Genomic DNA, 72,089 nt, shown 5'->3' on the forward strand with positions numbered 1-72,089 from the left:
CTTGAGGTATAATCTCATGAACTTCCACCTCTTCTCTAATCATGATGCTATGGATCATGATGGCCCGGTCTATAGTGGGAATGATTGAGCATTGAATGAACTCCAACCACCCTCTAACTACAGGCTTGAGGTCCAATCTTCTTAGTTGAACCGGCTTGCCTTTGGAGTCAATCTTCCATTGATTTCCTTCTACACATATGTCCATAAGGACTTGGTCCAACCTTTGATTAAAGTTGACCCTTCTAGTGTAGGGGCGTTCATCTTCTTGCATCATGGGCAAGTTAAACGCCAACCTCACATTCTCCGGACTAAAATCTAAGTATTTGCCCTGAACCATTGTAACATAGTTCTTTGGATCCGGGTTCTTACTTTGATCATGGTTCTTGGTGATCCATGCATTGGCGTAGAACTCTTGAACCATTAGGATGCCGACTTGTTGGATAGGATTTGTTAGAACTTCCCAACCTCTTCTTTGAATTTTATGTCGGATCTCCGGATGCTCATTTCTTTTGAGTTTGAAAGGGACCTCGGGGATCACCTTCTTCTTGGCCACAACATCATAGAAGTGGTCTTGATGGGCTTTGGAGATGAACCTTTCCATCTCCCATGACTCGGATGTGGAAGCTTTTGTCTTCCCTTTCCCCTTTCTAGAGGATTCTCCGGTCTTAGGTGCCATCAATGGTAATGGAAAAACAAAAAGCTTATGCTTTTACCACACCAAACTTAGAATTTTGCTCGCCCTCGAGCAATAAAAGAAAGAATAGATGAAGAAGAAGAAGAAATGGAGGAGAGGGAGAGTGGGGAGTGTTTCGTCCAAGAAGGGTGTAGAGGGGTGTGTTGTGTGAATTTGATGAAGAATGGAGGGTTTTATATAAGGGAGGGAGGGGGGAAAGGTTTCGGCCATATGGGTGGGTTTGGGTGGGAAATTGGTTTTGAATTTTTGAAGGTAGGTGGAGTTTATGAGGTAGGTTTATGGGGAAGAGTGGATGGATGTGAGTGGTGAAGAGGTGATGGGGAAGAGAGTTTGAGGTGATTGGTGAAGGGTTTTTGGGGAAGAGTGTTTATGGGGTTGTGTGAAAGAAAGTGGTGAGAAGAAGTGAGTGGAGGTAGGTGGGGATCCTGTGGGGTCCACAGATCCTGAGTGGATCCTGTGGGGTCCACAGATCCTGAGGTGTTCAAGGATTTACATCCCTGCACCCATTAGGCATGTAAAAATGCCTTTGCACACAACTCTGGGCGTTCAGCGCCAGGTTGGTGCCCATTTTGGGCGTTCAACGTCCATTTGTGTGCCATTTCTGGCGTTGAACGCCAGAACCATGCCTGTTCTGGCGTTCAGCGCCCAGAAGCTGCCCATTTTGGGCGTTCAGCGCCAGAACCATGCTCTGTTCTGGCGCTGAACGCCAAACAGATGCTCCTCCAAGGTGTGACTTTTCTTCTGCTGTTTTTGATTCTGTTTTCAATTTTTCTATTTATTTTGTGACTCCACATGATCATGAACCTATAAAACCTGAAAAACAAAAACAAAATTAGATAAATAAACATTGGGTTACCTCCCAACAAGCGCTTCTTTAATGTCAATAGCTTGACAGTGGGCTCTCATGGAGCCTTACAGATGTTCAGAGCATTGTTGAAACTCTCCAACACCAAACTTAGAGTTTGGATATGGGAGTTCAACACCAAACTTAGAGTTTGGTTGTGGCCTCCCAACACCAAACTTAGAGTTTGACTGTGGGGGCTTGGGTTGACTCTGCTTTGAGAGAAGCTTTTCATGCTTCCTCTCCATGGTTGCAGAGGGAGATCCTTGAGTTTTAAACACAAGGGAGTCCTCATTCCATTGAAGGACTATTTCACCTCTGTCAACATCAATCACAGCTCTTGCTGTGGCCAGGAAAGGTCTTCCTAGGATGATGGATTCATCCTTTTCCTTTCCAGTATCCAGGACTATGAAATCAGCAGGGATGTAAAGGCCTTCAACCTTTACTAATACGTCCTCTACTTGTCCATATGCCTGTTTTCTTGAACTGTCTGCCATCTCTAATGAGATTTTAGCAGCTTGCACCCCATAGATTCCCAGTTTCTCTATTACAGAGAGGGGCATGAGGTTTATTCCTGAGCCAAGGTCACACAGAGCCTTAAAGATCAAGGTGCCTATGGTGCAGGGTATTATGAACTTTCCAGGATCCTGTCTCTTCTGAGGCAATGTCAGTTGATCCAGATCACTTAGTTCATTGATGAACAAGGGAGGTTCAACTTCCCAAGTATCAATGCCAAATAATTTGGCATTCAGCTTCATGATTGCACCAAGAAACTTGGCAGTTTGCTCTTCAGTAACATGCTCATTCTCTTCAGAAGAGGAATACTCATCAGAGCTCATGAAGGGCATAAGGAGGTTCAATGGAATCTCTATGGTATGAGCCTCAGAGTCCTTTGGTTCCTCAGAGGGAAGCTCCTTATTGATCACTGGACGTCCCAGGAGGTCTTCCTCCTTGGGATTCACGTCCTCTCCTCTCCTCACAGGTTCGGCCATGGTGCTTATGTCAATGGCCTTGCACTCTCCTTTTGGATTCTCTTCTGTATTGCTTGGGAGAGTACTGGGAGGGATTTCAGTGATCCTTTTACTCAGCTGGCCCACTTGTGCTTCCAAATTTCTAATGGAAGATCTTGTTTCATTCATGAAACTTACAGTAGCCTTAGACAGATCAGAGACTAAGTTTGCCAAATTAGAAGTATTTTGTTCAGAGTTCTCTGTCTGTTGCTGAGTGGATGATGGAAAAGGTTTATTATTGCTAAACCTGTTTCTTCCACCATTATTAAAGCCTTGTTGAGGCTTTTGATCCTTCCATGAGAAATTTGGATGATTTCTCCATGATGAGTTATAGGTGTTTCCATAAGGTTCACCTAAATAATTTACCTCTTCTATTGCAGGGTTCTCAGGATCATAAGCTTCTTCTTCAGAAGATGCCTCTTGAGTACTGTTGGATGCAGCTTGCATTCCATTCAGACTCTGAGAGATCATATTGACTTGCTGAGTCAATATTTTATTCTGAGCCAATATGGCATTCAGAGTATCAACTTCAAGAACTCCCTTCTTCATAGGCGTCCCATTACTCACGGGATTCCTCTCAGAAGTGTACATGAACTGGTTATTAGCAACCATGTCAATGAGTTCTTGAGCTTCTGCAGGCGTTTTCTTTAGGTGAATGGATCCACCTGCAGAAGTGTCCAGTGACATCTTTGATAGCTCAGATAAACCATCATAGAATATGTCTAGGATGGTCCATTCTGAAAGCATGTCAGAAGGACACTTTTTGGTCAACTGTTTGTATCTTTCCCAAGCTTCATAGATGGATTCACCTTCTTTCTGTCTGAAGGTTTGAACATCAGCTCTAAGCTTGCTCAGCTTTTGAGGAGGAAAGTACTTGGCTAAGAAAGCCGTGACCAGCTTATCCCAAGAGTTCAGGCTGTCTTTGGGTTGAGAATCCAACCATAATCTAGCTCTGTCTCTTACAGCAAAAGGGAAAAGCATGAGCCTGTAGACTTCAGGATCTACTCCATTAGTCTTAACAGTATCACATATTTGCAAGAATTTAGTTATGAACTGAAAAGGATCTTCAGATGGAAGTCCATGAAACTTGCAGTTCTGCTGCATTAGAGAAACTAATTGAGGTTTCAGCTCAAAGTTGTCTGCTCCAATGGCAGGAATGGAGATGCTTCTTCCATGTAAATTGGAATTAGGTGCAGTAAAGTCACCAAGCATCTTCCTTACATTATTATTATTTTCGGCTGCCATCTCCTCTTCCTGTTCGAAAATTTCTGAAAGGTTATCTCTTGATTGTTGTAATTTAGCTTCTCTTAGTTTTCTCTTCAGAGTCCTTTCAGGTTCTGGATCTGCTTCCACAAGAATGTTCTTATCCTTGCTCCTGCTCATATGACAAAGAAGAGGGCACAGAAAAATAATAATAATAATAGAGATCCTTTATACCACAGTATAGGGATCCCTTTGTGAGTGGAAGAAGAGGGGGAGACAAAGAATGTAATATAATGGAAGAAACACAACTGTGAGGAGGGTTGAGATGTGAGATGAGATGTTAGTAGATGAATAAATAAATAGAATAAGATGAGAGAGAAGGTATTTTCGAAAATAATTTTTGAAAAAGAGTTAGTGATTTTCGAAAATGGTTTTTGAAAAATGTTAGTATTTTTTGAAAATTTTTAAAATCAAAAATAAAAATAAGAATAATTAGTTAATTAAAAAGAAATTTTTGAAAAAGAGGGAAGATATTTTCGAAAATTAGAGAGAGAGAGTTAGTTAGGTAGTTTTGAAAAAGTTAAGAAACAAACAAAAAGTTAGTTAGTTAGTTGAAACAAATTTTTGAAAAGATAAGAAGTTAGGAGGTTAGAAAAGATATTTTGAAACCAACTTTTTGAAAAAGGTAAGATAAGAAGATATTTTAGAAATTAATTTTGAAAAAGATTTGATTTTTAAAATCTCAATTAATGACTTGATTCATAAGAAATCACAAGATATGATTCTAGAACTTTAAGTTTGAATCTTTCTTAACAAGCAAGTAACAAACTTCAAATTTTTGAATCAAAACATTAATTGATTATGTTATTTTCGAAAATTTGATATAAAAATAAGAAAAAGATTTTTGAAAAAGATTTTTGGAATTTTCGAAAATAACTAAGAATTTTGAAAAAGATTTGATTTTTGGAAAAAGATTTTTGAAAAGATAGGATTTTCAAATTGAAAATTTGATTTGACTCATGAAAACAACTAGATTTTTTTTTTTAAAATTTTTGAAAAAGTCAACTCAAATTTTCGAATTTATGAGAGAGAAAAAGGGAAAGATATATTTTTTTTTTTGAATTTTTAATGAGGAGAGAGAAGAAATTAAAAACATCATTTCCATGTTTTTCTCTTTTATTTTTGAATCAAAAAAAGGAATGCATGCAAGAACACTATGAATGTCAAGATGAACACCAAGAACACTATGAAGATCATGATGAACATCAAGAACACAATTTTGAAAAATTTTTAATGCAAAGAAAACATGCAAGACACCAAACTTAGAATTCTTTAATGCTTAAACACTAAGAATTCAAGAATGCATATGAAAAACAACATACAACACAAAACAAAAAATCATCAAGATCAAACAAGAAGACTCACCAAGAACAACTTGAAGATCATGAAGAACACTATGAATGCATGAAATTTTTGAAAAATGCAAGATGCATATGCAAGTGACACCAAAATTATGATATGACTTAAGACTCAAACAAGAAACAGAAAAATATTTTTGATTTTTATGATTTTCTAATTTTTTTTGGATTTTTTTTTCGAAAATTAATTGAAAAAGGAAAATAAGGATTCCAAAATTTTTAATATGAATTCCAGGAATCTTGCATTCTTAGTCCAAAGCTTCAGTCCAGGAATTAGACATGGCTCACTAGCCAGCCAAGCTTTCAATGAAAGCTCCGGTCCAAAACACTAGACATGGCCAATGGCCAGCCAAGCTTCAGCATGTAATTCAGACATGACATGCCTGACATACCCTACAGTCATATAACAGCTGATGGTTGGAAGCCTCAGTCCAAAAGAATTTAGACATGGCTTTACAGCCAGCCAGGCTTCACATGCTTCATGAAACACTAGAATTCATTCTTAAAATTTTTGAATCTAAAATTTTTTTCGAAAACAGCTGAGAAAATTTTGAAATATTTTTGAAAAATTTTTGAAAAGAAAACAAAAAGAAAATTACCTAATCTGAGCAACAGGATGAACCGTTAGTTGTTCAAACTCAAACAATCCCCGGCAACGGCGCCAAAAACTTGGTACGCGGAATCATGATTACACTTTAATTATGTAAAGTTCATTGCTCTTTCTTTCCCTGGAAATGGCGCCAAAACATGATGCCAAACTCCGTGTAACTGACCAGCAAGTGCACTGGGTCGTCCAAGTAATACCTTACGTGAGTAAGGATCGAATCCCACGGAGATTGTTGGTATGGAGCAAGCTATGGTCACCTTGTAAATCTCAGTTAAGTTGACTCATATGGGCTACAATATATTATGTAAATAAAACATAAAGTAAGGATAGAAATACTTATGTAATTCATTGGTGAGAATTTCAGATAAGCGAATGGAGATGCTTTCGTTCCTCTGAACCTCTGCTTTCCTGCTATCTTCATCCAATCAGTCTTACTCCTTTCCATGGCTGGCTTTATGTGATACATCACCACTGTCAATGGCTACTTTCGGTCATCTCTCGGGAAAATGATCCAATGCCCTGTCACGGCACGGCTAATCGTCTGGAGGCATCACCCTTGTCAATGGCTTCATCTTATCCTCTCAGTGAAAATGGTCAACGCACCCTGTCACGGCACGGCTATTCATCTGTCGGTTCTCGATCATGCTGGAATAGGATTTACTATCCTTTTGCGTCTGTCACTAACGCCCTGCAATCGCGAGTTTGGAGCTCGTCACAGTCATTCATTCATTGAATCCTACTCGGAATACCACAGACAAGGTCTAGACTTTCCGGATTCTCTTGAATGCCGCCATCATTCTAGCTTACGCCACGAAGATTCTGATTATGAGATCTAAGAGATACTCATTTAGTCGAAGGTAGACCGGAAGTGGTTGTCAGGCACGCGTTCATAGGGAATGATGATGATTGTCACGTTCATCACATTCAGATTGAAGTACGACTGAATATCTTAGAAGCGAAATAAGATGAATTGAATAGAAAACAGTAGTACTTTGCATTAATCTTTGAGGAACAGCAGAGCTCCACACCTTAATCTATGGAGTGTAGAAACTCTACCGTGAAAATACATAAGTGAAAGGTCCAGGCATGGCCGAGATAGCCAGCCCCCAAAACGTGATCAAAGGATCATAAGGTAATCCAAAGATGGTCAAAAAGACGACTAATACAATAGTGAAAGGTCCTATTTATAATAAACTAGCTACTAGGGTTTACAGAAGTAAGTAATTGATGCATAAATCCACTTCTGGGGCCCACTTGGTGTGTGCTTGGCCTGAGCTTGAGTGTTGCACGTGTAGAGGTTCTTCTTGGAGTTGAACGCCAGCTTTTGTGCCAGTTTGGGCGTTCAACTCTGGTTTTGGCTCCTTTTCTGGCGCTGGACGCTAGATTTGGGCAGAAAGCTGGCGTTGAATGCCAGTTTACGTCGTCTATTCTTGGCCAAAGTATGGACTATTATATATTGCTAGAAAGCCCTGGATGTCTACTTTCCAACGCAATTGAAAGCGTGCCATTTCGAGTTCTGTAGCTCCAGAAAATCTACTTTGAGTGCAGGGAGGTCAGAATCCAACAGCATCAACAGTCCTTCTTCAACCACTGAATCTGATTTCTGCTCAAGTCCCTCAATTTCAGTCAAAAAATACCTGAAATCACAGAAAAACACACAATCTCATAGTAAAGTCCAGAAATGTGAATTTAACATAAAAACTAATGAAAACATCCCTAAAAGTAACTAGATCCTACTAAAAACATACTAAAAACAATGTCAAAAAGCGTATAAATTATCCGCTCATCATAAGTATCTCTTGCTGTTACTCTTTATAGTTACATTGTTCTTACACTTTCTTATAATTCAAGTTATAGTACAATTTCACTTCTCCTTTGCAATTTCCATTTCTTGTTGATGAAATTGATGATTGATGATTGTTACATGCTTTCTTGAGTCTTCATTATTGATTGAGATCATTTGTTGCTTTTGGTTTCAAGCTTTTTCTCATTTTTCCCATGTTTAAGTTTTTTGCCCACCAAGTGTTTGACAAAATGTCAAGCATGATTTTGGGCTAGTTTTCTATCTCTTGGCTTGGAAAAAGTGAGCAATTGGGTTCCTAGAGTTGGAATGTCCAACATTTAGTGTCAATTTTGGATTGTTAATCGTTCTTGTTCCCACTAACGTTATGTTGTTGCTAAGTTAATTAGCAAGTAATTTAGGATTTGTGGGTTAAGAACATTTATGCTCATTTAACTTTCTTTCCGATGTAAGAGTTGATCAAATGAGATTGATCCATTCTAGTTGGGATGGTTGTGGTTCCAACAAGGAAAGAACCCTTAGCTCACTCCAAGCCAAGATGCCCTTTATGCTTCAATTCCTTTATACACATTTACATTAGTTCCTTTTACACTTTACTTGTCTATATTGCATGGTTACTTCATTAATTCCTTTATTAGTTCATTTATTACAATTTTTCATGTTCTTTCATTGCTTTATATGTTTATCTCTTCATTGCAAACCCCACGATCCTCACAACCAAGATTGCACACTCATTGGTCTCAAGTGTCCTTGGGAGACTGCCCGGGAATTGAAATTCCTGGAATTGAATTGGTTTTGAATTGTGACATATCTTTAGATTAAACATTTGATGTGGTGGATTGATCGTTGGTCTAGGCTATACCTTCAACGATAAGATTCTAATTTGTGAAAACCTAGATTGACGGTGAATCCGGCCGGCATCAAATTTGGCGCCGTTGCCGGGGAGTCACTTCAAGTGCAATGAGTGCTAAAATTTTGGTTGTTGTGAATATGTAAATAGTGTGAATATTTGGTTCTTGTTTGCTACCTGGTACTAATTTTTAGATATTGTTCCTATCTAGCTAGTCTTGGTAGTTGTTAATTGTTAGGTTGGTTTATGTTTATTTGTCTATTCTTGTTTTGCTTTTCATAATTGCTTGCTTCTATTGCTTCCTCAGTTGAATGACACAATCGCTTCCAGACCCGAGCTTGGCCCCTTTTGATCCGAAAATAGAAAGAACTTTAACTCATATTAGGCAAGCTCGGTGCCGGCTAGCGTTCAGGAATAGTAAATCGAGCTTGCTTGAAGAGCACTCCAATTCACTATCACCATCAATCCTTGACCATTATTCATCAATCAATGAGGAAACCTTATATTCATCTGTGGGGAGTGCTGAAATCTCTGTGAGTGACTCAGGTGACGACACCATGGCGGATCCACCTCGTAGAATCACATTAAGGGAAGCCGGAGCTCCTGACATTAACTTGCAACCAATACAAATCCGGTATCCAGCTTTGGATCCAAATTTTGAGCTTAAGACCGGCACAATCAACTTGCTCCCCAAGTACAATGGACTACTGATTCACTCAAAAATTGTGTCTCAACAATTTCCTACCTGCAAGTGCACCATGTTTATCGTCAAGTAAAAAACTCACTGTAGAGTGGGGTCGAATCCCACAGGGATTGGTTGGTTGATCAATGTTAATTGGAGAATTGTTCTAGTTGAGCGAAATCAGAATTGAAATTGGGATTGCAGAAAGTAAAATTGGCAAAAAACTTAGATTGCAAGAAATTAAATGACAGAAATTAAATTACTGGAAATAAAATAACGAAAGCTTAAATTGCAAGAAATTAAATGGGAATGGGGATTAAGCATGAAATTAAAGAAGCTGAATATAAAAGAATGGGTAAGATCAGAGTAGGGGATTCATTGGGTTTTAGGAGATATTGAATTCTCCGGATCCAATCATTTTCACCTCTTCCTCAATCAATGCATTCATTTACATTGCTTGGCAATCTTAGATGATTGGATCCCAATGTCTTGGCTCACCAATCTCTTTAAGCATGAACAATTGCCCAATGTCTTGATTTAATTTCTCATGGGAAGAGTTGAAGTTCGGTCACTGATTATACCACACAAACTCATAGATCAAAGTATTGGTAGGATTAAATGTCACAATATCCATCCAACCCCCAATCTAATCCAATGTGAGAAAGCAATTCTAGCATGAATTCTTCATCCCTCTCTCAAGGATCCGAAGAATTCCAATTATGGATAGCTTCTTTGTCGAGACAACTATCCAATTGAATTAAGACCGAAAGCTTTCTAACAACAATCAAGAGAAAAGAAAGGAGAAGAAGATGAAAACTACTATTGATCCATTGAATTACAATAGAGCTCCCTAACCCAATTAAAGGGGTTTAGTTATTCATAGCTCTCAAAATAGAAAATGGAAGTGAAAGATACATTGCAGAATTGCCAAAAATTTAAACTGGCAGAGTGTTCCCAACTAAAGTAAAAAAAAATAAAAGTAAAAGTCCCTTCAAACTTAAATTCTAAACTATTTATACACTTTCTTCCATTGATCTTCAATCACTGAATTGGGATTTTGCCTTGATGGAATTGGGTTGAAGTTGCTCCAATTGGTCTCCCTTGCTGTTGAGAAGAGATCTGTTTGAATTGCAAAGTCATGGTGCTCAAGTTGGAGTCAACGTTTGATGGCCAACGTTAACTCAAATGCCTTTCTTAAAAACCAGATATACTTGCTGTCATTGGCGTTTGACTCAACGTTGGAGTGCCAACGTTCTTCTACCCACGCGTACGCGTGCCTTGCACATTTGCGCCATTGGGGTCAGAATGCGCATTCACGCGTGGATGCAAAATTCCCATTTTTCAGTTTTAAACACATTTAGAAGATGTTGGCCTTAGCATTGGAATGGCAACATTCCCTCTAACGTTGGCTTATCCACGTGTGCGCGTACTGTATGCGTGCGCGTGGATTCTCAAAAGTCCAGTCTGCGCGTATGCGCCATAGACACGTGTGCGTTGTTGTGCGTTTTCAAATTCAGAATTTTGAGATCACATTTGCGCACGTTGGCCACCAACATTTGAGGTAGCGTTTGAGGTCCAACGTTGCCCATCCATGCGTATGCATCCACTACGCGTGCACGTGGATTGCCAGAATTTCCAATCCACGCGTACGCGTACTGTACGCGTGCGCGTCGCTACAGATTTTCAAAATCTCCAGAAAGCTCATTTATTCACAACGTTGGTGGTAATGTTGGATTTCCAACGTTCCCTCCAATGTGGGCACCAGCAGATTATGCAAAATCTTGCTCTGCTTCTTTCTCAACATTTGAGGCAACATTGGTGGTCCAACTTTGCCACCAACATTGCTACTCCTTTATCTTCTCCATGCTCATTCTTCAACTTCCTTCAATGCTTTCCTTCACCTATCATCAACCAATACATGCATCAAAGCTTTGCTAAAGTCATGAGAATTCTCATCATTCTTAGCACACAAGTATTTATAACATAATTCTCATGAAATTGCATCAAATTAACTATGCTTAGATGAATCTAGGCATACATGAATTTCTACCCCAATTTCTTACTTAAAAATTGAGAAAGTGCATAAAACCTATTAGAAACAAAGAAAAAGGCTAGTGAAACTAGCCTAAGATTCCCTGGCATCACAACACCAAACTTAAATCTTGCTTGTCCCTACGCAAGCACTGAATTATTGAGATGAAAGAATGAAACAGGAAGTGATGTTCATATCAGCAAGTCATTATTAGTAGTTTATGGGGTTTTATGCAGACAATGCAGTAACTCACTTCTTATTGATTCTTAGGAATAGAATGTCTTCTTTAAGCATCAACTAACATACTGCTATGACCTCTCTTATTTTTCACTCATCCTTGGTAATTGCTTTTCTTTTTTTTTCTTTTTTGTATACTTATTCTTTAATTCTAGCAGCTCAGTGTCATGTGTTGTAGCAACTTCTTAGCTTATTTGTACTCAACACATATTCACTACAAACTCTTGGCTCACAATTCTTCTTAAGATAGTGGTGCCCAGCACCTCTTTGGGTTACTAAATGCCTTGTAACTAAGTTGCTCTTGATAATGGATTTTCGGTTGATAATCCTGGGTTAGTTAACCCAAGTTACCAAGTGTTAAGGCACTCCATAGAACCTAATCATCCAAGCAGATCCTAGTACAAAGACACCACAAGCATATGTCCTAAGGTCCAAGCTATTGGTGTCTAGCCTTATTCTTTGCTTTCTTCTATTTTTGTTGCCACTTTTGGCTTTTCTTTTTCTTTCTTTCTATTTGTTTTTCTTTCATCCAAGGACTTTTATTTGCTAAGATTCATAGACATCATGCTAGTTTACACTAAAAAGGGAGATAGTTTATCCTTTTATTCATTATAAGTGAGCAACTACACAATCAGACATATATACCACCACTTACTGTTATTTCACTTCCTTGCAAAAAAGAACTATTCCACTTCTGTTCAATCATTTCTTTTATTCAAATTGAAAAGACTCAGGGGACAAAACAACCATTTAAACTAGTGAAAGTGAAAATACACACATATAGACTAGCACACTTATTGCAAAGTTAAACACCACAGAATGCAAAACAATTTAAACTAAAAGTTAACTATTAACTAAAACAAACATGTTCTTTCTTTATTGAATAGAATGACCAAGGAGCAAGTCCACCTTTCATTTTTTATCCTGTTTGTCTTTCTTCTTCTTCTCGCTTGCTCACTTAGTAGTTTCTCCCTTGCCTTTTCCCTTTAACTTTGTCCAGAATCCAGCTTTCTTCATTGTCTCTTCCACACTGTCTTCAAGGCGTATTGCTTTGTCTACTTCTATGTCACTTCTTTCCTTGAAGTATTGATCATAAATTGGAAATGCTGGGTTCAGACTATGTAGATGTTCCGTAATGTAGTTGAGCTTGATCTGAGAATTTATGTTGTAATAAGCTTGAACTTTATATCTTGCATCCTGAAGAGTCGTGAATTCCTTGAAAGCTCTCATATTATCAACTTGAAGTTGGACAAGATGGTTGAAAGATTCTTGAAATTGTGAAGCTGTTCTCTTTGCAGAACTAGAGATCTTGACGCAAAATCTCTCTGCTGACTCATCATTCTCAACTGAAACTCCTCTTATCTCTCTTGAGCTCTCATGTATTGTGAATGGACTTCTTCTTGTTTCTCTTGAACTTTCATGTACTATTTGGATAGCCTTTCAATTGCTTCTTGCATCCGGTACATGTCCATGTTGGTTTGTGATTAGAATTGTTGCTCTTCTTCTTGTTCTTCTTCTTGTTCTTCTTCTTGTTCTTCTTCTTGTTCTTCTTCCTCCCGTGGTTCCTTTCTCCTTCGCCTCCTTTGTGGTCTTCGACTTTGTTGTGCCTCTGTGACATTCATCATCCTTTCGAGGGTCATAGGCATGCCAGGATGCAGCCATGTTGGGTTTTCATCCTCCAGTGGCACTCTGGCCTTCATGCATAACCGCATAATGGTGCTTGGGTAATAGAGCCAAGCTTCAGCAGAATTTTTCTCTACAACCTTTTGAATATCATTTGAAATGATCTCGTGAACTTTTATCTCTCCTCCCACCATTATACAGTATAGCATGACAGCCTTTTGCTTGTTAACTTCCGAGGTGTTCACTATGCCTAGAATTAATCTCTTTATAAGTTCATACCAACCTTTTGCTTCAGGGATGAGATCTCCCCTTTTCAAGAACTTGTGCCCTCCTTGATTGTCCCTCTACCAGTCAGTATTCACCACACAGATATCACTAGAGATTTTATCATAATCTGGGTTCCCATTCACTCTTTCTTGGTACCCTAGCTCATCAAAATGTGCTGCCCTTAGTCCTAAGACCTTCATAATGGTCTTCGGACTAAAGTCTACTTCCACACCTCATACATAACTCTTGTACGTTGGGGCTTCGATCATATCTAGCCTTGCAGTGTTAGCATAAAATTCTCTTAGGATGTTTGCATTAATCCTGGTGATCGGTGAGGTCAGCTCTTCCCATTTTCTCTTTCTGATCTTGGCTCTTATTTCTAGGCATCCATCCTCAGGTAGCTAGAAAGAGATTTCTGGATATATCTTTTTATCATTCATCCACCCAAGTTGCATTTGGTGGATCCATGATCTGAACTTCCATCGATCATAGTCATTTTCACTTGCTTCAGTAATAGGTTCATTTCCTCTCCTTCTTTTGAAACTTAAAGAAGATGCCATATCTTCCTTGATGGTTACCCAAGTAGGGGTTGAAGGTTTATGAAGAGGGATGGCTAGTGTGATGCACTCTCGGTGGATAAGTGGTTTGAAGACAAGGTAGTATTATAGAAGCAAGTGAACAAAGATGCTTTGTTGCACAAAGAACACGGTTGTTGAGTCTTGGTTTTAGAGAATACAAGAGCTGATTTTTTAGAGTACAAGAAGTGTAAAAACTTTAGTCCTGAGGCTTGGTCAAAGTGAAGCTATTTATAGCAAACTTTAATGAAGATTGGATGGTCAGGATGTTCCTTGAAAGGTTTAGAATGAATGTTTTGCATGTAAAGATTAATGAGGACAAAAGTCGCCTCTTCATTAAGCATGTGGGGTCGGTCTTCTAAGGGCTTCTTCCAAGGATGAGTATATTTTTATCCTTACGAAGCAACCTTCCAAGCCATGTGATCTACTTTTGTCATCATGCTAGCTTTACCATTCATTGTCTTGTCCCTTTCATCAAGCTATTCTCTGCATACCTATCCATCATGTTAAAACAAAGAAAAGAATTACAATAGGTGGCGGTAAATACATGGCAAGCAATGCTTAAATTTAAAATTAAAACTTTGACCAGTATTCTTCATGATTGTTCATCCAGCCGTGACTCCTTTTGTGCTCTTATATAGTCTTGGAGGACACCAAACTTAGTGTTTGGCTATATGGTTCAAAGTGTTACTTCCTCCAAGTAATGTCATTGAAACTCAAAGGGATTAGTGTCACCGTGGGTTGAACATCATGAGAATTACTTTATTTTTCTATTTCTAAACATGAACTAAAATTTATAAACATGGTTGCACTTTCATGAATTTCAAGACTCAAAGGAAATTTGACTCTCATGACTTGTTCTTACAATACATGGAACACCAAACTTAATGTTTGGCTATATACCCCAAGAAAACTCCTTGACACATGTCAAAATGGCAATATGACCATCATTTTTGAAAGGTATCTTAGTGTGCCTGTAGGCACAACAAACTTAGAATTGGATCATATGCTTCACAATGTCATGGTTAGTTGTCAAATATGTCTATGAGAGCTTGAATTTATGTTAGAGCAACAATTATTATTCCTACTGAAGCATTAAAAACAAGAAAACTAAATCATGGGCTACCTCCCATGGAGCGCTTCTTTAACGTCATTAGCTTGACAGTTGGTTTACTGTTAGGGCGGATTGTAATGCCTCAAATCTTCTCCCCTCACAGTGAAGCTTTCTCCACTTGATTCCTTGATGATTTCTACATGTTCTAAGGAAAGGACCTTTTGACTGTGAACACTTGGGGTAACTGAGATGGAAGTGTCGGAAGCTGTGTTGAGATTAATGGATGGTGGGCTAATATCACCTTGTTTCCAGGAAAAAAATATTCTGTAGGAATTTTCTTATTTCTCCATCCTCTTGGCAATTTCTTCACAACTCTTTTCTCTTCTTCCAGTAGTGCTCCAGTGATTATTGTATCAGGGAGTTCCTCGTTAGCTGCTCTTCCCCACTCTTGTGGCTTCAGTTCTTTCTTGAGTTCTCTTGGTTGCTGTATCTCTTAAAATTCTTGTTTGTTCAGCAAGGACTGTTTTAGGGGTTCAGCTGCTAATTCACTGTTGCTTTTCTTTGTGCACATGTTGCTGTGATCATCAACATGGAAGGTGAGATGTTCATAATGTATTCTCAGAATTAACTCTCCTTGTTCCACATCTATCAACGCTCTAGCAGTGGCTAGAAATGGTCTCCCCAGAATAATGGGATGGAGGTAACTTTCCTCCATCTCCAGAACAACAAAGTCAGTAGGGAAGAAGTAGTTTCCTACTTTCACCAATACATTTTCGACTACTCCTTCGACCTACTTCTGAGTTTTATCTGCCAATTGGATGATTACATCCGTGGATCTCAGCTCATTGATTTGCAACTTCTTCATATGAGATAGAGGCATCACATTTATGCTAGCTCCTAGATCAAAAAATCTTTTGTCAATTTTTGTCTCTCCTATGGCACAGGAAATATGAAAGCTCCCTGAATCTTTTTTCTTCAGGAGTACGTCTTTCTTGATGAGGGCACTACATTCCTTGTTCATTGTTACTATTTGTCCCCCTTTTAAGGTTCCTTTCTTGGTCAGTAGCTCTTTCATACACTTGATGTATGTAGGCATTTGTTGGAGAGTTTTGATAAAAGGGATGTTGGCACGGAGAGATGCAAACATATCTAGGAATCTTGAATATGACCTTTCTTTCTCCCCTCCCCTGAGTCGCTGAGGAAATGGTGCCTTTGGCACATAAGGTTCCGGAATTTCCTTCCTTGTTGATTCTTTTCTTTGTACAGACCCAGTTCCTTGTTCCTTTTTCTCCAAGTTGCTCTGGGAACTTTCTTGGCTATCCTCTGTTGGCTAGCTGGTATCTTCTTCCAGGATTTCTTCATTTGCAAGAGTAACTGGCTTACACTCTTCCCATCTCACATTCTTTAGTTCCCCTCTTGGATTTTTCTCAGTATCACTTGGAAAACTATCAGTGGACTTCGGAATCTGCTGTGAAAGATGTACTACCTGAGATTCGAGATTCTTAATAACCTCCCCTTGGATTTTTATGCTACCTCTCACTTCTTCCTTGAATTTTTTCATGTCTTTAGACTCATTGCAAAGATTTGCAAGCATAGCTTCCATTTTGGACATTCTGTCATCATCATGTGGTGATGGTTGGTTGAAATTGGGGTGTTGAGAGTGGTTATTGTGGCATTGGTATGGTGGCTGTGAATAAGTATTTTACGTGGTCTGGTATGGTTTTTGGTTGGAGTGTTAGTGAGTAGAGTAGTTATACTGGTTTAGTTCCCCTGCCCAAAGTTTGGGTGGTTCCTCCAACCAGAGTTATATGTTTTAGAATATGGATCCTAAGCTTGCCTTGATGAATTTCCTAGATAATTAGCTTCCTCCCAGTTAACTCCTTCTTCTGTGTCCAACTCTTCTTGAGGTGATGGATGAGTGTGGATAGCTGCAGCCTGATTCTTCTATATTTTCTTGGTCAATTCAGCAAGTTGCTTGGTGATCATCTTATTCTGGGCCAAGATTGTATCCATATGGTTTAATTCCAAGACTCCCCTGTTGTTGCTTCTGTCTGAGGCATAAAAATACTCATTGTCAGCCACTATCTCTATAACATCAATGGCTTCTTCAATGGTCTTCTTCTTATTAAGGGAACCTCCAGATGAGTGGTCTACAGCTTTCTTTGATTCACAATTCAGCCCTTCATAAAAGATATGAAGTTGCACCCACTCATTAAACATATCAGGGGGAATTTTCTTGTCAAATCCTTGAACCTCTCCCATGCTTCATAAATAGTTTCACCATCCTGCTGTCTGAATGTCTGTACTTCAGTTCTCAGCCTGTTTACTTTTTGTAGAGGGTAGAACCCTGTTAAGAATCTATTCACTACATCTTCCCAGGTTGTCAAGCTTTCCTTGGGAAATGATTCTAGCCATTTTGATGCTTTGTCCCTCAAAGAAAATGGAAACAGTAGCAATCTATAGGTGTCAAGGGGAACACCATTAGATTTAACTGTGTCACATATCCTTTGGAATTTAGTGAGATGCTCATTAGGGTCCTCTTGGGCATTTCCTCCAAAAGAACAGTTGTTTTGCATAAGAGTTATGAGCTGAGGCTTCAATTCGAAATTATTAGCATGGATAGTTGGCTTTTGAATGCTACTACCATAGTTTCCTGAGTTTAGATTGATGTAGGAGCCCAGAACTCTCCTCTCTTGTCCCACAGGGTTGGTTGCACCTCTTCTGGCATGATTATTCACCTCTCCTTCATGATGGTTTTCCATATCATCCTCCATGGTTATATCTAAGTATTCCTCCTCTTCTTATGCACAAACAACCCTTTTTCCTCTTGCTTCCCTCCTTAATCTCAGGAAGGTTCATTCCGGTTTACTATCAAAGGAGGTTGAAACCTCTCTTCTACCTGTCATATAATGAACAAGTATAAGAAATAGCAAATGCAGAGTCCACTAAAATAGAGTATAGTTAGCTTGGTTAGACCAATTTATCAAATAGTTAGTGGGTTAGCTTGCTGGAAAGTAAGAGAATAAAGAAAATCAAAGAAAAACAACTAAAACTGCAGAAAAACGAAAATGAACAGCTGAAATTAAAATTTCAATTAATCGAAAGAAAAGAAAAGTGCTCAATCTAGTTATCCTCCAATTTAGTAATTGTCAATACAAAACCAATCCCCAGCAACGGCACCATAAACTTGATTCACTCAAAAAGTGTCTCTCAATAATTTCCTATCGGCAAGTGCACTGGTTTGTCGTCAAGTAAGAACTCACTGTAGAGTGAGGTCGAATTCCACAGGGATTGGTTGGTTGATCAATGTTAATTGGAGAATTATTCTAGTTAAGCAAAATCAGAATTGAAATTGGGATTGCAGAAAGTAAAATTGGCAGGAAACTTAGATTGTAAGAAATTAAATGACAGAAATTAAATTGCTGGAAATTAAATAACGGAAGCTTAAATTGTAAGAAATTAAATGCGAATGGGGATTAAGCATGAAATTAAAGAAGCTGAATATAAAAGAATGGGTAAGATCAGAGTAGGGGATTCATTGGGTTTTAGGAGATATTAAATTCTCCGGATCAAATCATTTTCGCCTCTTCCTCAATCAATGCATTCATTGACATTTCTTGGCAATCTTAGATGATTGGATCCCAAAGTCTTGGCTCACCAATCTCTCTAAGCATGAACAATTACCCAATGTCTTGATTTAATTGCTCATAGGAAGAGTTGAAGTTCGGTCACTGATTATACCACACAAATTCATAGATCAAAGTATTGGTAGGAATAAATGTCACAATATCCATCCAACCCCTAATCCAATCCAATATGAGAAAGCAATTCTAGCATAAATTCTTCATCCCTCTCTCAAGGATCTGAAGAATTCCAATTATGGATAGCTTCTCTGTCGAGACAACTATCCAATTGAATTAAGATCGAAAGATTTCTAACAACAATCAAGAGAAAAGAAAGAAGAAGAAGATGAAAACTACTATTGATCCATTGCATTACAATAGAGCTCCCTAACCCAATGAAAGGGGTTTAGTTGTTCATAGCTCTCAAAATGGAAAATGGAATTGAAAGATACATTGCAGAATTGCCGAAAATTTAAACTGGCAGAGTGTTCCTAGTTAAAGTAAAAAAAAAGTAAAAGTCCCTTCTAACTTAAATTCTAAGCTATTTATACACTTTTTTCCATTGATCTTCAATCTCTGAAATGGGCTTTTAGCCTTGATGGAATTGGGTTGAAGTTGCTCTAATTGGTCTCCCTTGCTGTTGAGAAGAGATCTGTTTGAATTGCAAAGTTCTGGTGCTCAAGTTGGAGTCAATGTTTGATGGCCAACGTTGACTCAAATGCCTTTCTTAAAAACCAGATATACTTGCTGTCATTAGCATTTGACTCAATGTTGCAGTGCTAACGTTCTTCTACCCACTCGTACGCGTGCCTTGCGCGTTTGCGGCCTTGGGGTCAGAATGTGCATCCATGCGTGCGCGTGTTGTACGTGTGCGCGTAGATGCAAAATTCTCATCTTTCAGTTTTAAACACATTTAGAAGACGTTAGCTTTAGCGTTGGACTGGCAACGTTCCCTCCAACGTTGGCCTATCCACATGTGCGTGTGCTGTATGCGTGTGCGTTGATTCTCGAAAGTCAAGTCTACGCGTATGTGCCATAGAGACCTAACCCTAAAGTCAAGTTGGAGTCGTTGCGCGTTTTCAAATTCAGAATTTTGAGATCACATTCGTGCACGTTGGCCACCAACGTTTGAGGTAGCGTTTGCAGTCCAACGTTGCCCATCCACACGTTTGCGTCAACTACGCGTGTGCGTGGATTGCCAGAATTTCCAATCCATGCGTACACGTACTGTACGCGTGCACGTCGCTACAGATTTTTAAAATCTCCAGAAAGCTCATTTATTCACAACGTTGGGGGTAACGTTGGATTGCCAACGTTCCCTCCAATGTGGGCACCAGCAGATTATGTAGAATCTTGCTCTGCTTCTTTCTCAACGTTTGAGGCAACGCTGGTGGTCCAACTTTGCCACCAACGTTGCTACTCCTTCATCTTCTCCATGCTCCTTCTTCAACTTCCTTCTATGCTTTCTTTCACCTATCATCAACCAATACATGCATAAAAATTTTGCTAAGGTCATGAGATTTCTCATCATTCTTAGCACACAAGTATTTATAAAATAATTCTCATAAAATTGCATCAAATTAACTATAGTTAGATGAATCTAGGCACACATAAATTTCTACCCCAATTTCTTACTTATAACTCAAGAAAGTGCATAAAACCTATTAAAAACAAAGAAAAAAGCTAGTGAAACTAGCCTAAGATGTCATGGCATCAACTACCCGGGGAAGATCTTCTTAAGCATCGTAAGGATTTTCAAGTTGCATGCTCCACTGCAAGAAGGCATGGTGCAGATGAAGTAGCAGTTTTGGTGTTTGCTTTCCCTTTCTCTTTGGAGGGAAAAGCAAAGGAATGGTTTTATACTCAACCGGGATATGTGATTTCCAATTGGGACTTGTTGCGTAAGGAATTTCTGGAAAAGTTCTACCCACCACAAAAGAGTGATAAGCTGTGAAAGGAAATCTCTTGCATTATGCAATGAGATGGGGAGACTCTTTATGAGTACTGGGAGAGATTCAAGAAGTTGTTGGAAGCTTGCCCCCACCACTGTACTGATGAGTTGGTTCTTGTTAGCTATTTTTGTCAAGGAATGAACCCCCAAGATAAGCTTCTCCTAGATGCCTCTAGTGGCGGATCCCTTACCAAAAACAAGACCGCCGAGGAAGCTTGCGAGATTATAGCGGATTTGGCGGACTCCACTCAACACTCAAGGGTAAGGAATCCACAACCAAAAGCTTTAAGTGAAGTTTCTCCTTCCGGAGATGCCGTTTTAACAAAGACCCTCAGTGAGATGGCAATTTTGTTGAGACAAATTACCCAAGGGCAACAAATTCCCCAAGCCTTGATAGCTCCTCCACCTCAACCTCCAAGAATTGAAGGACCACCAAGATCATGTGGTATTTGTGCTTGTAACAACCATTACACTGATGAGTGCCCTCAACTCTAAGAGGACACTACATTAGCGGTAGCCAATTATACCCACAAAGACCCGACTACAATCAACATGGAGGAAATCAAAACCCAGGGTGGAGGGATAATTATAATCAAAGGTGGACCAAGCCCCATAAGCTCAACCTTACCCAAGCCAACAAGCCTACTACCACCAAGCTCCTCAAGGTCAAACACAATATCAACAATCCTACCAACAACCTTTACAATCTCAATGATAAACCACTATTTTATGATTTATCTTGTGCTCAATTGAGTATTTTTTATCTACTCTTTACCCACTTATTCATATTATTTGCATGGTTTTACATGTACTTTCCTAATTATGTGCTTTGATTGAAAACATGCTTCTTTGATCTTATATTTGCTTATTATTAATCCTCTCTTATTACCATTAGATGCCTTGATATATGTGTTAAGTGTTTTCAGATATTATAAGGCAGGAATGGCTTGGAGGATGGGAAGAAAGCATGCAAAAGTGGAAGGAATGCAAGAAGTTGGAGAAATTGCTAAGCTGTCCAGCCTGACCTATCTGCACTCAAACAGCTATAACTTTAGCTACAGAGGTCCAAATGACGCGGTTCCAGTTGCGTTGGAAAGCTAACATCCGGGGCTTCGATTTGATACATAATATGTTATAGTTTCTTTGAGGCTAGGTGACGCGACCGCGTGATCCATGCGGCCGCGTCGTAGTGACGAAAAACCAGCGTGGCAAAATCCAATCCCAGCGAATTCTGGACTGTTTTTGACCCAGTTTGCGGCCCAGAAAACACAGATTAGAGGCTATAAAGTGGGAAAATGCATCCATTCATAAGAAGGCTTCCATAATTCACTTTTCATGTAGTTTTTAGAGGGAGAGGTTCTCTCCTCTCTCTTAGGATTTAGGATTAGGATTCCTCTTAAAGGAATTAGGAGATATTATTATTTCAACTTTATTATTTCAACTTCTTCCCAGGTTCAATGTTCTTTTTATTTCTTTTCTCAATTTTGTTTATGACTCTCTATGTTTAGATTGATTTTCTAATTAATATATCTGGAGGTATTTCAGACTTATGATTGCTCCTTTTTATTATATAAATAATTTGGATTTTTCCCTTTTGGCTTTGGTTGATTTATTGGTAACGCTTGAGCTGTCAAATAAAGCAGTGGTTGAAATTGGGAGTTGCTCCTATAACTCTAGTCTTTCCATAGGAATTGACTAGGACATGAGGATTAAGCTAATTAATCCACTTGATTTACCTTCATAGTTAGAGGTTAACAAAGTGGGATTAAAACCCAATTCTCATCACAATTGACAAGAATAGGACTTCCAGTTCTTATACCTTGCCAAGAGTTTTATTATTTATTTAATTTAATACAATATTACTTTCTTGTCATTTACTATTCTTGCTTTTTATCTTATACATTAAAACCTCCCAATTTACAAACACATAACCAATAATAAGAACACCTCCCTACAATTCCTTGAGAAGACGACCCGAGGTTTAAATACTCGGTTAACAATTTTTAAAGGGGTTTGTTACTTGTGACAACCAAAACGTTTATACGAAGGGATTTTTGTCGGTTTAGAGACTATATCTACAACACGACTGTTTTTATGACATTCTTTACTGGCAAAAATCCCAACGTCACTCAACCTCAAGGGAGGTATCAACATCTCCATAGTAGACCTAACCCTTCTCAAGGCAATCAAGGCCCTCCTCCTAATCAACCGTACATAAATGACACACTCCAAACCTTTATGGAAGAGCAACGGGAATTTCACAAGAAACAAGAAGCGTATATGGCTACAATTGCCGAAGCACTCACCCGTCTGACTCTTTCCCCTCCTACTACACAAAATGCCCAACAAGCCACAACTTCTATGGTTTGCCCTCACAACCTCAATCGGATCCTAAGGGAAGCACCAATGCTATTACCCTTAGGAGCGGCACCAAGTTAGATGAAATTGGTGTTGTGCCTACAAGCTTGAGTGAGGAAACCCATAAGGAAGAGGTGGAAGAGGATATGGGAGTGATGAAGGATGATGAGGAAGATGTTGAGAAGGATGAGGAGGAACCACTCAAGTCCAAGGTGCCAAAGAGGAAAAATCTGATTAAAGAGTGGTGCGGCAAAATTGTGATTCAACACTTTTCACACAACTCCGTGAAGCTGAACAGCAAGTGCAATGGGTCGTCCAAGTAATACCTTACGTGAGTAAGGGTCGATCCCACGGAGATTGTCAGATTGAAGCAAGCTATGGTCATCCTTGCAAATCTCACTCAGGCGGATTAAATTGGTTATGAAGTTCTGATAATTAAAATATAAATAAAGCTTAAAATAAGATAGAAATACTTATGTAATTCATTGGTGAGAATTTCAGATTAGCGTATGGAGATACTTTGTTGCTTCTGAACCTCTGCTTTCCTACTGCCTTCTTCCAACCATGCGTTACCTTCTTCCATGGCAAGCTGTATGATCCTCTCAGATGAAAATAAATCCATATGTGCTGTCACCGCACGGCTAATCATCTGTCGGTTCCCGCTAGCGTCGGAATAGGACCATTGTCCTTTTGCACACTATCACTGCGCCCAACATTCGTAAGTTTGAAGCTCGTCACAGTCATCCCTTCCCAGATCCTACTCAGAATACCACAGACAAGGTTTAGACTTTCTAGATCTCAGGAATGCTGCCAATAGTTCTAGCCTATACCACGAAGGTTCTAATCTCGGATTCAGATGCTCTGTTGTCAGGAGAGACGATGTGAATCGTTGATTAGAAACCCATGAGAATATACTCCGGCTGTCGTCCAATGACTACATTGAACATCATGTAGACCACTTGTGGTTGTCAGGCACGCGGATCTTAGTTAAGCGAGTAACGAAGATTGGGTGATTGTCACGGGACACCCCTTCATTCTGACTTAACTAAATTAAGAACAAGAGTATATCTTAGAGAAGAAGTAGGCTTTAATTGAAGGAAAAACAATAGTACTTGCATTAATTCATAAAGAACAGCAGAGCTCCACACCTTAATCTATGGGGTGTAGAAACTCCACCATAGAAAATACATAAGTGAAAAAGGTCTAGGCATGGCCGTGAGCCAGCCTCCAAACGTGTACAATAGTCTATGATAGTATTCTCTAAAACTATCCTCGATTACAATAGTAAAAAGTGCTATTTACACTAAACTAGTTACTAGGGATTACAGAAAATAAGTAACTAAGTGCAGATAATGCAGAAATCCACTTCCGAGGCCCACTTGGTGTGTGCTTGGGCTGAGCATTGAAACTTTTTTGTGCTTAGGCTGTTCCTGGAGTTAAACGCCAGCTTTGGTGCCAGTTTGGGCATTTAACTCCAATTCTGGTGCCAGTTTGGGCATTTTACGCCAGAAATTTTAGGCTGACTTTGAACGCCGGTTTGGGCCATCAAAGCTCGGGCAAAGTATAAACTATTATATATTTCTGGAAAGCCCAGGATGTCCACTTTCCAACACAATTAAGAGTGCGCCAATTGGGCTTCCTTAGCTCCATAAAATCTACTTCGAGTGTAGGGAGGTCAGAATCCAATAGCATCTGCAGTCCTTTTTCAGCCTCTGAATAAGATTTTTGCTCAAGTCCCTCAATTTCAGCCAGAAAATACCTAAAATCACAGAAAAATACACAAACTTATAGTAGAGTCCGGAAATGTGATTTTTGAATAAAAACTAATAAAAATATAATAAAAACTAACTAAAACATGCTAAAAACTATATAAAAATAATGCCAAAAAGGGTATAAATTATCCGCTCATCAAAGAGCCTATGCCCATTCCATTCCCAACCTTGGCGATGAAGGCGAAGAAGCAAGAACAACTTGACCCCAACATGGTAGAAATTTTTAGGAATGTTGAAGTAACTGTCCCTCTTTTCAGGACATTCAACAAGTGCCCAAATATGCCAAGTTCCTCAATGATGTTTGTACCCACAAGGAGAAAATTGGCGAACTCAACTAAAGGCTGGTAGATGATTCTATCTCTTCTTTAATTCCTAAAAAAATACAATGATCCTGGCCCATGTTTGGTTACTTGCTTGATTAGTGGGGTAAAGTTCACGGACTATATGTGCAATTTGGAGGAGTGCGTAAGCATTATGCCACTCCCCATTTATGAGAGATTGAACTTGTCACCCTTAAAGAGGTCTGGGGGGAGATTCGTGTTCGCCAATAAGAGCATTGTATCAGTTGTGGGGATTACAGAAAATGTTTTGGTTGACATCCAAGGTTTACTCTTTCTGGTGGATTTCCACATTTTGGAGACTCCTCCCATAGACTCAGACAAGCCATCATCCATTCTACTTGGAAGGCTGTTCCTAAAGACATCCCGATTCAAGATTGATGCACATTTTAGAGTCCATTATTTTGAGGCCAATGGCAAGGTAGCAAGATTCACATTGGAAGAGTCAAGGAAACCCATCCTCGAAGCTTATTCTATCTTTGGGTGCGATATAGTTGAAGATAAAGTGATTGAGGTTGGAAAGGAACAACAAGAAGAGAAGATTGCCAAGAAGTTTGATTCAAGAGATGACACTCAATTTTTGCCATCAGTACGAGCGCACACCCCTGTGCGCCCGCACACCCTTTGCAGCACCCTCTGGTGGCAGCGCCAGCACTGCCTGTGTGTGCGCGCTGCCCTGTTTTTGATGCCCTGTGCGTTGCACTGCTTTGTGCATACGCATGCAGTCCCTTTATTGCACTTCTCGTGCAGCCGCACAGACTTGTGCGTCCACACACAAATAGACAGCCCTCTGGTGGGAGCGTCGTCAGAATTTGTGCGCATGAACAACCTTCCCCATCTTTGTCCCTGTGCGTGCATATGGACTTGTGTGCACACGCCCACATGACTCTTCACCTCAAGCGTTCACACACAAAAAAAAAAGAGAGAAGAGAATTTCTTTTTGTGCGAGCGCACGACCTTGTGCGCCTGCATGCGCTGTTGCAACCCCTCTGGTTGGAGCAAACGCATGCTCTGTATGCCTGCATCCCTCCCAGCTTTTCGTGAGTTGTGCGTATGCACACATCCCTTATCTTGCGACCCCTGTGCGCGCGCTCCCTGTTGTGCGTCCGCACACGCTCATACACCTCCTCTGGTCGCAGCGATCGCATGCTGTGTGTGTTTGCAACCCTTCTAATCTTTGCTTTCTGTGCGTCCGCACAGGCCTCCGTGCGCCCGCACGCGACTCGATTTGGGCGTTATCAGGGAAACCTACTGATTCACTCGGAAACTGTCTCTCAACAAATTTCCTACCAACAAGTGAACCGGATTGTCGTCAAGTAAAAACTCACTGTAGAGTGAGGTCGAATCCCGCAGGAATTGGTAGATTGATCAATGTTAATTGGAGAATTGTGCTAGTTGAGCAAAATCTAGTTTAATTGAGAATTGCAGAAAGTAAAATTGGCGAATTTGTAAGAAATTAAATGGCAGAAATTAAATTGCATGAAATTAAATGACAGAATCTTAAATTGCTAGAAATTAAATGGGAATGGGGAATTAGCATGAAAGTAAAGAGCAGAAAGTAAATAGAATAGGTAGATCAGAGATGAGGAAGCTCATTGGGTTTTGGGAGATATTGAACTCTCCGGATCAAATCATTTTCATCTCTTCCTCAATCAATGCATTCATTGACATTGCTTGGCAATCTTAGATTATTGGATCCCAATATCTAGGCTCACCAATCTCTCTAAGCATGAATAATTGCCCAATGTCTTGATTTAATTGCTCATGGGAAGAGTTGAAGTTCGATCACTGATTATACCACCCAAATTCATAGATCAAAGTATTGGTAGGATTACATGTCACTATATCCATCCAACCCTCAATCTAATCCAATGTGAGAAAGCAATTCTAGCATGAATTCTTCATCCCCCTCTCAAGGATCCAAAGAATTCCAATTATGGATAGCTTCTCTCTCAAGACAACGATCCAATTGAATTAAGACCAAAAGCTTTCTAACAAAAATCAAGAGAAAAGAAAGAAGAAGATGATGAAAATTACTATTGATCCATTGAATTACAATAGAGCTCCCTAATCCAATGAAAGGGGTTTATTTGTTCATAGCACTAAAAATGGAAATTGGAATTAAAAGATACATTGCTGAAAATTAAAGAATTCAGAAAACTCAATTGAACCGAAAATTGAAAAGTGAAGTCAAAGTTCCTCTAACTTAAATTCTAAGCTATTTATAGACTTTCTTCCATTGATCTTCAATCTCTGAATTGGGCTTTTGGATTTGATGGAATTGGGTTGAAAATGGCTTCAATTGGTTTCCCTTGCTGTTGGAAGAGATTTGTTTGAATTGCAAGTTCTGACGCTTCATGTTGGAGTCAACGTTTGATGGCCAACGTTGATTCAAACGCCTTTCAGTAGAAACCAGAAAAACCAGATACTTTGCTATAATTGGCATTTGACTCAACATTGGAGGTCCAACATTCTGCTTTCTCACGCGTATACGTGCATTACGCTTAAGCGTGAAGTCTGTGGTTTTGATTATTCACGCGTACGCGTGCACCATGCTCACGCGTGAATTGCCCTTTTTCCCATCCACGCGTACGCGTTACTGACGCGTACGCTTCGATTCACATTTTTCAATTCCAAATTCTGGGCTTCTCATCGCAGACGTTGGAGGCAACGTTTGAGGCAACGTTGGACCTCCAACGTTCGATAGGTGACGCGTACGCGTACGCGTGACCGACGCGTGCGCGTGGATGGTCAATTTTGCCATTCCTTGCGTACGCGTCACTCAAAATTTATTTAGCTCAAGAATTGAACTTTTTATCACCACGTTGGGGGTAACGTTGGATGTCCAATGCTCCCTCCAACGTGAGCATCACTAATTCATGCAAAGACTTGCTCTGCCTCTCTTCCAACGTTGGAGGCAACGTTGGTGGTCCAACTTGGCCACCAACGTTGCTTCTTCTTCATATTTTTCATGCTTCTTCTTCAACTTCTTTCCATGCCTTCCTTCACCTGTCATCAACCAATATATGCATCAAAGCCTTGCTAAAGTCATGAGAATTCTCATCATTCTTAGCACAGAAGTAATTATAGCATAATTCTCATGAAATTGCATCAAATTAATCATAGTCAGATGAATATAGGTATGCATAAATTTCTACCCAATTTGTTTACTTATAACTCAAGAAAGTGCATAAAACCTATTAATAACAACGAAAAAGGCTAGTAAAACTAGCCTAAGATGCCCTGGCATCACAACACCAAACTTAAATCTTGCTTGTCCCTAAGCAAGTACTGAATTATTAAGAAGAAAGAATGAAACAGAAGGTGATGTTCATATAGCAAGTAATCATTATTAGTAAATGGGGTTTTATGCAGAAAATGCAGTAACTCACTTCTTATTGATCTTTAGGCCTAGAATGTCTCCTTCAAGCATCAATTAACATACTGCTATGAATTCTTATTATTCATTTATCCTTGGTAGTTGCTTTTCTTTATTTTCTTTTCCTGTAAACTTTAGCTCAGTGTCATGTGTTGTAGCAGTTTCTTAGCTTATTTATACTCAACAAATTTTCACTACAGACACTTGGTTCACAATTTTTCTTAAGACATTGATGCCCAACACCTCTTTGGGTTACTAAATGTCTTGTAACTAGGTTACTCTTGATAATGGACTTTCGGTTGATAATCCCGGGTTAGTTAACCCAAGTTACTAAGTGTTAAAGTACTCTATAGAACCTAATCATCCAAGAAGATCCTAGTACAAAGGCACCACAGGCATATGTCCTAAGGTCCAAGCTATTGGTGTCTAGACTTATTCTTTGCTTTCTTTTGTTTTTTTTCTGCCACTTTTGGCTTTTCTTTTTCTTTCTTTTTGTTTGTTTCTCTTTCATCCAAGGACTTTTATTTACTAAGATTCATAGACAACATGCTAGTTTTCACTAAAAGGGGAACAATCTATCTTTTATTCATTATAAGTGAGCTACTACACAATCAAACATACATACCACCACTTACGGTTATTTCACTTCTTGCTAAAAGGAACTATTCCACTCTTTGCTCAAACATTTCTTTTATTTAAAATGAAAAGACTCAGGAGACAAGATAAGCATTCAACTAAGTGAAAGTGAAAGCACACACACCTAGGCTAGCCTACTTATTGCATAATTAAACATAACAGAATGCAGAAAGACTTAAACTACCAATTGACTTTTAACATGGGCACATTCAGACTTCCAATTTAGAGCATCTCAATGTTGATGGAATTAAGTAACAATACAACATCTTGGTGGTGCCTTCTAGTTGCTTCCTCTCTGTTATCACCATCTTTGGCTTTTGTGTCCTTCTTCTTATTCTTAGCCAATTGTGTGTATTCCTTCCAAGAGAATTGGTTGAATTCCTGCAAGTTATTGGAAGTTTCTTGTTCCCCAAGCACTTGAGAGATTGTTAGCATGCATGTATGTTTGTAGGCTTTTGAACTTAAGTTGGTGTGTGCACACCAAACTTAGTTTCTTGCCTTGTGCAGCAAATTGAATCTATGCAGACAACATCAAGTACTTTTATTTAAGAAAGTAAACTATGAACCAGAAAACAACTATTAACTAGATAACAGACTAGAACTAGAAAACAAACAACTTTTGAGTAATTTCTCTGATTGTTTGGAGCTGATAAGTAGTTATGCTGAGGGTGCAATGTGTTCTTAATGACATCTGTGGTTGAACACCAAACTTAGATTTACATATTCACCCTTAAATCTCTTTGGTGTGCAACACCAAACTTAGCTCCTTGCAATGCAGAGAAATCTTCTTAGTCTCTTATTGACAAGCTATGAAAAGAGAATTACCTTTGGTTGGGTTGCTTCCCAACAAGTACTCTTTTAATGTCACTAGCTTGACGATTAACTCTTTCAGTCGAGTCTGTATTTTATCTTAGGCTTCTCCTTCATATCACACAAATAGTGCTTGAGCCTCTGTCCATTCACAGTAAAGGTCTCCTGTGATTTTTCTTCGATAATCTCTATATGTCCATAAGGGGAAACCTTGGTGATAAGAAAAGGGCTTGACCACCTTGATCTTAACTTCCCAAGGAAAGTTTCAGTCTGGAGTTGTAAAGTAGCACTTTCTGTCCTTCCTCAAAGCTTCTTGGTGCAATCTTGAGCTCGTGTTTTTCCTTTGCCTTTTTCTTGTATATTTTGGCATTTTCATAGGCTTGGGATCTGAATTCTTCCAATTCTTGTAGTTGTAAGAGCCTCTTTTCACCAGCAGCTTGGCTATTAAAATTTAACAACTTGAGAGCCCAGAAAGCCTTGTGCTCAAGCTCTAATGGCAGGTGACAAGCCTTACCATACACCAGTTGATATGGAGACATTCCAATTGGTGTTTTAAAGGTTGTCCTGTATGCCTAAAGAGTATCATCCAGCTTCTTTGACCAGTCTTTTCTTGAAGCTCCCACCGTCTTTTCCAGGATCCTTTTTAGCTCTCTGTTGGATACCTCTGTCTGGCCACTTATTTAGGGGTGATAGGGTGTGGCAACCTTGTGCTTTACTCCATATCCCAGGAGGAGGGTCTCTAATGGTCTATTGCAAAAATGACTTCCTCTATCACTGATGAGTGCTCTCGTAACTCCAAACTGACTAAAGATATTCTTTCTTATGAAGTTCAAAACCACCTTGTTGTCATTTATAGGAGTTACAATGGCTTCCACCCATTTGGACACATAGTCCACTACCACCAGAATGTAGTTATTTGAGTATGAGGTTGGGAATGGTCCCATGAAATCAATCCCCCATACGTCAAACAGCTCAAGTTCCAAGATGAATTGCTGTGGCATCTCATTTTTCTTGGGCAAATTTCTAGCCCGCTGACACTCATTACAGTTTTTCACTAGATCTCTTGCATCTTTGAAGATGGTGGGCCAAAAGAATCCGCACTGCAAGACTTTTGCTGCGGTTCTTTCTCCTCCAAAATGGCCTCCATAACAGGAACCATGACAATTCCATAAAACTTCCCTTCCTTCCTCCTCTGAAATACATCTTCTGAGCAATCCATCTGAGCATTTTTTGAATAAGTATGGCTCATCCCAAATAAAATACTTTGCATCATTGATGAGTTTCCTCTTCTGATGCTTGTTAATCATTGAAGGAAATTTCCCAATAGCCTTAAAATTAGCAATGTCTGCGAACCAGGGTGCCTTATGAACCAGCATTAATTGCTCATCAGGGAAGAATTCATTGACACTTGATTTGTGGGTGCTACCTTCTTCACAAGGAATTCGGGACAAATGATCTACTACTTTGTTCTTCACTCCCTTCTTGTCTTTAATCTCAATGTTGAATTCCTGCAATAGCAAAATTCACCTTATCAGTCTTGGTTTTGACTGTTGTTTTGCAAGTAAATATTTTAGTGCTGCATGATCAGTGAAGACAATAACTTTAGATCTAATGAGATATGATCTAAACTTGTCAAATGCAAATACTATTGCTAGCAGTTCTTTCTCACTAGTGGTACAATTTCTTTGAGTTTCATTCAAAACCTTGCTGGCATAATATATGACATACACTAAATTGCCTTTCCTCTGTCCAAGTACTGCCCCAACAGTAAAGTCTGATGCATCACACATCAGTTCAAAAGGCAAATTCCAATCAGGTGGGGCAATGATAGGTCCTGAGAAAAGCTCTCTTTTCAGTGTTTCAAATGCTAGTGTGCATTTTTAATCAAATACAAAAGGTGTATCAGAGACTAACAGGTTGCTCAAAGGTTTTGCAATTTTGGAAAAATATCTGATAAACCTTCTGTAGAAACCAGCATGGCCTAAAAAACTCCTAATTGCCTTCACATTACTAGGTGGAGGTAATTTCTCAATTAATTCCACCTTAGCTTTGTCTACTTTTATGCCTTTTTCTGAAATTTTATGGCCAAGGACAATCCCCTCTATTACCATAAAATGGCATTTCTCCTAGTTTAGAACTAGGTTTGTCACCTTTTTAACACTAAGGCAAGATGATTAAGGCAATTGGGAAAGGAATCTCCAAAAACTGAAAAATCGTCCATGAAGACTTCAATGGATTTTTCAATCATGTCTGAGAAAATAGACAACATGCATCTTTGGAAAGTTGCAGGGGCATTGCACAATCCAAAAGGCATGCGCCTGTAAGCAAAAACTCCATATGGACAGGTGAATGATGTCTTTTCTTGATCTCTTGGATCAACCACTATTTGATTATAACCCAAATATCCATCAAGAAAACAGTAATATGCATGTCCTACCAATCTCTCCAGCATCTGGTCCATAAAAGAAAGTGGAAAATGATCTTTTCTAGTTACTTAATTGAGTTTCCTATAGTCAATGCACATCCTCCAGCCTGTTACTATTCTTGTGGGAATGAGTTCGTTCTTCTCATTGGGTACAACGGTGATCCCTCCTTTCTTTGGAACCACATGGACAGGACTCACCCATGGGCTGTCGGAAATGAGATAAATGACTCCTGCCTGCCATAGCTTCGTCACCTCTTTTTGGACTACTTCTTTCATGACAGGATTCAATCTCCTTTGGGCTTGAATGGATGGTTTGGTGTCATCTTCCAGCAAGATCTTATGCATGCATATGGACGAGCTTATCCCTTTTAAGTCAGCAAGGGTCCATCCAATGGCATCTTGGTGCTTTTGCAGCACCTTGATTAATTCCTCCTCCTATTCTTGACTAAGGGCAGAATTGATGATCACTGGGTAACTTCCATCACTTCCCAAGTATGCATACTTGAGAGTAGGAGGCAGTGCTTTCAACTCCAGTTTGGGTGCTTCCTTCTCTTTTTTCCTCTCCTTCGATGTACTTGACTAGGCATTTCAGCTGCATTGACATCAACAGCCTCAACATTTAACATGGAATCACCCTCTGTCAATTCTTCAAGTGCTTCTTCAAAGGTTTCTTGCACCACAATTTCCACTGCATCTAGCCTCATACACTCTCCTACTGACTCTGGTGGATAACTCATGGCTTTGAATACATTGAATACCATTTTCTCATCATGTAGCCTAAGGGTAAGTTCACCCTTTTAGACGTTAATGATGGCTCCAGCAGTAGCTAAAAATGGCCTCCCAAAAATGATTGAAGCCTTAACTTCTTCCTCCATATCCAATACCACAAAGTCAGCAGGGAAGATGAAGTCTCCCACTTTTACTAACAAGTCCTCTAGTATTCCGTGAGGGAATTTGAATGACCGATCTACTAATTGGAGGGCCATTCTTGTTGGTTTGGCTTCCTCAATCTTCATTCTTTTCATCATTGTTAAGGACATCAAATTTATACTAGCTCCCAAATCACATAAGGCTTTCTCAATTGTTATTTTCCCTATGATGCAGGGAATTTGGAAGCTTCCTCGGTCCTTCAATTTTTGAAGCAGCTTATGTTGGATGATAGCACTACATTCCTCAGTTAATACCATAGTTTCATCATTCCTCCAACTTCTCTTCTTGGTCATCAATTCCTTCACAAACTTAGCATAAAGTGGCATTTGTTCTAGTGCTTCTGCAAAGGGAATGTTGATATAAAGTTTCTTGAAAATCTCCAAGAATTTGAAGAATTGGCTGTCCTTTGCATTCTTCATTAGGCACTGAGGGTAAGGAGCCTTTGGGACATATGGCCTTAGAACTTCTTTCTCTTTTGATGGGTTGGTAGCAAGTGCTTGTGCTTCTTCCTTGGCGTTTGAAATGCCCTCTTCCTTCTCTTCTTGAGTCTCCCTTGGAGTCTCTTTCAATTCCTTTCCGCTTCTGAGTGTAATAGCTTCGCATTCCTCTTTTAAAGTTGTCCTGGTGGCATTACCTGAACTGTGGCTAGGAGCTTGCTTGGACAAGTATCCAATTTGTGCTTCAAGTTTTTGAGTGGCAGCATCTTGGTTTTGCAAATTGGATATTACTTCCTCCTGGAATTTCTTCATGATTTTAAATTCCTTGCCAAGGTTTGCAAGCATTGCTTCCATCCTGGCCATTCTGTCATCATCATGTGGTGATGATTGGTTGAAATTGGGGTGTTGAGAGTGGTTGTTGTGGCTTTGGTATGGTGGCTGTTAATAGGTGTTTTGTGTGGTATGATATGGCCTTTGGTAGAGTTTTGGTTAGTGGAGTTGTTATACTGGGTTGGATTGTGTGGTCTGTGGTCTTGATTTTGGTTTTGTTGGTTCCCCCACCCAAAGTTTGGGTGGTTTCTCCAACCAGAATTATAGGTTTTAGAATATGGATCATTAGCTTGCCTAGATGAAGTTCCAAGGTAATTAGCTTCCTCCTAGTTAACTCCTTTTTTTGTTTCCAACACTCTTTGAGGTGATGGTTGAGTGTGGATAGCTGCAGCCTGATTCTTCTCCATTTGCTTGGTCAATTCAGCCAGTTTCTTGGTGATCATCTTATTCTAGGCTAGGATTGCATCCATCTGGTTTAATTCCAAAACTCCCCTGTTGTTGCTCCTATCTGAGGCATAAAAATACTCATTATCAGCCACTGTCTCTATAACATCAATAGCTTCTTCAATGGTTTTTTTCTTGTTAAGGGAACCTCCAAATGAGTGGTCTACAGCTTTCTTTGATTCACAATTCAGTCCTTCATTGAAGATATGAAGTTGCATCCACTCATTAAACATGTCAGGGGGACATTTCCTTGTCAAATCTTTGAATCTCTCCCAGGCTTCATAAATAGTTTCACCATCTTGCTGTCTGAACGTCTGAACTTCAGTTCTCAGCCTGTTGACTTTTTGTGGAGGGTAGAACCTTGTTAGGAATCTATTCACCATATCCTCCCAGGTTGTTAGGCTTTCCTTTGGAAATGATTCCAGCTATTTTGATGCTTTATCCCTCAAAGAAAATGGAAACAGTAGCAATATATAGGTGTCAGGATGAACACCATTAGATTTAACTGTGTCATATATCCTTTGGAATTTAGTGAGATGCTCATTAGGGTCCTCTTGAGCACTTCCTCCAAAAGAACAGTTGTTTTACACAAGAGTTATGAGCTGGAGCTTCAATTCGATGTTATTAGCATTGATAGTTGGCTTTTAAAATGCTGCTACCACAGTTTCCTGGGTTTGGATTGATGTATGAGCCTAAAACTCTCCTCACTTGTCCTGCAGGGTTAGCTCCACCTCTTCTGGCATGATTGTTCACCTCTCCTTCATGATGGTTTTCCATATCATCCTCCATGGTTATATCTAAGTCTTCCTCCCCTTCTTCTGCACCAACAGCCCTCTTTCCTCTTGCTTCCCTCCTTAATCTCAGGAAGGTTCTTTCTGGTTCACTATCAAATGAGTGATAAACCCCAATTTTGTGGTTTATCTTGTGCTTAATTTGAGGGATTTTATCAACTTTTCTCACATTTATTCAATGAAATAGCATGGTTTTGTAATTCTCCCTAAATTTGTGCTTAAGCATGAAAACATGCTTTTTAGGCCCTAAAATAGCTAAATTTAATTCACTTTAATTCCATTCAATGCCTTGATATGTTTGCTAAGATATTTTAGGTTCATAAGGCAAGTATTGGATGGAAGAAGTGAGGAGAAAAGCACGCAAAGTGGGAGAACTCATGAAGAAATAAAGGAACCGCAAAGCTGTCAAGCCTTACCTCTTCGCACTCAATCGACCATAACTTGAGCTACAGAGGTTCAAATGAGGCGGTTCTAGTTTCGTTGGAAAGCTAACTTCCGGGGCTTCGAAATCATATGAAATTTGCCATAGCTGCCTGACGTATAGGGGTGCGTACACGCACATGACACGCACGCACTGATGGATTAGCGTGGGTCCATTTTGGGCAACTCGTTGGGGGCGATTTGTAGCTCATTTTGGGCCCAATTCAACTAATTTCTGATGCTATTGTTCCCAAGGATTGAGGGGGGAAGGAACAAAGTACTCATAGCTTAGTTTTTCATCACGTTTTAGGGGTAGAATTCTAGAGAGAGAGGCTCTCTCCTCTCTCTAGATTTAGGATAGAAATTAGGGTAAGGTTAGGTTAATCACTCTCAAATTTCTCTTTCAATTCTTGTTTTGATTTTAATTCTCTTCATATTTTAGTGTTCTATTGTCTTAATCTTCTTAGTTTCTCTTGTTAATTTCTTGTTTTGCTCTCTTTTATGTTTATGAACCCATGTTGGATTTGGTTTACATTTAATGAAATTTGATGTTTGATGTTTCTTTTATTGTTGATCTTGATTGTTATTATTGATTTCTTGCTTATGCTAGTTATGGGTTTCCTTTAATTCTTGCATTTTGTGATGTTTACTTTTCTTGCATACTAGGTGTTTGATAAAGTATTTCCTCTAGTTTTTGAGTAATTTTCTTAACTCTTGGCCTAGGCTAAGGCAATTGAGTGACCTTGAGTGTCATTGGGTCTCATTGAATTGGTGATTTGAAAACCCTTGGTGGTCAATTTGATAACCATTGATACTAGCCTACTACTAAGTCAATTGGTAGCTAGGTTAGAACCTATGAATTGATGTTGATCAAGCCATTTGATATGCTTCAAGTATAGAAGTAAACTTAATGAGCTTGGTTCCTCATAATTATCAATATTTGGTTTGTAGACAAGGATGGTGATCTCAATTACCTATGTCTAGCCAAGAGTCCTTTCTATTTCTTTTATTAGTTCTTGTTATTTTACTTTCTAGCCATTTATTTTCTTGCAAAAATACAAAACCAAACCCCTTACCCCCTTCATAGCCAATAATTAAACACTTTATTGTAATTCCTTGTGAGACGACCCGGAATCCAAATACTTCGATTAATTTTCATTGGGGTTTGTACTTGTGACAACTCAATTTTTTTATTGGGAGGATTGTTTGTTGGTGTAGAACTATACTTGCAACGAGATTTCAATTGTGAAATTCTATACCATCACAACAATTCACTCATCAAAATGGCGCCATTGCCGGGGAGTTGCAATGATGTTATATTATTGGCTATTGTGAATATGTGAATATGTTTGTCTTTTGCTTGTTTGTTAGCTTTTGTTAGGCTTAGGACTTATTTCTCACCCCTTTGGCTATGAATTTGGCTCAAATTATGTTATAGGGAATGGAAGCTACAATGAGTATGTGCATCAAGGATGGAACAATCAAAGATAGGAGGAGCCTCAAGGGATTGATCAACCTTCTTGGCAACAACAACCTCCGGACTCTTATGGGTATAATTCCAATCTTAATGCATATCAATCTAATGGATGTGGTGACCCTTATTGTGATTGTCAATAACCACCACCATATGCCTATGAACCACCCTCTCAACATAATTTTGAACCACCTTACTCACAAGTCCCTTTTCACCAAACACCTCCATATGACCCTAATCCTTACCCACCATACCAATCACCTTATGAACCATATGAACCATATGTAGAACCACCCCAATTCCACCACCAATACCCTCAAGAACCTCCACCTCCATACTATTACCAAGATGAATCACCTCCCATGCATGATAACTTTCAACTACAAAATGAATTTCCCTTTCCACCACAATCCTCTATGGAAGAATACCCATACCCATCAATCCAAGAGCCAGTAGATCGCCTCAAGGAAGCAATGGATCGGCTTCAAGCAATAATCCATCAAAAAGAGCAAGAGGAACCCAAAAGAATTATGAAGCTATCGACGCTAACCTTGCTAAAATTGAAGCTAACTTGGACTCATGGGACTCTTGCAACAAGCAAAGCATCTCCACGGATGAATGTGAGAAATCAACCAAAGAAAGGAGCATGAAGGAGATTTTAGAATCTCAACATGAGGACAAAGGAATGAGTATGTCTTGCAATAAGTGGAGAGTGAAGAGATTGTTAATGAAGAAGAAGTGGTTGAAAGCCTAGGCAAAGTTGAACAAGAGGTGGATTTCAAACTTGAGAGCACTTCCACACCAAGTGATGTTGTTGATGATTTTGTGGAAGTTGTTGAACTTTCTTCCAATGAGCTTGAAAATGATGTTGAGGAGGATAATACGCAACCTCCTAAGTATATAATGAATGATGAAAATTTGGAAGAAGGTGAGCAAATAACAAATCTTCCTCTTGGAGATGAGCCCACACCAACACATGATCCTTTGGTATTTGAGGAATCTTCTCCTCTTAAAATTGAGGTGGATGTTGAGACAAGTTCCACATTACCTCCAAGTTGTGATATGAAGAACAGAGAAGAGCTAGAAGAGGTTGGTGAGGAAGTAATTGGACATGAAGAGCCTTGTCAAGAGGTGAACATGGAAGAAGCTTGCCAAGAGGTGGAGGTATTCAAAGAAGAGCACAAGGGAATGGAACTTACAAGACCATTGGAGACGTCCCTTCCGAAGTCACCATCCAACACAACATTCAAGTGGGTAAAATTCTTATCTCTAATCTTTACTTTCCCACTTGAATATGGTTTGATTGAAAATGATGGTCAACTTAGAGCTCTTTGTGGAGTTAAGAGTAAGAGAGAATTGTGTAGTAGTTGGAGACATTTCTCTAAGTTCATGATGGTTGTATGCTCCATGTTGAATAGTAATGGTTGGTGTAGAACCAAATTGCATGGGTCTAGGAGAATGTTGGAGGCTTAATTGAGAATTCACAAGCCTTGTCACCCAAATTTAACTATGGTAGTCAACGAAAAGATGGGTGCAAGAACAAGATTTGGGACCCCGGAATTCATTTCAACAATCAAAACTCTTGGGGCCTTGTCATCTACCTAAGCTTACTTGAAGCCATTGTGCGCCTAATTTGGGATCCCAGTGGACATTGGAGATGCAAACATTGGTGGGGATTCAAGGATGAATTCAAGCATAAACCACCCTAGCAAGGACCCCACCAAATGTCCAACTTAAGGACTTAAACTAAAAGTGCTAGGTGGGAAACACCCCACCATGGTAAACTCTTTCCATTCTCTTGTATATATAATCAATGAATGAATTGAGTCGCCATTATAGGTAGTTCTTCTTATTTTCTATACTCTTATGCATTTGCTTTTATTGATATGTTGTTTGTTGCATTCATGCTTTGATTAGAATAGTTGTTGTTAGATTGCATTTTGCTTGTAGTTATAAGTTTTGTTTTTAGTGTATTTGAAATTTTTTTTCTAAAACTAAAAAGATTTGTTGTTAAATTTGATTTGTGATTGTTTTAGAATGCTTGTAGATTAGGAAAGTGCCCTATTTTGGTTCTAAGCTTCTTTAAAAAAATAAAAAAGGGCATCCGCGCGCAAGCGTGCTGTGCGCGCGTGCGTCGGCATGGTTTCACAACTCCTGGTACTAAAACCAGAGAGTTATGCCCAGTTTGTGCCTATTTTGTGCCTGCGACCCACGCACAAGCGTGCATGATGTGTACGCGTCGGTCGCCATCTACACATCCACGCGTATGCGTGCTATGCACGTACGCGTCGCTTGTCTAGCCTGCCCGCCCACGTGGACGCGTGCATGACGCGTCCGCGTCACAAAAAAAAGAGTTTTTTTTCTCATCTTCCATTTTCTTTTGTCCATTGCATTCGCATAGTTTTATTCTTTGCATTTTCATTTTGTTTTTATAGCTTGTTTTTACCTTCTTTTTTTTTTGAGCTTCCTATTTGAATAATGGTGTTGCATTTTCCTACTCAATTATTGAGAATTTCTTGGTTAATCTTGGTGCTTCTTGACTTGTTTGATATTGTTGGGTGATGAAACTTTTAAATCAATGCTTAATCTTGTATGACTCTTATATTCTTTGTGCATTGATATGAACTTGCATGTCTTTCATGACCCAATCTTTCTAGTCGAACTTGATGCTTTTGAGTGCTCTTCATGCTTTGACTTTACTCTTGCATCAAGTGTTAGTTAATACTGATGAATGTCTGTAGCTCCAATAGGAAGACAATACTGTAGCAGCCACTCATAACTTTTATGACCGCCCCAATCAAGGATACAATCAAGGTGGCAGCTACAACCATGGATGGCAGGACAATTCCAACCAAGGTTGGAGAGATAATTCTAACCAGGGTTGGAGGGAAAATAATAACAGAGAAGGCAGAGACAATCAAGGAAATTAGAGGTGGAATAATAACAATAACAAGCAGCAGAACCAGAACCAGCCTTACAGAGCACCTCACCTGAGGCAATCCCAAGGACCACAGCACAACCAACAACAAGTGCCTCAGATCTTATTCTAATTCCTCTCCGAATGACGAGATGCTTCAATCCATTGTGCAAGGACAAAAGAACATGGAAAGTTCACTTAACTGTCTAACATCCGCTATACAAGCTCTCATCTCTCAGATGGGATCATCCAATACTTAAAACACTCAACATGCAAGCTCCAGTGGAATTCCTTCTCAACCCTTACCCAATCCAAAGGGTGGCATCAATGCCATCACCCTAAGGTCCGGAACCACACTACAAGAGAGGAATCAGGAGGAGCCAAACCCACCAGAACACGCCCCAGCTGAAGAGGTGGTGGAAGTAGAGGATGTTGAAGAGGAAGAGGACATACAAGACATGGTTGAAGAAGAAGAATCTCAACCACAGAAAGAAGTAACAAGGGTTGCAGACGCTGCAGAAAACACCCTTCATATTCTATTTCCACAAATTGCAAGGAAGCCCAGGAAGCAGATGGAACTTGATCCTAAAATGGTAGAAATATTCAAAAAGGTTGAGGTAACTGTTCCCCTTTTTGATGTTATTCAGCAGGTACCTATATACGCAAAGTTTCTAAAAGATTTATGTATACATAAAGACAAAATTAATGAATTAGAAACTATTCCTTTAGGTAGTTTTATATCTGCTTTAATGGGAGGTATACCTGAAAAGTGTAGTGATCCAGGTCCATGTATGGTTAACTGTACTATTGGAGGTGTGATATTTTCTGACTGCATGTGTGATTTAGGAGCGTGTGTTAGTATAATGCCTTTGTCTATATATGATACCTTGAGGCTCCCTCCCTTAAAAAGGTCAGTAGCTCGTTTTGTGTTAGCAGATAAAAGCATTATTACAGTGATTGGAGTTGCTAAAGATGTATTAGTGAGCATTAAGGGGCTCACATTTCCCATTGACTTCTATATCCTGGAAATTCCCACTAATGACTCAGGAAGGCCATCATCAATCCTGCTTGGAAGACCATTCCTGAAGACTTCAAAGTTCAAGCTGGACGCATTTTCAGGAACTTATTCTTTTGAAATTGATGGCAGAATAGTGAAATTCAGTTTAAATGAAGCTATGAAGCACCCTCCAGATGATCATTCTATCTCCCAGTATGACATCATAGATGAAACCGTGGCTGAAGTTCACCAGGAGGAATTAGAAGAGAAGTACATAGGGCAAGGTCCAAGTGTGGGGACATTCTCAGAGGACAATGAGAGCACTCCACCATTATCACCAGCTCCGGATGATCCAGAGCCTGGCCATGAGCAGAAATTAGAATTAAAGCCCCTCCCTCCACACCTCAAGTATGCTTATCTTGAGGACAAGCAGAAGTTTCCAGTTATCATTGCAAGGGAGCTCACTTTTCAACAAGAAGAATAGCTACTCAACAAGAAGAAAAGCAATTGGATGGAGCCTAGTGGATATAGTAGGCATCAACCCTCAAGTTTGTGAGCACAGAATATTCCTAGAAGAGGGAGCAAAGCCTGTCCGTCAACCTCAAAGAAGATTGAATCCCACCATCTTAGAAGTTGTCAAGAAAGAAGTGACCATGCTACTTGAAGCAGATATCATTTACCCCATCTCAGATAGCGAATGGGTCAGTCCAGTACAAGTGGTGCCCAAGAAGTCTGGAATCACAACAGTAAGAAATGAGCATGGAGAGCTTCTGACAATTAGAGTGCAGAATTCATGGAGAGTTTTCATTGACTATAGGCGTCTCAACCAAGCCACTCGCAAGGATCATTACCCCTTGCCATTCATTGATCAGATGCTTGATCGCCTGCCAGGTAAATCCCATTATTGCTTTTTAGACGGTTATACAGGCTATTTTCAAATCCATGTAGCTCCTGAAGATCAGGAAAAGACTACTTTTACATGTCCTTTTGGAACTTCTGCTTATAAGAGAATGCCCTTTGGCTTATGCAATGCACCAGCTACTTTCCAAAGGTGCATGATGAGTCTTTTCTCTGACCTTATTGAGAACTGTATGGAGGTTTTTATGGATGATTTTAGCATTTATGGTGATTCATTTAGCCTTTGCTTAGATAGTTTATCTAGAGTATTAGATAGATGTGTTAGTACGAACCTTGTATTGAATTTTGAAAAATGCCACTTTTTGGTAAAACAAGGGATGGTGCTAGGACATGTTGTGTCTAATACTGGCATTTCTGTGGATCCAGCAAAGGTGGATGTTATTTCTAGTTTACCTTACCCCTCCTCTGTGAGGGAAGTCCGTTCGTTCCTTGGTCATGCAGGTTTTTACCGGAGGTTCATTAAGGACTTCAGTAAGGTAGCACTACCCTTATCCAGACTACTGCAGAAAGATATTGAGTTCGAGTTCAGTGAGGATTGCAAACAAGCGTTTGATAAGCTGAAGACCGCCTTGACTCAAGCTCCAATTGTGAGAGGACCAGACTGGAGCCAGCCATTTGAAATGATGTGCGACGCCTCCAATCATGCAGTAGGAGCGGCGCTGGCTCAGCGTGAAGGTAAGGATCCTTTTGTAATTGCTTATGCGTCTAAGACTTTAGACGCCGCTCAATCTAATTACACTACTACTGAGAAAGAGCTTCTTGCTATTGTTTTTGCTCTGGATAAATTCCGAGCCTATTTACTTGGTGCTAAAGTAGTAGTGTACTCAGACCATGTAGCTCTAAAGTATTTATTAGCTAAAAAGGAGTCCAAACCGAGGCTTATACGTTGGATACTGCTACTACAAGAATTTGATTTAGAAATTAAGGATTGGTGTGGTAACCAGAATCTAGTGGCAGACCACTTGAGTCGCCTTGAGCATATTAAGGATACCTCCACTCCTATAAATGATAATTTCCCATTCGACAACTTACAAGCAATATCTGAAGTAGTCCCTTGGTATGCGCCTGTAGCTAAGTATCTAGTCAGCTGCAATTTTCCTCCAAACTTTACTAAGCATCAAAGAGACAAGCTGAAAAGCGAGTCCAAATATTATATATGGGATGACCCATATTTATGGAGATGTGGCGCTAACCAGGTAATAAGACGGTGTGTGCCTCAATCAGAATTCCAGTCCATTTTAGAGGCCTACCACTCATCTGAGAGTGGAGGACATTTTGGCCCTTAAAGAACAGCTAGAAAAATTTTAGACTGTGGATTCTGGTGGCCTACTCTTTTTAAAGACGCTGCTGAATTTTGTAAATCTTGTTCCCCATGCCAAAGGTTTGGTAATATATCCAAGAGGGATGAGTTGTCTCAACAGATTATGCTTTTCTGTGAAATTTTTTATGTTTGGGGCATTGACTTCATGGGTCCATTTCCAAATTCTAATGGTTATTTTTATATATTCTTAGCTGTAGATTACGTTTCTAAATGGGTGGAAGCAATTCCTACCAACAATGATGACGCTAACACTGTTTTTTCCTTTGTTAGAAACCATATTATTTGTCACTTTGGATCACCACGAGCAATCGTGAGCGATCAAGGCACCCATTTTTGTAACAGGGGACTAACAGGATTATTGAAGAAGCATGGGATAATTCATAAAGTGGCAACAGCCTACCATCCTCAGACTAATGGGTAAGCCAAGGTGTCAAACAGGGAAATAAAGCGTATATTGCAGAAGATAGTCAAACTTCATAGAAGAGATTGGAGCACCAGGCTAGAAGATGCACTCTAGGCATACAGAACGACTTACAAGACACCCATTGGGATGAGTCTCTTCCGCTTAGTTTATGGAAAAGCCTGTCACCTCCCAGTTGAGGTAGAGCACAAAGCCTTTTGGGTAGTGAAGGAGTGCAACATGGGATTTGAGAAAGCTGGAGCTAAAAGGAAGTTGCAACTGCAAGAATTAGAAAGCCTTTGCCTAGAAGCTTATGAGAACTCAAGACTGTACAAGGAAAAGATGAAGGCTGTGCATGATAAGCACGTCAAGAGGAGAAAGTTCTAACCTGGGGATTTAGTCCTCCTTTACAACTCTGGACAGAGGCTCATGCCAGGCAAGTTAAGATCAAGATGGAAAGGTCCATATAGAGTAGAGAAGGCTGAGCCATACGGAGTTTTCCACCTGAGTCATCCTTCAAGCTCTAAATTCATCAAAGTTAATGGACATCGCTTAAAGCTATATCATGGTGAGAAGGCGACAAAAAATAACGAGTTAGAAATCTTCCTCTTGGAGGATCCACCAACAGCAGAAGACTGAGCTAGTGGAGCGTCCAACTTAAGGACGTTAAAGCAAAGTGCTAAGTGGGAGACAACCCACCATGGTATGATCGTTCCTTTCTTTCTTCTTAGTTTTCTCTTTCAATAACTCTTCTCATTATTAGCACATATAGTTTGCATCTTCATTGGCATAATTGCATAAAAAAAAACATGCACGCGATAGCGTCGCTAACGCGCCCGCATCACAGATGCATAAGGAAGAAAAAGAAATCGAATAGAAAGTCATGCGAGAGCGTGGCTGGAGGCGTGCCTTTGGCACAATTTGACCCACGCGATCGCATCGTTGACGCGTTCGCGTCATGTAGGAAAAATGACTCCCACGCATCCGCGTCAAGCACGCAAACGCGTGCCCTGAAAATCGACATAAGAAAGGGTGTATGGCAGAATGTTACACTGGACTGGGGCTGGAATGGCGCTAGACGCACAGGCCCTACCACACGAACACGTGCCCCACGCGTTGGCGTTGTCTTCCAATCTTGGCCATTCACACGATCGCGTCCACCACGCGAACGCGTTAACCTGGAATTCGCAAACAATGAGTTTCGAAAAGAGAGTTGTGCGAGCACGAGGCTACCCTCGCGCTAGTAGCACGGAACGAGTCACGTGTCCGCGTGACCGACGCGTCCGCGTCTTTTCATCTAAGCGCCATTCGCGCGAATGCGTACCCCACGCGTCCGCGTCGCTTGCACCGCACAACATATCCATATCTGCCAAAATATCTTATCTTTCTCTTCCCCAAATCCTACTTTTTCTTTTCCCTCCTTATTTCTTTCCCACCCTTTTTCTTCCTTCTTCCTTCTTTCTCACTTTCTACTTTCTCTTTCTCACCACCATCATCAAGGTTTTTCTTTTCTTCTTCCCTCCTTACTTTTCTATTCTTCCTCTTGTTTTTATGTTTTCTTCTTTTCTTTTTCTTTTTACTTTCATTATCCATGTTTTCTTTTTCTTTCTTTTTCTTTTAATTGGTGTTAGAAATTTATTTGGGTCATTATTATTTCTTATGATATGCTTGTGGATTGTTACGGAATTGTTTGACAATTATATATTAATATTTATAGGGTTGCTTGCATGTTCAATTTAATACTTTCAATAGCATATTTACCATGCATTTTATGTGTTTGTGAAAATACCCGTATGGCATTGTGCACTCTTTTTCGATCTCTTATTCTACTACTCTAAATGCTTGCTTTTCACAAAACCCTTTTTATATTATATTATTTAAATATAATTGTTATTACAAACAGGTTATTAGTTTGAATGGCCTGGTAATCTAACTTGGACATTGAATGCATGATCTATGCTACTCATGCCTTTGCCGGCATGCCAATAAACACCTTGCATTTAATTGTTATCATATGCACTTGCTATATTTCCATTAATGATTTTTCACATGTAGTTATGACCATGTGTTAACATCATTCATCTTTAATGTGCATTGATTACCACCTTTCCCGCTCTCTTCCTTGTTCTAACCCTTGACATTTTAACATACTTTCTCTTTTCTTTCTTTTCGGATGGCCACCAAGAAAGGCAAGGAGAAAGCTACTCCCAAATCAACAGCGAGGAGAGGAACAAAAAGAGCATTAGTGGCAGAGCCATCATCAACTGTAGTTAAGCCCTCAACAAAAAGAATTAATAGGATTATAAAGGTTGATGAAAAAGAGAAAGCCTTCCCAGCAAAGGACACTGCGCGATTTACCAACCGCTACTGTGAGCAGATGTTCCCATACTGGCAGAAAGGAGTTACAACAACGAATACCTTCTTATCCTCTCGACCCGTATTACTGAATTTGTTGAGCCGCGAATTGAGCGACGACAATGGGGATTCCTACAAAGACAGCCACGGCAGGTTAATCTTTCCTGGGTAGTCGAGTTTTACTCTAATTTCCACCTGCCAACCCTGCAGTCTGTCTATATCTGTCAAAAGTAAGTCCCCATTACAGAAGAGGCCATTCAGCGAGCTTTAGATCTTTCCCCTACTCCAGAAGGACTGGACGCATTTCAAGAAGCTTTACTCAAGCGCCAGACATACCAATTCGACTGGGACGCTGTTCTCAGAGTTATCACACAACCTGGCAGCAGATGGATCTACGGATACCATCGTTCCCGACCTAAGGGAATATCGGCTTCTGCACTTACCTTGGAGGCTCGCGTATGGGCACAGATCATGTCCCACTATGTCTTTTCGAGCACTTACGAGTCCTCCTTCACTGCAGACATGGCTGTTTTACTATGGTGCATCCTTACAGACTAGCCTCTAAACCTACCAAGACACATCCGGAATGCAATGGGACACGTACAAATTGCGGGCAACTTACCTTTTCCTGCCTTGGTTTCCGATCTCGTCTCAGCAGCTGGAGTCTCCAACAGAGCTGGGGACACCAAAGCCATGCTTCCATGGGATGATCAATACGTCCCTAATAGCAAATATATCAGACCTCCAGCAGCCACTACAAGCCAACCTACTGAACCGAATAAAGACATTCTTCCTTCAACACCACAAGCACCCACAACAAACCAACTGCTCCATCAGATACTTGAAAGGTTGGATCGGCAGGAACACAAAGCAAAGCTAAGAGAGTGCCGTAACAAGCGCCAATTCACATACCTCAAGGAGCAACTTATGGGAAACTACAAAGACCCAGACACCCCGGACTCCACTTCCTTTACCAGCACAGAGAGCCATGACGGTCCCGACTGTGGAGATACTGCTACCAGCCCACCTTTATTCCTGACAGATGGTACCGAGGACGGTGCAAAGCCTTAAGTGTGGGGAGGTCGGTCAGTACCTGACTTCCGGAGGTAATTTCTCTTCCCTAACACCAATAAAATAGGATATTTAGTTAGTTTTTCTTTTGTAGAATAGGAAAAATTGCATAGTAATAGGTTAGTTGCATGCATGTTCTACTTGATTGAAAAGATAATAAGTTCCTTTTAAGACCCTATTTTTTGAAAAAAATTTCACTAATTTAAATAAATAAAACCTTTATGTTAAATTTGTTTGAAGCTGTAATTTGAACATGGTTTTTGAGCTAAAGAACACACAACCTGTGAGACTTTGAGCTTAGTTACATGGTTACCTTATTTAACCATAAATATTTTATTCTTGTGTGTTTACCTTCTATGATTGTAATCTATATTTTGTTTCACCCTATATGTCCAATGTTTAATATATTTATATGCTTGCATATGATTGAGGCCATTATTTGTTTAGCTCAGTTATCCCAATTAAGCCTACCCCTTAAGTTACCTTTGTCATGATAACATAATGGATATTTGGGTACCTACTCATGTGAAACCATAGAAATTAAAAATCCATGTGCATTCATAAGCTATGTTTATTTTCATGTTAAAAAAAATCCAAAAATATTCAGTAAATAAACAAGGGTCAAAATTACCCCAATGCCAAGTTAAAATTCAAAGATCAATGCATATATGATAAAATTAAAATAAAGGGTGATACATGAGTAGGGAATGTGAAAGGAAAATTTTGGGTAGCTAGGTATGAAATTTAAAGTTATATATATATATATATCTGTATGTGTGTGTGTGTGTGTGTGTGTGTGTGTGTGTGTGTGTGTGTGTGTGTGTGTTAGGTGAAAGCTTAGGTTAATTAAAGATTCAATTTATAAGCTTACTTAGCCATATATGTACCCTTACCCTTACCTTGGTCCCATTACAACCTTGAAAAGACCTCATGATGTTTGCATTGGTACGTTAAATGTTGTTGATTGGTTAGGTGTAGAATAAATTTTAGAAATCATGATTAGAGAGGAGTAGAGTGATCACCCTATACACATGAGAGACTATAGTGCACATACATCATCAGTGAGGGTTCAATGCTTAAATTCTATGTTCCCTGCTTTCATGAGCTACCTTCTTGCATTTTTATCTGTTCTTACTGTATAAGAATTGAATTAGTGGAATTTGCTTTGTGATTGTCTTGAAGAGCTTATTTACTTTTAACCAAGTGGACAAGAATCATATAGTTGCATTCATATGTATAGGTTGCATTGCATTGCATGAGCTTTACATGTTCCTACTCATTTATTTTATATCCTTCAACTAAGCATGAGGACATGCTAATGTTTAAGTGTGCGGAGGTTGATAAACCATTATTTTATGGTTTATATTGTGTTTAATTGTGTGGTTTTATCAAATCTTTACCCACTTATTCATATGATTAGCATGTATTTACAATTCCTTCCCAAAATTACTCCATGATTGAAAACTTGCTTCCTAGAGACTTTTAATTATGTATTTTAATTCTCCTTTATTCCATTCGATGCCGTGATCCCTGTGTTAAGTGTTTCAGGCTTTATAGGGCATGAATGACTTGGAAATTGGAGAGGAGGCTTGCAAAAATGGAAGGAACACAAGAAATTAAGGAGATGACCAGCGAGAAGCGACGCAGACGCATGGCTCATGCGACCGCGCAAAACGGAGAAATCGTAGTGACGCGCTCGCGTGCCTGACGCGAACGCATGCATTGGAAACTGCACGGATGACGCGAATGCGTGGACAACGCGCACGTGTGGCAAGGCAAAACGCTGGATGACGCAAACGCGTAGATGACGCGATCGCGTGACGTGCGCGATCTGCAGAATTTGCAGAATTCACTGGGGGCAATTTTGGGCCATGTTTTGACCTAGTTTTCAGCCCAGAAAAGCAAATTAGAGCCAGGGAACATGTAGAGACAGGAAGAGGCATTCATTCCAGATGATTTTTAGTTTTTAGATCTAAATTTACTCCTCCTCTAGGTTTTCTCTCTACACATTTATAGTTCTTAGGATTTTGTTTTTATTGCTTTTTGGATTGGGATATTGAGAAGAGTTATTTCCTTCACCAAGACTTCATCATTTTAGTTTGTTTTCCTTACTTGTCACTTAGTATTTCATATCCTTAATTTGTTCAGAATTACTGTTGGATTATTTTTAGAATTTATTAATACAAGAACTATTTTTATTTTTAATTGGTCTTTTGGATTATTATTTATCATGTCTTCCTTTATTTCCCTTTCTTATTTTGTGAAGTTTACATTCATAATGAGCGAGTAGTTCCATAACTTGATTGGGAGTTGATTGAAAGGAGAACCTTGAGTTGGAATGCTCAAGAGTAAAATTGTAATTGGGTTTATTGTTGGATCGCCCTCTAGTCACTGACACTAATCCTTCCCAAGGGAGATGATTAAAACTTGTGAATAGAAATAGACTTCCAACTTGCTTGACTTTCCTCTACCTGGTAAAGGATAACTAAGCAGAACAACCTTCAATTATCAATTAATCTTGGGAAAACTCCAACGAGGATAGACTCTCCGACTAATCTACTCCCGGTCAAGATTTTTATTTAAATTACATAAATTCTCTAATTTAATTTCCTGTTTATCAAACTCAAAACCATTTTCGAAAACATCTGATTAATAAAATAGCACATCTTTCTGCAACTCGTTGGGAGACGACCTGGGACTCATACTCCCAGTATTTTAATTCTAATTTTGTGACAATCCTTCTAAATTGATAAGCGGATTTTTGTTGGTTAAGAACTGTACTTGCAACGTATCTCTTACATTAATTTCTTAATCCGCCAATTTCCGCCACGTCACTACCATGTAGTGATGACCCTATTCTTATTTGGCATTAGCCCTCGCCTATGTTCTATTTGCTTTAATATCTTTGATATAGGATTAATTTTCTTTCTTTTTCTCTCCTTTGAGTTTGGCCACCAAAAGAAGGAAAGGAAAAGCTTCTAATGGGGCAACAAACAAGTTCACCCACATAACCTTCTGAAGGAGCTCATCAATTGAAGCAACCCGTCCACTTTACTCTTCTTTGCATGCACCGAGGACGGTGCAAATTTTTAAGTGTGGAAAGGTCGTCTGACCGATCTCCATGGGTAACAACTTCCTTTTTCAACACCAATTCTTGATTTCCTTTGTTAGTTAGTTGTTGCATTTCATGATAGGTTGCATGTTAGTTATAATTTGTATATATTCTATCATTTCTTTTTATGTTAGGACTACTTGGTTAGGGTGATGACTTTTTTTCCAAGAAAAATTATTTTTAGGGCACCCTACCAATTTGAAAAAAAAAATTTGTTGTACTTGCTTGAAGAATTTATTTTGGAATACGGTTTTTAAGCTAAGAACACAAGCATGTGAGTTTTGAGCCTAATTGTGTGATTACATCATATAACCACTTATTTCCATTCTTATGTGAATTGTTCTCTTTCTATGATTGTGATCTTTGGTTTTTTTTATTCTTTATGTCCATTATTTCATGTATACATGTATTTATATGATTGAAGCCATCACTTCATATAGCTCACTTACCCAAATAGCCTACCTTTCATCAACCATTGTTAGCCAATTTTGAGCCTATTTAATCCCTTTTGTTCTTAATGTTAGCACATCACTACCCCTAAGTGAAAAACAATACATGTCCTTAATTTGGATCTTTTATTAGCTTAGGCTAGTGAAGGTGTGCATTAATTGGGTATGGGAAACTTGGGACGTTGGTTGAGGTAAAAATGTATTTTGTATTTTTGTGGAAGATTTTTGGGAATTGGGTACATGCTTATGCATTAAATATGTAAAACCATATGCATTGATACGTTTGTATATACTTTGAAAAAAAATGTGTGAAAAAAATGTAAAAAAAATATAGAAAAAAATTATAAAGAAACAAAAAAAAGCAATAAAAAGGGGACAAAAATGCCCCAAAGTAAAGTAATAATAACAATGCATATGGAATATGAATTAAAGAGAATGCACGAGTATGTGAAAAAAGTGGGAATCATGGGTAGCTAGGCATTGTATTAGAATTGTATAGGTTGTTATATGTGTTTGGTGAGAGCTTAGGTTAATCAAAGATTCAAATTTCAAGCTCACTTTACCATATGCATCCCTACCTTTACCCTAGCCCCATTACAACCTATGAATAAGTCCTCATGATGAATGAATGCATGCATTGAATAATTGTCAATTGTTAGATGAAAAACAAATCATGGAAAGCATGATTAGAAGAGAATTGAGTGAATCGACCACATACACTTGAGCGACTAGAGCGGATACACTTCCGGTGAGGGTTCGATGCTCAATTCTTTGTTCCCGGCTTTCATGAGCTCTCTTCTTGCAAGTCTATTTGAAATTCATTTTGATATTTGAATTGGTAGGATTCATGAGTTATCATACTACTTATCCCTAATTGTTCGTACATGCTCTTGGAGATTGATTTGCTTTTGACCAAGTAGATAGAGTCATATTGCATTTAGTTGCATTCACATAGATAGGTGTATATAGTTTCTTTGCATTGAATAAATGTTCATACCCTTTTCTTATCCTTCTTTATTCTTAGCATGAGGACATGCTTGGTTTAAGTGTGGGAAGATTTGATAAATCCCAATTTTGTGGTTTATCTTATGCTTAATTTGGAGGATTTTATCATCTTTTCTCACATTTATTCAATGAAATAGCATGGTTTTGTAATTCTCCCTAAATTTGTGCTTAAGCGTGAAAACATGCTTTTTAGGCCCTAAAATAGCTAAATTTAATTCACTTTAATTCCATTCGATGCCTTGATATGTTTGCTAAGTGATTTCAGGTTCATAAGGCAAGTATTGGATGGAAGAAGTGAGGAGAAATGCATGCAAAGTGGGAGAACTCATGAAGAAATGAAGGAACCGCAAATCTGTCAAGCCTGACCTCTTCGCACTCAATCGACCATAACTTGAGCTACAGAGGTCCAAATGAGGCGGTTCTAGTTGTGTTGGAAAGCTAACTTCTGGGGCTTCGAAATGATATAAAATTTGCTATAGTTGTCTGATGTATAGGGGCGCGTACACGCACATGACGCACATGCGTCGATAGATCAGCGTGGGTCCATTTTGGGCAACTTGTTGGGGGCGATTTGTAGCTCATTTTGGGCCCAATCTAACTCATTTCTGATGCTATTGAACCCAAGAATTGAGGGGGGAAGGAACCAAGTAGTCATAGTTTAGTTTTCATCATGTTTTAAGGGTAGAATTCTAGAGAGAGAAGCTCCCTCCTCTCTCTAGATTTAGGATAGAAATCAGGGTAAGGTTAGGTTAATCACTCTCAAATTTCTCTTTCAATTCTTGTTTTGATTTTAATTCTCTTCACATTTTAGTGTTCTATTGTCTCAATCTTCTTAGTTTCTCTTGTTAATTTCTTGTTTTGCTCTCTTTTATGTTTATGAACCCATGTTGGATTTGGTTTACATTTAATGAAATTTGATGTTTGATGTTTCTTTTATTGTTGATCTTGATTGTTATTATTGATTTCTTGCTTATGCTAGTTATGGGTTTCCTTTAATTCTTGCATTTTGTGATATTTACTTTTCTTGCATACTAGATGTTTGATAAAATGTTTCCTCTAGTTTTTGAGTAGTTTTCTTAACTATTGGCATAGGCTAAGGGAATTAAGTGACCTTGAGTCATTGGGTCTCATTGAATTGGTGATTTGAGAACCCTTGGTGGTCAATTTGATAACCATTGATACTAGCCTACTACTAAGTCAATTGGTAGCTAGGTTAGAACCTATGGATTGATGTTGATCAAGCCATTTGATATGGTTCAAGTATAGAAGTAAACTTAATGAGGTTGGTTCCTCATAATTATCAATATTTGGTTTGTAGACAAGGATGGTGATCTCAATTACCTATTTCTAGCCAAGAGTCCTTTCCATTTCTTTTATTAGTTCTTGTTATTTTACTTTCTTTCCATTTATTTTCTTGCAAAAATACAAAACCAAACCCCTTACCCCCTTCATAGCCAATAATTAAACACTTCATTGCAATTCCTTGTGAGACGACCTGGAGTCTAAATACTTCGGTTAATTTTTATTGGGGTTTGTACTTGTGACAACTCAAATTTTTTATTGGGAGGATTGTTTGTTGGTGTAGAACTATACTTGCAACGAGATTTCAATTGTGAAATTCTATACCATCACAATAATTCACTCATCAATGAGGTTGAGGCCTCTCTTCTACCTGTCATATAATGAACAAGTACAAGAAGCAGCAAATGCAAAGTCCACTAAAACAGAGTATAGTTAGCTTGGTTAGAGCAATTTATTAAATGGTTAGTGGGTTAGCTTTGCTGGAAAGTAAAAGAGAATGAAGAAATCAAAGAGAAACAACTAAAATTGCAGAAAAATTAAAATGAACAGCTGAAATTAAAACTCAATTAATCAAAAGAAAAGAAAAGTGCTCAATCTAGTTAACCTCCAATTTAATAATTGTAAAAAAAAACCAATCCCCGGCAACGGCGCCATAAACTTGATTCACTCGGAAATCGTCTCTCAACAAATTTCCTACTGGCAAGTGCACCGGATTGTCATCAAGTAAAAACTCACTGTAGAGTGAGGTCGAATCCCACAGGTGTTGGTAGATTGATCAATGTTAATTGGAGAATTGTGCTAGTTGAGCAAAATCTGATTTAATTGAGAATTGCAGAAACTAAAATTGACGGAAAACTTAAATTACAAGAAATTAAATGGTAGAAATTAAATTGCATGAAATTAAAAGATAGAATCTTAAATTACTAGAAAGTAAATGGGAATGGGGAATTAGCATGAAATTAAAAAGCAGAAAGTAAATAGAATGGGTACATCAGAGATGGGGAAGCTCATTAGGTTTTGGGAGATATTGAACTCTCCGGATCAAATCTTTTTCATCTCTTCCCCAATCAATGCATTCATTGACATTGCTTGGCAATCTTAGATGATTAGATCCCAATGTCTTGGCTTACTGATGATTGGATTTCTTGACGGTTTAGAATTTCACAATAAATCCTCGTTGTAAAGTATAGTTTCTAAACCAACAATAGTCCTTTCATACAAAAATTTGTTTGTCACTAAAACAAATCCCTAAATTTATAAACCGAAGTATTGAACCTCGGGTCGTTCTCCCTAGGAATTGCAATGAAGTGTTCTTGTTATTGGCTATGAAATATCTTTGGGGGGTTTTGAGATAGGAGACAAGAAATATAAATGGCAAAGGAAATAAAATAACCACTAACAAAGCTCTTGGCAAGATATGAGAACTAGAAGTCCTATCCTAGCTATCCTCCTCAATTGTGACCACAAATTGTTCATTGCTACCACTTAGTTAACCTCTACAATGGAGGAAAGTCAAGTGGATGAATTAACTTGATTCCACAAGTCCTAGCCAACTCCTAAGGGAAAGACTAGCTTTAGTGGTATCCAAATCAATTAGCAACTTCTAATTATCAATCAATAAAGGAATTAGATAACTCAAGCATCACTAATTACTCTACCTAGGCCAGGAGGAGCAAAATATATACTAAAACCAAAAGATGCATTTCATCAAACACATAGAAGGCAATAAAAGTAAACACCATGAATTGCAAGAAGTAAAGAAAGATCTAACTAGAATAGCAAGAGATCAACAATAGAAAAGGAAAACAATTATGAAACAACAAAGAACTTACCAATTGCATTGAAGAAGAAATGTAGATCTACAAAAGAAAGTTCATAAACTACAACTAACAATACAAAAGAATTACAAGAGAAGAAGAATTCTAAAACTACAAGAGAACAATTAAGGAAAGAAAAGGAAAATTAGAAGAGGAGAAGAAGTAGATCTAGATCTAAAACCTAATCCTAATTCTAGAGAGAAGTGAGAGCTTCTCTCTCTATAAACTAACTCTAACTACTTCTAAAGCTTAAACTATGGCTAATGATCAAAAGTATGTTAATTTCCTCTCAATCCTTGGCTTAAATAGCATCAGAAATGAGTTGGATTGGACCTACAAGGCTTCTAAAATCGCTGGCCACGAGTTGCATTAAGTGAAGCATGTGCAACCATCGGTGTGTATGCATACTGTGCACGTGCGCGCCCTTATCCGCGATGAAACTATGGCAAATCTTATATCATTTCGAAGCCCCGGATGTTAGCTTTCCAACGCAATTAGAATCGCATCATTTGAACCTCTGTAGCTCAAGTTATAGTCAATTAAGTGCAAAGAGGTCGGCTTGACAGCTTTTGTGATTCCTTCATTTTTTCATGAGTTCTCCATTTTTACATGCTTTTCCTTCATTCCCTTGATCCAATCTTTGCCTCCTAAATCTGAAATTACTTAACAAACATATCAAGGCATCTAATGGAATCAAGGTGAATTAAATTTAGATATTTTAAGTCCTAAAAGCATGTTTTCACTCCTAAGCACAATTAAAGGAGAAGTTATAAAACCATGCTATTTCATTGATTAAATGTGGGTAAAAGGTCATAAAACCCCCTAAATTAAGCACAAGATAAACCCTACAAATGGGGTCTATCACTCACCAATCTCTCTAAGCATGAACAATTGCCCAATGTCATGATTTAATTGCTCACGGCAAGAGTTGAAGTTCGGTCACTGATTATACCACACAAATTCATAGATCAAAGTATTGGTAGGATTACATGTCACTATATCCATCCAACCCCCAATCTAATCCAATGTGAGAGAGCAATTCTAGCATGAATTCTTCATCCCTCTCTCAAGGATCCGAAGAATTCCAATTATGGATAGCTTATCTCTCAAGACAACGATCCAATTGAATTAAGATTGAAAGCTTTCTAACAAAAATCAAGAGAAAAGAAAGAAGAAGAAGATGAAAACTACTATTGATCCATTGAATTACAATAGGGCTCTCTAACCCAATGAAAGGGGTTTAGTTGTTCATAGCTCTAAAAATGGAAATTGGAATTAAAAGATACATTGCTGAAAATTAAAGAATTGCAGAAAACTCAATTGAACCGGAAATTGAAAAGTGAAGTCAAAGTTCCTCTAACTTAAATTCTAAGCTATTTATACACTTTCTTCCATTGATCTTCAATCTCTCAATTGGTCTTTTGGCCTTGATGGAATTTGTAACGACCCAATTTTCAATATGTCTAGATCATACCGAAAACTGAGCGCTACCAATTTGTCTTCCTAATTATTATCTATTATTTATCATATGAGCCTGATTCGTTGTTAAACGCGTAGTTAATTTGTGAGGTGTATTTTTTTTTTGAAAACGTTTGGATTAATAGGCGGAGTCACTCATAATCAATTCACAAGTAATAACAGATAAAACAGTTATAAACAACCACACATAAATACATCACAAGTAGTTGACAACATTCGGTGATTCAGCCTTTATTAGCATATAGACTGTTAGTTAGAACACCCTTAAATATAGCTAGATAATAACTATATTCATATACATACATACAACTTCCCAGGTCCTGACCTGTTTAAGAAGTCCCTAAGCTGGCACCCAGGCTAGCCTAGACCCTATACTCACCTAGTCCCTCTAAACTACTAAAGCGAGGGAAAGTACGTTCTTAGGTCTTCAAAACTCAAGTCAAGTGGAACGTCATCAAAAGATAGAACATCATCTGCTACTTCTCTACACGATCAAACTTTTCCACAGGACGTCTCTCTGGTGCCTCATGAAGTAGCCACACAATAGGAATCTCGTACACAGGATTTAGGTTAAAGTACGCATACGAACGGGGTGCAGACGTTGGCTGGTCTCACAGTATATACATATAATCAGAGAACGATATTCACCCTAGACTAAGAAGACTATCTAGAGCAGAATCCTCTTCTTGCGAACGGTCATCAGCGAACTATGGTGAGGTACTCTTACTTCCATCTGAAGGGGGAAGGGAGAGAGAAGGGGTAAAAACTTGGGAGTTCTTAGTAGGGTCGGGGTTATTAGTTACGTTCATTTATTTGGGGTCGATTAGTAGACGAGTAACATAATATAGCGAAGCAGTAAATAGAAGATAAAGATAGAAAGAGAAAGTAGAGACAACAAAAAGCAGAACACAAATAAAAGAATACAAGAAAATAAAACACAGAAATAGCATACGAGCAGACAAACATAAAGAAGTAGATCACACACAGAAAGGAATGCAACAGAGAATGATGCGCAGACAAGAATGATGCATGTCTAGCCCTAGCGCAGGCCATGAGCTCATGTGTCGGTTGGCTGCCCGCAATCCCGACATTTATCCGGTCACGAGTAATCCCGATTTCCCGAATACGATTTTCCGTTCCTAAATAAATGCGCATATAATAATAGCCGCTCATTTGAGACAGTCTCTGCTTACTGCAGGAAAATATATATATACTCTGCTCTGCTCTGGGGAAGCGGAAAATAGCTGTAGGTAACTTAGTTTCCCTACAGAAGCTCTGGGTTGCATTAAGCAACTAATATATATTAAATATAGCTCTGGGTTGCATCAAGCAACTAATATATATATATATATATATATATATATATATATATAAATATAGCTCTGGGTTGCATCAAGCAACTAATATATATAAATATCTCTTTATTATATTACTCTTCTCTTTATATCTCTTTACTCTGTTCTGGTTTCTCTTTTCTCTGTATCTCTTTACTCTTCTCTGATTACTCTTTTCATCTGTATCTATATTACTCTTTTTCTCTTTATCTCTTTACTTTACTCTGGTTACTCTGTTTTCTGTGTTTCTCTACTCTGCTCTGATTTCTCTGCTTAACGTATGTATTTAAAGTTTATGTAAATTTCGGTATGAATAGTTCGCCTGTCCCAAGTATAGGTTCATTAAGTCTATACTGAAACAGTTTAACTTTTCATATAATACCTAACCCTAGTCGCAACTCAAGGACTAACTATGTTGCCCTAGTTCGTTCACTAATTTCTGTCTGTTTTTCTGTTATTAAAACCTTACAGACTTTTCTTTAGTTTTTATCTTTTCTTCAACTTTTTATCTTTCTTTTATCTTTGCCTCACTAATATGTTCTTACCACTCCCTAAGTGTTTTATGAAGGTAATTATGAGATTCTGCGCTTAAAGTTTTCTTTCTAAAGCTTTTACAGAAAACTGCCTTTTCCGCATTATTTTATTATTTTTATTAAAATATTATTTTTAATTAAATATTATTATTTAATATTTTATTATTATTTATTATTTTATTATTAAATTTTCGAAAATTAACTTTACTTTAACCTTTAAACTTTAAAATTCACTTTTTACCACCCGTAACTTTTAATATTTCTACTTTTACCACCCTAACTTTCAGAAATTACCATATAACCCCTCAAACACCAAATTAATTACTTCCTTGCCCTTTTATGAATCAAAAAGGTGTTCTTCATTGTTCTTCATCACACTCAAAGTGTTCTTCATGTTCTTCATAAATTCTTCAGATTCTTTCTCTGTTTTTACCCATTTTTCAGTCTTTTCAGCAACCGATTTTTACCATAATTCAAAATAAATTTACAGCCACTAAAATCCCATCTTTTCTACATGATTTTAACACAAATTGAACCTAAATTTAAGCTCTAGGGTTTCGTTTTCCAGCAGCCACAAGAACACATATTCATAGCTTGAATTTCATCAAATTTCATCAAATTTTAACCAAAATTTCAACAAGAATTACTCATACAAACAATCAATTTCAAGCACATCCAAACCATATCATAATCACACAACTCAAACACAATCAATCAAGATTAAATTCGTCAATCCCTACCTGGTTTTGTTGCTCCTAATTCGGTTAAACTTTCAGGTGGTCCTTAAGCACTTTTTCCTCCTAAATCACATCAAGAACAACTTTAAATCCAAAAACTCTCAACTGACCAAATCTCACTTAGTATGTTAGGAAGAGATATCTCACCTTAGACTTGCTGGAAATTTACATTTCTTGGCCCTCAAGTCAAGTTAAGCATGATTCCTAAGGAAGAACATCAAGAAAACACATGTTTTGCATTCTTTTCCTTGAAAACCGAATTGAAATGGGAGGGAGACAGCCATCTCACCTTATTTCCAGCCTTGATATGTTATATGGTTATGTAGAGGAAGAAGAGAGGATCATTTTGGTGAAATCAGAATTTTGATTTGAGTTTTAGTTTAGAAGAAATCAAGCTTTGAAGATTAAGTGTTCATGAAAGTTTCTCTCTTTTCTCTCTTGTTATTTTCGGCCAAAATGATGAAATGAGACAGCCTTGGTGGTCTTGGGGGTGTAAGGTGAGTTGTGATTGGTTGGCTTGGAGGTGGATTAAAATAATATTAAAATATCTCTGGTGTACAACTACTAAAACTAGGTGTACTGGAACACTCGTAAAAACATCTCTAAAAATTATTTTCTGAGCTACTAGCATAAATGACACTAGTAACATATTTATTATGAGAATAGAGCATGTATGATGAGGCCTTAGCATTGCTAAATTCATCAGAGAGTGCTGGTGCTAAGCTGCACCAGTAAACCATAAACCCGGTTAAACCGATTTTCTGTTTTTAACAAAAACAGACCAGGTAACCTTATAATATCATTCAATCATGTTATAATACTAATATAATGATAATATTATACTATTATCTCTCTCCTCTCATGAATCGAGTCCGGTTCGTCAAACAGAGACTATTTACGAAAATCAGAATCAAAACTGCCAACCGATACGGTTCAAAAACTAGGTTCTTCGCGATTGCATTATCGAGCTTGCCTCAGAGGAGGTTCTAGCTTAAGGATGACATAATGATAATGAGGATTTGAGATGCTTGATGATATAGCAGAGGTGTTCCCTTTACTGATCTTCCGGAGAAATCCGTACTTTCAGAAAAGATCTCATGTACTCGAAAATCAGGGTTGTTACAGAATTGGGTTGAAAATGGCTCCAATTGGTTTCCCTTGCTGTTGAGAAGAGATCTGTTTGAATTGCAAGTTCTGATGCTTCACGTTGGAATCAACGTTTGATGGCCAACGTTGACTCAAATGCCTTTCAGAAGAAAACCAGAAAAACCAGATACTTTGTTGTCATTGGCGTTTGACTCAACGTTGGAGGGCCAACGTTCTTCTTACTCATGCGTATGCGTGCATCACGCTTAAGCGTGAAGTCTGTGATTTTGCTTATTCACGTGTATGTGTGCACCACGCTCACGCGTGAATTGCCCTTTCTCGACGCGTACGCGTCGATTCACATTTTTCAATTCCAAATTTTGGGTTTCTCATCGCGGACATTGGAGGCAACATTTGAGGCAACGTTGGGGGTAACGTTGGATGTCCAACGCTCCCTCCAACGTGAGCATCACTAATTCATGCAAAGACTTGCTCTGCTTCTCTTCCAACATTGGAGGCAACGTTGGTGGTCCAACTTGGCCACCAACATTGCTTCTTCTTCATCTTTTCCATGGTCCTTCTTCAACTTCTTTCCATGCCTTCCTTCACCTGTCATCAACCAATATATGCATCAAAGCCCTGCTAAAGTCATGAGAATTCTCATCATTCTTAGCACACAAGTAATTATAGCATAATTCTCATGAAATTGCATCAAATTAATCATAGTCGGATGAATCTTGGTATGCATGAATTTCTACCCAAATTGTTTACTTATAACTCAAGAAAGTGCATAAAACCTATTAAAAACAAAGAAAAAGGCTAGTAAAACTAGCCTAAGATGCCCTGGCATCACCTGCCTTGTTGAGCAGCAGTTTTCATTTCTTCTTTTCCTCACAGCTGCTGCTTCCCTCCATCTCTTTGCCCAGTCAGGCGACCTTGCCGCCGGCCACCGCCGCCGTCAAGCCACCACCACCTCTCTCTCTCATAGCTTCTCTCTCATACCCTCTCTTTCTTACTTTTCTTTTCTTTTCTTTCTTTCTTTCCTTTCTCTTTTCTTTTCTTCACAACCGGTGAACTTTCTCTCTCCGGCATTTTTTCGGCGGTCCTAACCGCCTCAAATTCGCAGTGGCTATAAAGAGTGCCATTGTTCCCTTCTCCATTCTTGCTTGTTTGCACCTTCAATTTTCAGGTTCATATTTTCCCCTTTTCCTTTTTATTATTAATTTTTGAAATTGCTTTGATTTTGTTTTCATGTTGCTTAGATTAATTTTATTCTTTTTCTTTATCTCTTTGTATTACAAGTATTGATATTTGATTATGGGTTGATTATGGTTGAATTTGAGTATCAATTTTGATAAGTTTGCACATTGCATATCACATGTTTGATGAAATGGCTCAATGAACATTTTGTTTGATTCATATGACTTGGCCATCATATGTGTTTAATTTATCTCTTGTTAGGCATAGTTTATGAATTGTGCAACTTTAATTATGACTCTTGATGGTAATTAAGTGAAGTCACCAATGCATTTCGTTGTTTGTTGATGTGCAATTTTAATTACAAATGCATTGTGTTGTATGAGATCAATTGTCATTGTTCATCTCGGAATTTTTGATTCGGTAATCACTTTACAATTGTTCAACTTTGGATGATGTCTTGATCAATCATCTTTTGACCTTAACTTAGAACATTGCACATGTGGTTACCACTTCTTGAGGATGAGCAATTGACGCTTCACTTTGAGTGAATGGTTGTTGTTATTGTACACTATTTTACTAATGAAAATTCTTGCCAACAACCTCAATGACCATTACATTCAAAGTGTGTTAACTAATCAATTGGTGCGAGATTGAAGTTGCTTTTATGTCCATGCTTTAGCATTGCAACTTAAGCATTTATTTGAGAAGCGGTGAGCTTTGACTGATAAACAATGTGATTGCCGTGATATCCGGCCGGTGTGTGTGTTCCAACCGCGCGCATCATTGGAATATACACACCATGTTTTTGTAAATCACACTATTTCTATAAGCTTCTTTTAACCTTGTTAGTGCTTCATACATGATTTTATTTTATTATTGCCCTATGATCTCAAAATTCTTTTATTTCTATTTTCAGGATGAGAAAGAAGGGTAAGGCACCGGTTACCTCACCGATTGAGCAAGCTACCACTTGCTTTCCTGATGTTGGTGGGATCGCCAAGGTGATAATCCAAATACCTTGATTAACCGAAGAGTCGACTCTCAATACGAGGCTATTGAGAAGCGCACAATCCATTGGGAGCGGCCGTTGAAGGTTCCAAGCCAATACAAGGCGACTATTCACCAAAGGATTGCCTCACTTCATTGGGAGTTTCTCGAGCGAGAACCCATTGAAGTCAATGAAACTATAGTGCAGGAATTCTATGCGAACTACCAAGCTTGGGAACCGAAGTCAGTATTCCTCCGGGGAAGGATGTTAGATACATCCAATCAAGCTCTAGAAGCTTTTTTGAACATCCCCCACATTCTGCTTGAGAAGGATGATTATTCAAGTTAAAAGTGGATGTCTTCAAAGGAAGAATATCTCTGACTCCCATTCTTGAGAGAATAGGCCGTCCTGGTGCATCATGGGAGTATAGCAAAGGAACGAATTCTGTTCCCACTAGTATTGCAAACTCTGATTTGAATGCTGAAGCTTGTATATGGCTTCAGATTGTGGCGGACTACATCTTTCCGAGCACGCACACTACTCATGTGAGATTTAGAACTGCTTTGTTGCTTTGGGCTATTATGGAAAGGAAGCATATAGCCATTGTACCTTTGTTGCACAAATCGATATGGAAATTGATTGAGAAGAAGAATATCAACATTCTATTTCTGTCGATGGTGATGCGCTTAGCAAATACAGCTGGGGTAGCGAGGCGACCAATGGATATCATGTTCGAGTTTCCAAGAGGCAACAAGTTCATTCCGAGGGGAAAATTAGATGGATCATCAGAAAAGATACCCTCGAAGAGGAAGGCACCCATGGCACCACCATCAAGTCTACCAACCTCATCAATTCCTTTGCCGGTTCTCTGATCTCTTCCGGATCTATTCCGAGACATCTTGCACGATATCCACCACATGGAGTAATTGGAGCACAAACGTTTTGAGTGGATAGCGGCAAAGCTAGAAGGAAGAGACCCCGGCCCAGCTCCTGAGGCTTCATCCGAGCTAGTTGGGGAGGAGTATGATGAAGGTGACCAACCCACTCCCGATACCACCAGCTGAAGATGGTCCCGAAGTTCTCATTCTCCCGGATCCTAAGCAAGCATGGAGGACCATGCACTAACTAAGTGTGGGGCAGGATCGACTTCGCGTGGGGGTAAAAATTTCTTTTCTCAAATCACTTTGCAATACTCTTTTTAGTTCTTTTTGATGAATTTTAGTAGCTTTATTCTCATTGCATCTTAGTTAGTTTGTTTGTAGATATCTCTTTATAGTTCATAGTTATATGGTAGTTAATGCTTGCATGTTGCATGATAGAATGAATAAGTTGGTGAAACACCAAGGAATTGCCATGAAATCTTTTTTAGGGCATACCATCGGTTGAATTGAAAAATTTTGTGTTTTCTAACTTGCTTGAAGTATTTTGTTTGTGAAACATAGGAAAGAGCTAGAACAACATGCCTTGTAAGCTTTGAGCCTTGATAGATGGTTGCATTTTTCAACCATAATGTTTATTCTGGTGTGATTTTACTCTTTTTTTATTGTGATCATTGATTTGCATGATGCTTCATATCCTGTATTTGTTGTTTGGATGCATTCAACATGATTACGGCCATCTTTGATGTTAAACTCACCGACCTATATGGCCAACCCTTGTACTCACCATTGTGAACCCCTGTTGAGCCTGTAATTCCCTTTTGTTCTAATTTTAGCACATTACTTCCCCTTAAGCGAAAAACCATTGATGTCCTTGAACTACTCTTTGATTATCTTGGGTGGATTAGTGTGTATATTCTAAGTGTGGGGGAATTGTTGGGAAGCATTGGTGATAGAGGCATGGGATTCATTGTGAAAAATTGGCAATTTGAAAAATGCTCATGTGTTCTTTGTTTTAAGTCATTTGCATCTCTTGTGCTAACAAATACAAGAGTTAAAAAAAAAGAAAAACAAAAAAACTGTGCATAACAGAAAGTAAAATAAAAAGTTGAAATAAAGGATGTGTATGTTCATGTTTTGAAAAAAAGTGCATGAGTAAAGTGAGATAGGAGGAAAATTCGGGTAGCTAGGTTGCATTGTTATGAGTATATAGGTAATATAAGATTAGGTGAACACTTAAGCTAATCAAAGAACTAATTCTTTAAGTCCACTTAACCATACTTATCCTACCTAAACCCTGGCCCCATTATAACCCTCGAAAGACCTGATGATATTTGTCTTTCATGCATCAAATACTAGTTGATTGTTAGATGAAGTGCAAATATTTGAAAAGCATGATAAAAGGAGAATTGAGTGATTAAAACCCTAAATACTGAGTGAATTGAGTGAATACCCATCCAGTGAGGGGTTCGATCGCTCAATTCTATGTTCTCTAATCTCATGTTGTACCTTCTTGCAAGTTGTTTGTTGACTAGTTTGGATATTGGTCTTAATGCATAAACTCTTTGCATTTTCCCCAAAGCCTTCTTGTGATGGATTGGAATTTCATCGTTTGTTTTACCAACTCTTTGCATAGTGCATATTGATAGTAATCCTTAGGATAGTTACATGCATTTAGGTAGTACATAGAATAAATCATTTTCCTTTCATTTATCTCCTTTGAGTGTGTTTAGCATGAGGACATACTAGTATTTAAGTATGTGGGAATTGTGAATCCATATTTGATGATGATTTTTGGTTGAAATTGAATGGATTTCATCATATAAACTTGCACTTATTCCACTAAATAGCATGCATTTGAACTTTCCTCCTAAATTGTGCTTGATTATGAAAACATGCTCTTTTGTGCCTAATTTGATTAATTTCATTCCAATTACCTTCCATTTGATGTCTTGATGTTATTTGTTAGTGATTTCAGAGGTATAAGGCAGGAATGGCTTGGAAAAAATTAAAGAAGAGTATTCGAAGTGGAGGAAGCATGAAGAATCAAAGGAGAAGAGCTCAGCCTAGTGTGCATGCGCACAACCTCCTGTGCGTACGCACGGGTCAAGATTTTTCACAGAGTGTGCGGATGCACACATCTGTGCATCCGCACAGGTGGACGCAGATGCCTTCATTAAATTAGCACATGTCTCGCGATTTTGATGGATTTGAGGCCCATTTCTGAAGCCATTTAGCTCATAAGGAAGGGATCATGAAGATCATAGGATATCATAACATTAGAATAGCTTAGGGGTAGTGTTAGATAGTTTTTAGTGTAGTTTTTCTTTAAGTTTTTCATCATCTTCTCTACTAGGGTTTATACTAGGTTTTTTACATTCAAGTGCATTTCAATTTTGAACTTGGATTTTGCTAATTCCCATTGTAAGTATCTCTTGCTATTACTCTTTATAGTTACATTGTTCTTACACTTTCTTATAATTCAAGTTATAGTTCAATTTCACTTCTCCTTTGCAATTTCTATTTCTTATTGATGAAATTGATGTTTGATGATTGTTACATGCTTTCTTGAGTTTTCATTGTAGATTGAGATCATTTGTTGCTTTTGGTTTCAAGCTTTTTCTCATTTTTTCCATGTTTAAGCTTTTTTCCCACCAAGTGTTTGACACAATGTCAAGCATGATTTTGGGCTAATTTTCTATCTGTTGGCTTGGGAAAAGTGAACAATTGGGTTCCTAGAGTTGAAATGTCCAACATTTAGTGTCAATTTTGGATTGTTAATTGTTCTTGTTCCCACTAACGCTATGTTGTTGCTAAGTTAATTAGCAAGCAATTTAGGATTTGTGGGTTAAGAACACTTATGCTCATTTAACTTACTTTCCGATGTGAGAGTTGATCAAATGAGATTGATCCATTCTAGTTGGCATGGTTGTGGTTCCGACAAGGAAAGGACCCTTAGCTCACTCCAAGCCAAGATGCCTTTTATGCTTCAATTCCTTTAGACACATTTACATTAGTTCTTTTTACACCTTACTTGTCTATATTGCATAGTTACTTCATTAATTCCTTTATTAGTTCATTTATTACAATTTTGCATGTTCTTTTATTGCTTTATATGTTTATCTCTTCATTGCAAACCTCATGATCCTTACAACCAAGATTGCACACTCATTGCTCTCAAGTCTCCTAGGGAGACGACTTGGAAATTAAAACTCCTAGAATTGAATTAGTTTTGAATTGTGACATATTTTTAGATTAAACATTTGATGTGGTGGATTGATCATTGGTCTAGGATATACCTTCAACGATAAGATTCTAATTTATGAAAACCTAGATTGACGGTGAATCCGGCCGGCATCACGTACGCACAGGTCCTTGCACGTGGTTTCATTAATGAAACACGTGATCCGCAATTTTGGGGACGTTTGGCCCAGTTTTGGAAGGCTTTATGCTAAATGGGAAGTGCTATATCAAGTGGGATTGAAGCAATATGATGGCATGCAGGATTACAAGCTTACATTAGGTTTTAGTTTTAGTTTTCATTAGTTAGAAATAATCCTTAGGAGTAGGAGTAGTGTAGATAGAAAATGCTCTCCTAGGGTTTTGATTGTAGTATTTCAGAGCAAGTTTGATCTTAGATTTTGCTTCTTTAATTGTAAGTACTCTCAATTTCCTCTTTAATTACATTATCTCTACTTTCATTTCCTTTTGGTTCAAGCACTTTGTTAATATTTGCAATTTTGAGTTCTTGATGTTTTGATTAATGAATTTTGTCTTTTATGCTTTATATATGCTTGATTTCTTGTTTAAAGTTGATTTTGTGAATATTTGGTTATAGTTTTCCATTTTACTTTATAATTTTCCATGTTTTGGTTTTATGCCCACAAGGTGTTTGTGAAAAATGCCAATTTTGGATTTTGAGTAGATTTTCACACCTTGGCTTGGGATTTGAGTTCCTAGGATACTAGAGTCATGATGTCCAATATTTAGTGGTGATTCTTGGGTAGTTAGTTGACTCTTGTGTCCATTGAAGCTAGCTTTTTACCAATTAATTTGGTAAGTTAGCTAGGACTTATGGACCAAGGTCAATTATGGTTGCTTGACCTACTCCTCGATGTTAGGAGTTGAATAGGCGAGATTGACTCATCATAATTATCATAGTTGTGATTATGACGATGATAGGATTCCTTGGATCCTCATTCCCAAGTCAAGGCTCTTTATTGCATTTATAGCATTTTCACTAGTTTTGACCTTGTTTCCTTTTTAGTTGCATTGATTCCAATTTTGATCATCTCTTAGTTCTTTTAATATTTCCTTTTTCGATTTCAAAACCCCTTTTTGCCTCCACAATTGAAAGCATAACATTCCAATTGCATCCATGAGGAAGACGACGTGAGGTTGAAAGACTCTCGGTTTATATGGTTTGCAATTTGAAAATCTAAACTTTGATGTTTGGGATTGAATTGCCGGTTTGGACTATACTTGCAACGAACTGCTTATTCTTCTTTTGAGAAATTCTGAACCGGTGTAAATCCGATCTCAACAAGTTTTTGGCGCCGTTGCCAGGGACTGCAATTGAGTGCTATCTTTTGGTTGTTGTGAATATGTTAATAGTATAAATAGTACTTTTTGGTTGTTTGTCTTCTTTTGTTAGTAGGTTTTGTTTATATTTTCTTTATGACTTTTTCACACTATTACCACAATTCACCCCAATGGAACCCAAACACTTAACTTTCTAGTCACCAATTCTACACACCATCACCTCACTACATAGAAAACCAAAATCCTCACTGGTGCACGAAATCACAATTACACTTTTAGAATTCCGCACAACTAACCAGCAAGTGCACTGGGTCGTCCAAGTAATACCTTACGTGAGTAAGGGTCGATCCCACAGAGATTGTCGGCTTGAAGCAAGCTATGGTTATCTTGTAATTCTTAGTCAGGATATCAGTAATGATTCTTAGTTTTAATTGTAAAAAGTAAAAGAACATGAAATGAATACTTGTTATGCAGTAATGGAGAACATGTTGAGGTTTTGGAGATGCCCTGTCTTCTGGATCTCTGCTTTCCTATTGTCTTCTTTTGCACGCACGCAAGGCTCCTTCCATGGCAAGCTGTATGTTGGTGGATCATTGTTGTCAATGGCTACCATCCGTGCTCTCAGTGAAAATGGCCCAAATGCGCTGTCACCGCATGGTTAATCATCTGTCGGTTCTCACTCATGTTGGAATAGGATCTATTGATCCTTTTGCGTCTGTCACTACGCCCAGCACTCGTGAGTTTGAAGCTCTGATAAACCCCAATTTTGTAGTTTATCTTGTGCTTAATTTGGGGGATTTTATCACCTTTTCTCACATTTATTCAATGAATTAGCATGGTTTTGCAATTCTCCCTTGATTTGTGCTTAAATGTGAAAACATGCTTTTTAGGCCCTAAAATTGGTGATTTTAATTCACTTTAATTCCATTCGATGCCTTGATGTGTTTTTTGAGTGATTTCATGTTCATAAGGTAAGTATTGGATGGAAGAAGTGAGAAGAAAAGCATGCAAAGCGGGAGAACTCATGAAGAAATGAAGGAACCGTAAAGCTGTCAAGCCTGACCTCTTTGCACTCAAATGACAATAACTTGAGCAACAGAGGTCCAAATGAGGCGGTTCTAGTTGCATTGGAAAGCTAACATCCGGGGTTTCGAAATGATATAAAATTTTTCATATGTTGCCTGACGAATAGGGGCACGCACGTGCCATGTATGCGCGCGCCGATAGAGCACGTGGGTCCACTAAAGAGAAATCGCCCCCAGTGATTTTGCAGCTCATTTTGGGCCCAATCTAACCCATTTCTGATGCTATTGAACCCAAGGATTTGAGGGAGAATGAACAAAGCAGTCATAGTTTAGTTTTCATCATGTTTTAGGCTAGAATTCTAGAGAGAGAAGCTCTCCCTTCTCTCTAGAATTTAGGGTAGTTTAGGTTTACTTTTCTTAAATTCATCTTTCAATTCTTGTTTTGATTTAGTTTTCTCTTTTAATTTCTTGTTGTTACACCTTTAATCTTCTTAGTTTCTCTTGTTAGTTCCTTATTTTACTCTCTTTTATGTTGATGAACAATTGTTGGATCTTGATTTCTTCTAATGCAAATTTTATATTTCCATGTTCTTTTATCTTGATCTTGCTTGCTATTATTGATTTCTTGCTTATGTTGGTCATGGGTTCCTTTAATTCTTACATTTTATGATGTTTATTTTTCTTGCACACTAAGTGTTGGATAAAATGTTTTCTCTAGTTTTGGAGTAGTTCTCTTGACTCTTGGCCTAGGCTAAGGGAATTGAGTGACCTTGAGTCATTGGGTCTCAATGATTTGGTGATTTGAGAACCCTTGGTGATCAATTTGCTATCCATTGATGCCAACCCACTACTAATCTAATTCGTAGGTAGGTTGGGACTTATGGGTTGATGTGGTCAAGCTTATTTGACGTACTTCAAGCTTAGGAGTAGACATTACGTACTTAAAGCTTTTAGAAGTAGACTTAATGGGTTGGTATCTCATAATTATCAATATATGGTTTGTAGACAAGGATGGTGATCTCAATTACCTATGTCTAGCCAAGAGTACTTTTCCCTTTATTCTATTAGTTCTTGTCATTTTACCTTATTGTCATTTAATTTTTCTTGTCAATTATCAAAAATCAAACCCCCCTTGCATTTTCATAGCTAATAATTGAGAATTTCATTGCAATTCCTTGTGAGACGACTCGGAGTTCAAATACTCTGGTTAATTTTCATTTGGGGTTTGTACTTGTGACAAAACCATAAATTTAATTTGATTCGAGGATTGACTATTGGTTTGGACTATACTAACAACGGAATTATTTTGTGGAATTCCAAACCAGTATAAATCCTTGCTATCAAGCTCATCACAGTCATCTCGTCCCAGATCCTACTCGGAATACCACAGACAAGGTTTAGACGTTCCAGATCTCAAGAATGGCCGCCAATAATTCTAGCCTATACCACGAAGGTTCTAATCTTAGATTAGAAACCTAAGAGATATGCACCCAAGCTATTGCAGGTAGAAGAGAGGTGGTTGTCAGGCACGCGTTCATAGGTGAGAATGATGATGAGTGTCACGGATCATCACATTCATCAGGTTGAAGTGCGAGTGAATATCTTAGAATAGAAACAAGCGTGATTGAATGGAAAACAGTAGTAATTGCATTAATTCATCGAGATACAGCAGAGCTCCTCACCCCCAACCATGGAGTTTAGAGACTCATGCCATCAAAGATACAATATGAAATGTGTAAAATGTCATGAGGTCCAAAATGAATCACTAAGAGTGGTTTTTATAATAAACTAGTGACCTAGGGTTACAGAAAATGAGTAAGCTATGATAGTTAGTCTAGAAATCCACTTCCGGGGCCCACTTGGTGTGTACTTGGACTGAGCATTGAAGTTTTCACATGTAGAGACTTCTCTTGGAGTTAAACGCCAGCTTTTGTGCCAATTTGGGCGTTTAACTCCAGCTTTTATGCCAGTTCTAGTGTTTAACGCCAAAATAGGGTAGAAAGTTGGCGTTTAAACGCCAGTTTGTGTCCTCAAAACTCGGGAAAAGTATAGACTATTATATATTGCTGGAAAGCCCAAGATGTCTACTTTCCAACCCAATTGAGAGCGCACCAATCGGGCTTCTGTAGCTCCATAAAATCCATTTCGAGTGCAGAGAGGTCAGAATCCAACAGCATCTGTAGTCCTTTTTCAGCCTCTGAATTAGATTTTTGCTCAGGTCCCTCAATTTCAGCCAGAAAATACCTGAAATCACAGAAAAATATACAAACTCATAGTAAAATCCTGAAATGTGAATTTTTGAATAAAAACATAATAAAAACTAACTAAAATATGCTAAAAACATACTAAAAACAATGCCAAAAAGCGTATAAATTATTCGCTCATCATAACACCAAACTTAAATTGTTGTTTGTCTCCAAGAAACTAAAATAAGATAGGATAAAAAGAAGAGAATATACAATAAATTCTGAAAACATCTATGAAGATCAGTCTTAATTAGATGAGCGGGCTCTTAGCTTTTTGCTTCTGAACAGTTTTGGCATCTCACTTTATCCTTTGAAGTTCAGAATGATTGGCATCTATAGGAACTTAGAATTCAGATAGTGTTATTGATTCTCCTAGTACAGTATGTTGATTCTTGAACACAGTTACTTTATGAGTCTTAGCCGTGGCCCTAAGCACTTTGTTTTCCAGTATTACCACCGGATACCTAAATGCCACAGACACATAATTGGGTGAACCTTTTCAGATTATGACTCAGCTTTGCTAGAGTCCCCAATTAGAGGTGTCCAGAGCTCTTAAGCACACTCTTTTGCTTTGTACCACGACTTTAACTGCTCAGTCTCAAGCTTTTCACTTGACACCTTCACGCCACAAGCACTGGTTACGGACAGCTTGGTTTAGCCGCTTAGGCCAGGATTTTATTCCTTTAGGCCCTCCTATCCATTAATGCTCAAAGCCTTGGGCCCTTTTTACCCTTGCCTTTTGGTTTAAAGGGCTATTGGCTTTTTCTACTTGCTTTTTCTTTTTCTTTGTTTTTTTTCTATTTTATTTTTTATTTTTATTTTTTTCACTGCTTTTTCTTGCTTTAAGAATCAATTTTATGATTTTTTAGATTATCAATAACATTTCTCCTTTTTCATTATTCTTTTAAGAGCCAACAATTTTAACATTCATAAACAACAATATCAAAAATATGCACTGTTCAAGCATTCATTCAGAAAACAAAAGTATTGCCACCACATCAAAATAATTAAACTATTTTAAAATTCGAAATTCATGTACTTCTTTTTCGTTTTCAGAAAACATTTTTTCATTTAAGAGAGGTGAAGGATTCATAGGACATTTATAACTTTAAAGCATAGGCACTAGACACTAATGATCAAGTAATAAAGACACAAACATAGATAAACATAAAGCATAGAAAATCGAAAAATAGAAAAATAAGAAAAAGGAAATTAAAGAACGGGTCCACCTTAGTGATGGCGGCTTGTTCTTCCTCTTGAAGATCTTATGAAGTGCTTTAGCTCCTCTATGTCTCTTCCTTGCCTTTGTTGCTTCTCTCTCATGGGCTTTTGGTCCTATCTAATTTCATGGAGGATAGTGGAATG

General features: G+C 38.4%; 4 non-coding genes across 4 annotated transcripts; 3 read left to right on the forward strand and 1 right to left on the reverse strand.

Moving 5' to 3' along the window:
* Positions 1 to 3,286: 3,286 nt before the first annotated feature.
* On the forward strand, positions 3,287 to 3,394 carry LOC112738649 (small nucleolar RNA R71). The gene has a single exon (XR_003169596.1). It is a non-coding gene; the product is annotated as a small nucleolar RNA R71 (small nucleolar RNA).
* Positions 3,395 to 17,108: 13,714 nt separating this feature from the next.
* LOC112738486 (small nucleolar RNA R71) lies at positions 17,109 to 17,215 on the forward strand. Its single transcript, XR_003169444.1, has one exon. It is a non-coding gene; the product is annotated as a small nucleolar RNA R71 (small nucleolar RNA).
* A 3,247-nt stretch (positions 17,216 to 20,462) lies between these two features.
* On the reverse strand, positions 20,463 to 20,569 carry LOC112739566 (small nucleolar RNA R71). The gene has a single exon (XR_003170498.1). It is a non-coding gene; the product is annotated as a small nucleolar RNA R71 (small nucleolar RNA).
* Positions 20,570 to 34,558: 13,989 nt separating this feature from the next.
* Positions 34,559 to 34,662, forward strand: LOC112739194 (small nucleolar RNA R71). Its single transcript, XR_003170131.1, has one exon. It is a non-coding gene; the product is annotated as a small nucleolar RNA R71 (small nucleolar RNA).
* Positions 34,663 to 72,089: the final 37,427 nt, after the last annotated feature.

The sequence above is a fragment of the Arachis hypogaea genome, chromosome 13, assembly GCF_003086295.3.
Source record: "Arachis hypogaea cultivar Tifrunner chromosome 13, arahy.Tifrunner.gnm2.J5K5, whole genome shotgun sequence".
NCBI lineage: Eukaryota > Viridiplantae > Streptophyta > Magnoliopsida > Fabales > Fabaceae > Arachis > Arachis hypogaea.